Source organism: Odocoileus virginianus, unplaced genomic scaffold (assembly GCF_023699985.2).
Source record: "Odocoileus virginianus isolate 20LAN1187 ecotype Illinois unplaced genomic scaffold, Ovbor_1.2 Unplaced_Scaffold_45, whole genome shotgun sequence".
Lineage (NCBI taxonomy): Eukaryota > Metazoa > Chordata > Mammalia > Artiodactyla > Cervidae > Odocoileus > Odocoileus virginianus.
In genome coordinates this window covers 33,885-105,040 of record NW_027224307.1, presented here as the reverse complement: position 1 = coordinate 105,040, position 71,156 = coordinate 33,885, and the positions used below count along the sequence as shown (strand labels likewise).

Sequence of the window (71,156 nt, the reverse complement as noted above, 5' to 3'; positions counted from 1 at the left end):
GTTAAGGATTATGGCATAATCATACACTGCAGGATAGACTAAAAGAAACCATAGACAATGTGAAAGAAATGTGATACTGTCTATGAAGTTTGACCGCCATCTCTTAAGATTTTCTCTATTTTGACTGTTTCCATTCTATTCCTCAAAACATTTTCCTATTTAATCAAAGATGGGCGATCATGCTCCACTCAAGGAAAAGTGAAAGTGAAAGTGAAGTCGCTCAGTCGTGTCCGACTCTTTGCAACCCTGTGGATTGTAGCCTACCAGGCTCCTCCATCCATGGGATTCTCCAGCAAGAATACTGGAGTGGTTTGCCAGTTCCTTCTCCAGCTCAAGGAAAGATACTTTATTTTTTAATTTCTCTGAACTATGGTTGATTTACAATATTTACAATATTGTGTTTAGTTTCAGTTGTACAGCAAAGTGAATCAGTTTACATATTGTATATATACAATATGTAAACTGATATCTCCACTTTTCTTCATACTGTTCATGGGGTTCTTGAGGCAAGAACACTGAAGTGGTTTGCCATTCCCTTCTCCAGTGGACCACGTTTTGTCAGAACTCTCCACCAAGACTCGTCCGTGATTGGTGGCCCTGCAAGGTATGACTCATACCTTCCCTGAGTTACACAAAGCTGTGATTCATGTAATCAATGCAAGAAGGTAAAAGGTTTCTGAAGAGGCTTTACAATAGCTGAGAAAAGAAGAGAAGGGAAAGGCAAAGGAGAAAGGGAAAGATATACCCTAACTGAATGCAGAGTTCCAGAGAATGGCAAGGAGAGATAAGAAAGCTTCTTAAGTGAACAATGCAAAGAAATAGAGGAAAACAATAGAATGGGAAAGACGAGAGATCTCTTCAAGAAAGTTGGAGATACCAAGGGAACATTTCATGCAAAGATGGACCCAATAAAGGACAGAAATGGCTAGGTTTTATCTTTATGCTTAGAATCATTTTGACTTGATTTCTTTGTGGATGATTTGTGCTATTTATTGGAACTTTCTGAGTTTTTGCAGTTAGTGTTTCAGTATAAATTTTTGAAAAGATTATACTTTCTCCAATAGATTCCTTTCACCTTTATTTTAAAAAATCCATTTTCTCATATACAGAGGTGTATTTCTGAGCTCTTTCTTTTTGTGCCATCAATTTAGTTTTCTTTGCACACCTACACCACTCAGTTGTGATTACTGTTGCTTTAAATAAGTTTTGACATTAGGTAGTATTACTCCTCCAATTATGTTCTTTGCAGTAACACAATAATGTATTGTCACTGGGAGTCACATTATATAAATGTCCATTAGGACAATATGGTTTATACTGTTGTCTTGTACTTCATGATCTTCTATTTAATCTATGGGTAAATTTGATCTACTGCTGTATTAATCTATGGATTTCAGTGTTCCAAGAGATATTAAAATATCTATTGAAATCTCAGGCTACAATTTCCATTTATCTTGGCAGTTCTATCAGTTTTAGCCCTATATAATGTGAATCTCTTATTAGGTGCATGAACACTTATAAGTCTTAAGTCCTCTTGATGATTTGATCCCTTTATCACTTTGAAATGACCTGGTAATAATATTTTTATTCTGAAATTTATTGTTTCTAATATTAATATAGGCACTCCTGTTGTTCTTAGACTAGTGTTAACATGTATGATCATTTAGTTGTTTTAATTTAGCCAATCTGTGAATCTATATTTTGAGATTTTAGACAACATATAGCTGTACCTTGCTTTTTTATCTATCTGAAAACATTTGCCTTTACCTGGAATGTTTCCACCACTTATATTAAATGTGAGTATTGATATGGTTATCTGTCAGCCTATCATTGCTGCCATTTGTTTACTGTTTTCCCACATGTTGTCCCCTTTTCTTCTCTCTTCCTGTCTTTATAACATATTGTTTATGATTCCATTTTGTCACCTTTGTTGGCTCATTAGTTGTAACCTCAAATTTAAAGTTATTTTAGTTGTTTATAAAAAGTTTATAATATATATCTTTAACTCATCATAGTCTCTCTCTCTATATATATGATACCTCACCACTTCACAAATACTGAAATAACCATCTTTTATGTGTAAATAAATATACATGTATGTATTTCTCCTTCCAAACTGTAATATGTTTGTCATATATTTTACATTTATATAGATAGTAAAAGCTTCTTAATATTGTGAAGTTTTTAATAATTGTCATATTGCTATTTTATTATCATAATGTTTTTATTTTTAAAAGGTATTCCATTATCTTAAAGAGTTTCAAATAGCAAAATAAAACCTTATATATTTACCCACATAAATATAATTTCTGGTGCTCTCCATTTTTGTGTGTTTATTTTCCTTGTTATGTGCTTATACATCTAGAAGCCATGATTTCTTGCATGTTTGGTATCATACAAGAAGAAAAACCTAGTCTCTGTTTCTCCATCTTTAGTATTTAGTATTACTTATCATCTTTAGTTTTATTATTTTAAAAGTTAACTGCTTTTGGATTGCTAGTGAAAATATCTTACCTTGCTTATTTGGGACATGAACACTTAAGAAAATATTAAATTAAGATGCACCAGTGGGAGACTGGAAAACATTGTGATTTTTAACAATGACTTCTATCTGGGTGATATTATTACAAACAAATATGCAGCTATGTATTTTGAAAAACATGCGGGAAAATACGTTTATTTTTCTTTATTGTTTTATACAATCCCATTGTCTATTTGAAAAGTATTAATGTTAAATATTTCATTGTAAATGCACCAGAGTTCTGAGGTCACTGAAACACTTCTTTTTTCATTTTTTAAATAAAGCTAATTTTTTAGAACAGTTTAAATTTACAGCAAAACTGAGCGAAATAAGGGGATTCTGATACCCCCATCCCCCACACATGCAGTCTCCCCCAGAAGCAAAATCCTGCAGCAAAGTGGAACCTTTGTGGCCTTTGCATACTGGCTTCCCTCACTTTCTTATATACAATCAGGCTTCCTTCCTGTCATCCTGTGGTTTGATAGCTCCTTTCTTTTGAGCACTGAGTAACATGCCAAAGTCTGGATGTGCCATGGTTTACTCACCCCTTCACCTAGTGAGGGACGTCTTGGTTGTTCTCGTGTTATCACAGTTATGAACAAAGTTGCTACAGACATCTGTGTACAGGTTTTGGGTAAGCAGACATTTTCTACGCCCTTGTGCAAATAACAGAGTGAGATTGCTGGACAAACACAAGTTTATATTTGGAAGAACTGCCAAAGCTTATTCCTAAGTGTCTGCGCCATTTTGCATTGCCAAGAGCAATAAATGAGTTTCTGTTACTCCACGTCCGTGTTGGCATTTGACATGTTTTCTATTCCTTTATATTTTGCAAGGTACATGCAAATATAGGACTTGGTACATGTTTAGTTGAAGGAATAAGTTTAAACAAACAGCATGATATTCAGAGTTGAAAGCAAACAAATAAACCGGAAATCCCAGCTGTATTTACCTCAGAGGAAAAAGGCCAGTGCTGGGAGCGCACCAGGGCTTCCCAGGAGGCTCAGCAGTGCAGACTCTGCCTGCCAGCGCCAGACACAGAAGACTCGCCGGTAGGACGCGGGGTAGATGCTTGACCAGGGACGATCGCTGGAGGAGGAAACGGGAGTCCCCTCCGGAATTCTTGCGTGGAAGATTCCATGGACAGAGGGGCCTGGCGGGTACAGTCGTCCTCGGGGTCCCGAGGAGGAGGAGGAACTCAGCGCACACAGGAGCTCCCAGGCTCGCGTCCACGGCCGGCTGCGCCTGGCCTGGGGACCCCGGCAGCCCCGGGAATCCGCCTCTCAGGTCGCCCTGGACACAGAAGTCCCCCGCGGCCTCGCTCCGCAGCCGGGACCCTCGGCGTCCTTGCCCGCGGAGCCGGAGGTGAGGTCGCGCGCGGTCACAAAAGTCCGCGAATCTCCTCTCGGGCTTAGTGGCCAGGCGCGCCCCGTTTCCAGCACAGGGCCCGCAGATCCCGGTTTTCTGACGTGTGACCCGCCTCCCTCCCGCGACAGCATCCCCGGGGACGCAGGCCTCCTGGCGCCACCGGGCACTCGTGGACAGAAGGGGCCCGGGGCCCGTGAGGAAACCGCCGTCTCCCACCAGGACTCGGTCTGCTCTCCGTCGCCCTCCGCGGCCTCCTCACTCCCGCGCGGCTTCGGCAGGACGGAGCCGGACACCTCCCGCAGCCCGGCCCGGGACCGGCTCCCCGGGCGCCCTCCCGCGTCCTCCCCGGCTCCGGAGCCGCGCGCCCCGCGCTCCGCCTTGGCGCTCCTCCCGACGGCGGGCGCGTTCGACGTGGCGCGGAGAGGAGCCCCCCGCCGCCCCGCGACTGCCTGGAGCTCAGATCCGCAGACATCTCTTGGGGACGCGCCTCTCTCTGGGAAGGAGGAGGCTCCTTCCAGAAAGGATGTGAGAACCGGGAACAGACTGTAAGCTCACAAGAGCACTGTCCCCAGCAGTGACGCAGAACCAGAGGCGGGGCTGAGGCCGGGGATCTCCAGACCTGCAGGGTCAGAGGGTCCCAGAGCTGCCCCTGCTCTTGCTCCCGCCGCTGGGGCCGCGGAATTCTGTGCCGTAGGACTTCAGTCTAGGGACCTGAGGCCTTTGTATACTATCTTTGATCCCATGATTTTCTGCAGCAACGCTAACATTTTTTTTTTCCTAGATAACGTTTGTATTTTTTATTCCTGTTGTTTTTGTTCAAAGCTGAACCTCTTGATATTTTAAAAGATAATACAAGAAATACAGTGAAAACTGTTTCTAAATTGAACCGATAAAAATAAATGCAAATTATAAATCTAACGAATTTACCAAAAAACATACAGCATCACAAATTCATGAAAGAGGAAACTGGAATTGTTTATAGTAAGGCAGAAATGAATTTACTCATTTTTATATATTCTAAAAATAACAATACTATGTAATGAACAAATAAAACTAATGTGGAAATGCCCTCAATTTTATATAACTCAAATTCATTTAACCCAATTACTGACTGTGCCATATTTAAGTCATTTCAGACAAAACTTGTACTTGCCTTTGCCCTTCCATGCATTCTCGCATCAAGTCACGTGTACCAAAGGCTCTGGAGTTACTGGTCTAACTTTTTTTTTATGGTTTGCATTTTTTTTTTCATTTATTTTTATTAGTTGGAGACTAATTACTTTACAACATTGCAGTGGGTTTTGTCATACATTGACATGAATTAGCCATGGATTTACATGTATTCTCCATCCCGATCCCCCCTCCCACCTCCGTCTCCACCCGATCCCTCTGGGTCTTCCCAGTACACCAGGTCCCAGCACTTATCTCATGCATCCAACCTGGGCTGGTGATCTGTTTCACCCTAGATAATATACATGTTTCGATGCTGTTCTCTTGAAACATCCCACCCTCGCCTTCTCCCACAGAGTCCACAAGTCTGTTCTATACATCTGAGTCTCTTTTCCTGTTTTGCATATAGGGTTATTGTTACCATCTTTCTAAATTCCATATATATGTGTTAGTATACTGTAATGGTCTTTATCTTTCTGGCTTACTTCACTCTGTATGATGGGCTCCAGTTTCATCCATCTCATTAGAACTGATTCAAATGAATTCTTTTTAATGGCTGAGTAATATTCCATGGTGTGTATGTACCACAGCTTCCTTATCCATTCGTCTGCTGATGGGCATCTAGGTTGCTTCCATGTCCTGGCTATTATAAACAGTGCTGCGATGAACATTGGGGTGCATGTGTCTCTTTCAGATCTGGTTTCCTCGGTGTGTATGCCCAGAAGTGGGATTGCTGGGTCATATGGCATTTCTATTTCCAGTTTTTTAAAAACATCTCCACAATGTTTTCCATAGTGGCTGTACTAGTTTGCATTCCCACCAACAGTGTAAGAGGGTTCCCTTTTCTCCACACCCTCTCCAGCATTTATTGCTTGTAGACTTTTGGATAGCAGCCATCTTGACTGGCGTGTAATGGTACCTCATTGTGGTTTTGAGTTGCATTTCTCTGATAATGTGTCATGTTGAGCATCTTTTCATGAGCATGTTTGTTAGCAATCTGTATGTCTTCCTTGGAGAAATGTCTGTTTAGTTCTTTGGCCCATTTTTGGATTGGTTTATTTATTTTTCTGGAGTTGAGCTGGAGGAGTTGCTTGTATATTTTTGAGATTAATCCTTTGTCTGTTGCTTCGTTTGCTATTATGTTCTCCCAATCTGAGGGCTGTCTTTTCACCTTGCTTATAGTTTCCTTTGTTGTGCAAAAGCTTTTAAGTTTCATTAGGTCCCATTTGTTTATTTTTGCTTTTGTTTCTAATATTCTTGGAGGTGGGTCATAGAGGATCCTGCTGTGATTTATGTTGGAGAGTGTTTTGCCTATGTTCTCCTCTAGGAGTTTTATAGTTTCTGGTCTTATGTTTAGATCTTCAATCCATTTTGAGTTTATTTTTGTGTATGGTGTTAGAAAGTGTTCTAGTTTCATTCTTTTACAGGTGGTTGACCAGTTTTCCCAGCACCACTTGTTAAAGAGGTTGTCTTTTTTCCATTGTATATCCTTGCCTCCTTTGTCGAAGATAAGGTGTCCATAGGTTCATGGATTTATCTCTGGGCTTTCTATTCTGTTCCATTGATCTATATTTCTGTCTTTGTGCCAGTAACCATACTGTCTTGATGATTGTGGCTTTGTAGTATAGTCTGAAGTCAGACAGGTTGCTTCCTCCAGTTCCATTCTTCCTTCTCAAGATTACTTTGGCTATTCGAGGTTTTTTGTATTTCCATACAAATTGTGAAATTATTTGTTCTAGTTCTGTGTAAAATACCGTTGGTAGCTTGATAGGGATTGCATTCAATCTATAGATTGCTTTGGGTAGTATAGCCATTTTGACAATATTGATTCTTCCAATCCATGTACACAGTATATTTCTCCATCTGTTTGTGGCCTCTTTGATTTCTTTCATCAGTGTTTTATAGTTTTCTATGTATAGGTCTTTTGTTTCTTTAGGTAGATATACTCCTAAGTATTTTATTCTTTTTGTTGCAATGGTGAATGGTATTGTTTCCTTAATTTCTCTTTCTGTTTTCTCATTGTTAGTGTATAGGAATGCAAGAGATTTCTGTGTGTTAATTTTATATCCTGCAACTTTACTATATTCATTGATTAGCTCTAATAATTTTCTGGTAGAGTCTTTAGGGTTTTTTATGTAGAGGATCATGTCATCTGCAAACAGAGAGAGTTTCACTTCTTCTTTTCCTATCTGGATTCCTTTTACTTCTTTTTCTGCTCTGATTGCTGTGGCCAAAACTTCCAAAACTATGTTGAATAGTAGTGGTGAGAGTGGGCACCCTTGTCTTGTTCCTGATTTTAGGGGAAATGCTTTCAATTTTTCACCATTGAGGGTAATGCTTGCTGTGGGTTTGTCATATATAGCTTTTATTATGTTGAGGTATGTTCCTTCTATTCCTGCTTTCTGGAGAGTTTTAATCATAAATGGATGCTGAATTTTGTCAAAGGCTTTTTCTGCATCTGTCGAGATAATCATATGGTTTTTATCTTTCAATTTGTTAATGTGGTGTATTACATTGATTGCTATGTGGATACTGAAGAATCCTTGCATTCCTGGGATAAAGCCCACTTGGTCATGGTGTATGATTTTTTTAATATGTTGTTGGATTCTGTTTGCTAGAATTTTGTTAAGGATTTTTGCATCTATGTTCATCAGTGATATTGGCCTGTACTTTTCTTTTTTTGTGGCATCTTTGTCTGGTTTTGGAATTAGGGTGATGGTGGCCACATAGAATGAGTTTGGAAGTTTACCTTCTTCTGCAATTTTCTGGAAGAGTTTGAGTAAGATAGGTGTTAGCTCTTCTCTAAATTTCTGGTAGAATTCAGCTGTGAAGCCATCTGGTCCTGGGCATTTGTTTGCTGGAAGATTTCTGATGACAGTTTCGATTTCCTTGCTTGTGATGGGTTTGTTAAGATCTTCTATTTCTTCCTGGTTCAGTTTTGGAAAGTTATACTTCTCTAAGAACTTGTCCATTTCTTCCAAGTTGTCCATTTTATTGGCATAGAGCTGCTGGTAGTAGTCTCTTATGATCCTTTGTATTTCAGTGTTGTCTGTTGTGATCTCTCCATTTTCATTTCTAATTTTGTTAATTTGGTTCTTCTCCCTTTGTTTCTTAATGAGTCTTGCTAATGGTTTGTCAATTTTGTTTATTTTTTCAAAAGACCAGCTTTTAGCTTTGTTGATTTTTGCCATGGTCTCTTTAGTTTCTTTTGCATTTCTTTCTGCCCTAATTTTTAAGATTTCTTTCCTTCTACTAACCCTGGGGTTTTTCATTTCTTCCTCCTCTAGTTGCTTTAGGTGTAGAGTTAGGTTATTTATTTGACTTTTTTCTTGTTTCTTGAGGTAGGCCTGTAATGTTATGAATCTTCCTCTTAGCACTGCTTTTACAGTGTCCTATAGGTTTTGGGTTGTTATGTTTTCATTTTCATTCATTTCTATGCATATTTTGATTTCTTTTTTGATTTCTTCTATGATTTGTTGGTTATTCAAAAGCGTGTTGTTTAGCCTCCATATGTTTGAATTTTTAATATTTTTTTTCCTGTAAGTGAGATCTAATCTTACTGTACTGTGGTCAGAAAAGATGACTGGAATGATTTCAATTTTTTTGAATTTACCAAGACTAGATTTATGGCCCAGGATGTTATCTATTCTGGAGAAGGTTCCGTGTGCACTTGAGAAAAAGGTGAAGTTGATTATTTTGGGGTGAAACATCCTATAGATGTCAATTAGGTCTAGCAGATCCATTGTGTCCTTTAAAGTTTGTGTTTCCTTGTTCATTTTCTGTTTAGTTGATCTATCCATAGTTGTGAGTGGGGTATTAAAGTCTCCTACTATTATTGTGTTACTATTAATTTCCTCTTTCATACTCGTTAGCGTTTGCCTTACATATTGTGGTGCTCCTATGTTGGGTGCATATATATTTATAATTGTTATATCTTCTTCTTGGATTGATCCTTTGATCATTATGTAGTGTCCTTCTTTGTCTCTTTTCACAGCCTTTATTTGAAAGTCTATTTTATCTGATATGAGTATTGCGACTCCTGCTTTCTTTTGGTCTCTGTTTGCGTGAAATATTTTTTCCAGCCCTTCACTTTTAGTCTCTATGTGTCCCTTGTTTTGAGGTGGGTCTCTTGTAGACAGCATATATGGGGGTCTTGTTTTTTTATCCATTCAGCCAGCCTCTGTCTTTTGGTTGGCGCATTCAAACCATTTACATTTAAGGTAATTATTGATAGGTATGGTCCCATTGCCATTTACTTTGTTGTTTGGGGTTCACGTTTATACAACCTTTCTGCACTTCCTGTCTAGAGAAGATCCTTCAGTATTTGTTGAAGAGCTGGTTTGGTGGTGCTGAATTCTCTCAGCTTTTGCTTGTCTGTAAAGCTTTTGAGTTCTCCTTCATATCTGAATGAGATCCTTGCTGGGTACAGTAATCTAGGTTGCAGGTTATTCTCTTTCATTACTTTAAGTATGTCCTGCCATTCCCTTCTGGCCTGAAGGGTTTCTATTGATAGATCAGCTGTTATCCTTATGGGAATCCCTTTGTGTGTTATTTGTTGTTTCTCCCTTGCTGCTTTTAATATTTGTTCTTTTTGTGTTTGATCTTTGTTAATTTGATTAATATGTGTCTTGGGGTGTTTCGCCTTGGGTTTATCCTTTTTGGGACTCTCTGGGTTTCTTGGACTTGGTTGGCTATTTCCTTCCCCATTTTAGGGAAGTTTTCAGCTATTATCTCCTCGAGTATCTTCTCATGGCCTTTCTTTTTGTCTTCTTCTTCTGGGACTCCTATGATTCGAATGTTGGGGCATTTCACATTGTCCCAGAGGTCCCTGAGGTTGTCCTCATTTCTTTTGATTCTTTTTACTTTTTTCCTCTCTGCTTCATTTATTTCCACCATTTTATCTTCTGTCTGTGTTATTCTACTCATGGTTCCCTCCAGAGTGTTTTTGATCTCATTTATTTCATTATTCATTTTTAATTGACTTTTTTTTATTTCTTCTAGGTCCTTGTTAAACATTTCTTGCATCTCTCAATCTTTGTCTCCAGGCTATTTATTTGTAACTCCATTTTGTTTTCAAGATTTTGGATCATTTTCATTATCATTATTCTAAATTCTTTTTCAGGTAGATTCCCTATTTCCTCCTCTTTTGTTTGACTTGGTGGGCTTTTTTTCATGTTCCTTTAGCTGTTGGGTATTTCTCTGCCTTTTCATCTTGTTTAGATTGCTGTGTCTGGAGTGGGCTTTCTGTATTCTTGTGGTCTGAGGTTCCTTTTTATTGTGGAGGTTTCACCCAGTGGGTGGGGTTGGACGATTGGTTTGTCAAGGTTTCCTGGTTAGGGAAGCTTGTGTCAGTGTTCTGGTGTGTGGAATTGGATTTCTTCTCTCTGGAGTGCAATGGAGTGTCCAGTAATGAGTTTTGCGATGGGTCTATGTGTTAGGTGTGACTTTGGACAGCCTGTATGTTGACACTCAGGTCTATGTTCCTGCGTTGCTAAAGAATTTGCGTGGTATGTCTTGTACTGGAGCTTATTGGCTCTTGGGTGGTGGTTGGTTTTGGTGTAGGTATGGAAGCTTTTGGATGGTCTCTTATTCCTTAATGTTCCATGTAGTCAGGAGTTTTCTGGTTTTCTCAGGATTTGGGCTTAAGTCTCCTGCCTCTGGATTTCAGTTTTATTCTTCCAATAGTCTCAAGACTTCTCCAACTATACAGCACTGATAATAAAACTTCTAGGTTAATGGTGAAAAGATTCTCCACCGTGAGAGACAACCAGAGAGTTTCACAGAGTTACATGAAGAATAGGAGAGGGAGGAAGGAGATAGCGGTGAGCAGGAGGAGAAAAAGGGGACTCAAGAGGAGAGAGACAGATCTACGCAGTTATCTGTTCTCAAAGTGTTCTCCGTAGCCCAGACACCCACAAAGATTCACAGAGTTGGATTGGGAAGAGAAGGGGAAAGGAGGAAATAGAGGTGTTCTGAGGTAGAAAACAGAGAGTCAAAAGTGGGAGAGTAATCACCACACTCCTGAATAGAAATGGGAACTGAATATTGCATTCTTAAATGACCAAAATTTATATCACATACTACTGAAAAACAAAGATTAAAAATCTAGTGTAGAGGTTAGACTCTTTGAAATACAATATTTAAAAACAAAAACACAAAAAAATTTAGAAATGTATATGAAGTTTGGTTTAAAAATAGGGTTTCTCTCTCTCTCTCTCTCTTTTTTTTTTGGCAAGGTTATAGTGAAATGAAAATGAAAATTAAGGAATAATAGAGGAGTATTAGAGGACTTTAAAAGGAAATAGGAGAGAAAAACAAGAAAAAGAAAAAAAAAAGAAAAAAAAATTTTTTCCCTAATTAAAAAAAATCGTAAAAATATATGAAAATGAAAGTTGAGGAGTAATGGGGGAGTAATAGGGAATTTTAAAAGAAAATAAAAGAGAAAAAATAAAAAAAAAAAAGAAAAAAAATTTTTTTTTAATTAATAAAAAATATATATATATATATATATATATCTAGGAATTTCTCTGGAGTTGTTGCGGTCAGCGTAGGTTCAGTTCAATTTCGGATAACTCCTCTTTCCAGCTTAGACTTCTCGATATCTGTAGGCCCCTTCCGGTGTAGTCAGTGTTACCTTCAGGGATTTTAATCTGTTGCACCAGTCCTTTCTAAAGCGGTTCCCTTTGTTTATTTGGCTTCTGTTTGCCGTCTCTTTGGTGTCTAATTTCCGCCCTGACACAGGCGGGCGGAGGTGATCTCTTATTTAGGTTCTCTAGTTCAGTTCAGTCCTGCTACGGGGAGGGCGGGGCGCTGCAGACAGATACCGCTCTGTGTGGATAGCGCTCACCGTGTTCCGGCCACACTGGGTTTGCCCCGCTCACGGGTGTCAGTGCTTTCCCCGTCTACACTGCTCAGGCTCCCGGCTGCTCTATATGGAGCGGGCCCTGCGTTGAGTGCGGTTCCAGTTTTCGGGTACTCCACAAAAGCACAGATTCGGTTGCGCCTGTGTTTTGTGCCTTCCCCGGCCTGAGCGGTTCAGGCAGCCAGAGGCTTGGGCGCACTCTCCCCGGGTACGGCGCGCTTTTCCCCTCTGCGGCCCCAGGGCGCGCCGCCAGTCAGGTCTCAGGAAGTCTTTAGATAGGAACCGGGGGCCTGTTTGCAGTGTGGGAGGGGGTGGCTTCTCAGGGGCTGAGTTTGCCCTTTTCCCCTCCCCTCTGCCTCCTACCTCCAGCGGGGATGGGCCGGCTCTTCTCTGGAGTTTCTCAGTCCCTTTGTTTTGCGAACCGCCGGCAGTGTGTTCCAGCCGGCCAACTTTGACCCTTGCTATCCCACAGTTCAAGAAAGCCCCCTCCGATTGCTCCCAGGGTCCTCGGGCCGGTCCTTACCCTTAGCAATGCTGCCCGCTCCTCTCCGTTTCGCCCCCGCTTGTTGCTGGCGGGTACGGGCGTCTGGGGTACTTTTCTGCTGGGAGTTGCTTTTAGGCACGTAATCTGTGGGCCCTGTTTAATTTTTCCTCCCAGTTAGATTGCCGAAAACTTCCCCCAGTCCCGCCAGTGCGAGGGTTTCCTGGTGATTGGAAACTTCCTCTATTAAGACTCCCTTCCCGGGACGGGTCACCGTCCGTAGCTCTTTTGAGTCCCTTTTTATCTTTTAAATTTTGTCCTATCTCCCTTCGAAGACAGTGGGCTGCTTTTCTGGGCGCCTGATGTCCTCTGATCGCTATCAGATCAGAAGTTGTTTTGTGAAATTTGCTCAGCATTCAAATGTTCTTTCGATGAATTTGTAGGAGAGAAAGTGGTCTCCCCATCCTATTCCTCCGCCATCTTGGCTCCTCCTCCAAATTTTTTTTTCAGAATTCTCACCTTGCAGATATAAAAGCCCTTTTAGGAGTAACTTGCATTTATTGCTCTGTTTCTTTGAGATGTAATTGTTCTACCTGATCTTAGGTGGTTATGATTTTGTAAACAAAGATGAAGAATTTATCTTTTACTTTCTAGCTTATTCTTCTAGAATTTGGCTTGTCCAGCTCCCTTGTGGACTTGATGAATTACTGCCACCAGACGACAATCGATTTTCACTAATCATTATTTGATTTATTCTAACTTGTTTTCAAATTATGTCTTGTGCCTCTCTTCACTGTATTATGAATTTATAAATGTAACGAGCTATATACCTTTTAGCCCATCTACCTTATAAAATTAGTGTCTCCTGCACTACCCAATGGGGACCCAGGCTTCTAACATAGCTAAATATCTTGAGGCCATGAATCATATCTAAAACTACATAGAGAATATTTGTAATAGTACCTGTCTAGATATGAGAAAAGGGAACAGGGAGAAACACTTTCGGCATCATTATTGACTAGTAAGACAGGAGATTCAGAGAATCTTAAGAAATAATTTATAATGAATCTGTGGCTGACTGAGGGAGAGACTAGGGAGCTGAGGATAAAAATGGCCAACTATAAGTTATATGGTGTATATTACAGACATTTTAATATACATCTTGATATGCTGATGTCAAAACATGTTCTACTAGTCTTCCTCGATAGGGAAGACCAATAGTAGGTATGGGAATAAAATGAAACTCTTATTGACATGGCCTAGCCTTCAAAAGACATACTTCTGAAATGTGGTATAAACATAACAAAACCATGTTTCATGCCTGTATGATTTTAGTATTTTTCTCATAGGAATATGCATGTAAGTACCCACTCTTGACAGGGATGTGCTGTTGAGGACCACTGAGTGTGTTTCCTTTGCTGTTTGTATTAGCCCACAGAACTAAGTAAGGAAACCAGGAAGAAAAATGATAACTAAGGAATGACGGAGTTTCAGGCTTTACACTGAAGGTCTCTTTATTTCTGACCATTTCTAAAACTGTGCATATAGAAATAACTTGAACATGTGTGTCTCAGACTGAATCTTCCAGAAATTCAGTTTCATATTTGACTCTATAAACACATCTCTAAAAAAGTCACATTAACTCCACAAGTCAACACGCCCTTTTGGAATCCTGCACCCCTGCTGGATCACATTTTCTCAATCACACTGAGCTAACATAAGAAACCAGAGCTATGTTTTCCCTTCATAATGGATGCATGTCCTAGATTTCAGTTTTCAAGTGTCCAGAGAAAGCTTCTGATAGAAGCAACCGTCTAGGCAGGGTATTACAGAATTATGTGTTGGGACTCAGGTGACCACAGATGTCATGACCACAGTGAGGACAGGGGCTGGGGCTAACCCAGATCTTCCTGGGACGTTCTAAGTCTGTAAGGATCACCCTCAGCTCAGCCTTTATCTGAGCAAGCCTCTCCTGGTGAAGGACACCCAGAGAGCTGTAACTCTCCCGAGGGGCTGGATAAAGCTCTAGACTTAAATCGGGGAGCCTGTCAGTATGACGCAGGAGACTCTCCAGGACAACCATGGAGATGAGGTTTCCACACATGCTGAGGACCCTGAGCTGGGAGCAGCGGCTCAGGGCAGGCAGAAAGGCCGTGATGTGGACGTCCGTGATCCCACACAGATTTAAGTCCAGTTCTTCCAGAGTGCCTGCAACTTTCTCCAGCAGAACTTGAAGGAGCTCAGGACTAAAGTTGGTCAGGGTAACACCACTAAGATTCAGGCCCTTCAGCTGACAGAGTTTTGGACACCAGGACAGATGGGTCAGGTCTGATTCTGTAAGCAGGCAGTTGGTGATTGAGATGTTGTCCAAGGGGGTCTTCAAGCACCTGGGGGGGAAAAAACAAGCAATTAGATCAGGGAAACCAAAGTGGCAGGTGAGTCCCAGAGGAGAAGTCAATGATTGGCCCAAAGCTGATAAAGCTCAATACCCAGAATGCCCAGGCTCATTCTAGGCTGAGTCCTGCCATTTTCTTAGTGTGAGTAGATCACATTCACATGATCTTGAAAGCCTTCTTTCCTCTCCTGTCAAGCAGAGTACAGTACACTCTACTACCTTAGCAGGATGAATGTGGATAATGGATCACACTAGAACATGATCAGAGGAGAGTGGGACACAAAGTGTTCATCAGGGTGGACATCACTGAATCTTAGTTCTGGGAGATGAGATAAAAAATGCTTTTCATTTAGATTGCCACTCTGTGGGTGAGCTGCAGGGGCATATACCTCTGGCCACGTGAGGCTCTTGGAATACATGCAGAAACAAAAGACCCCACATCACGCCCTGGGACTGCCAGTCTTCAGGAACTCCCAGCCCTGCGACATCTACAAACTTTCTATCTTTTTATGTTCTTTTGGCTCTGCTTAATTACCATCATTTCCAGAACCATGAATTTCCCATACATTAATTACCTTATATGCAACAAAAGGCCACCTGTTACTGACTTGGGCTTAAAACAGGCTCCTTGTCACATGTTAGTGATCACGGAGTTTCTTTTCACAACACTCAGGCTGATGTGATTTTACCTCTTCAATGCCCCCTTCGCTTACCTATTACATAAATCTTCAGAACAGAGAAATCTCTCCCCAAAGAAGAAATCATATACACACCTGCACTAGATCTATGCCCCTAACCTGTGGGTTCCCAGCATGGAGTCCCTTTCCAGAGCTTCTGTAACAGATTCCCCCCACCTGGATTGCTGTGCTTCTGTAATATTGCATTTCATGGTGGAGCAGCAGATGAGACACTGCCCTTGATATTCTACTATTGTGTCCACTGTTAATCAGCCGCTGGTGGAGCCTCACCTAAGCATCTGATCCAGACGGCCTTCAAGGAAAGACGGAGCTTCCATACGGAGGTCCCGGAGGTCCTGCATCTGGAGGATCTGAGAGGTCAATTGCAGAAGATCCTGATGGTCCTGCTCCTCAACAGTAGACCCTCGAATGCGGGAGAAAATGAGACTCTGAACGTTGCTCATCTGACCCAGGAGAGGAGCAAACTGGGCCAGGGTCGACAGCTTCTGGGTGAAACTCAGTTTCACCTTCTGTACACAGTCCAGCTTCACCATCGTGAGAACTTCCTTCATATTTTCCTTGGACATTGAAATAATCTTCATCTTCTTACAGCACAGGTGTATGGAGGCTTTTCTCTGCTCCACCCACCTGAAGAGGTAGGTGAGGAATTTCTCCAGGGGCTTTTTCTTAAGACAAAGTTCTATGTACACTTCTAAGGGAGTCAAGGCGTGCCTTATCCTGCACATGTCCTCAGCCACTGGGGCCAGCAGTGAGCTTGAGGGCGTGTGGTCCTTGCCTCCAGACCACATGTTCCAGAAGTCCTGGCCAGTATTCCTTAAGTCCAGCACACGCAGCTTGCACCTCCTGTGGGGAAACAGCAGATGGGTGGGATGAGATTCTTCAAAATACACATTGAATGAACCCCCAGCCTCAGAGTTTAGGCAACATTCCAGCTCCCCATCTGCACTCTTACTTCACACTCCTACTCTCACCTGCTGTTGTTTCTTTCCTCTCTTGCTCCCTCACCCCCAGCTATTTTTCCTCTTCCATCCTTCCTATTATATTTTTGGAAGGGATTTCCCAAACTGATCTTGGCAATTCTCAAGGCCTCTGAACTTTTTCAGAAGCCTCTGGTCCACCGCTTGGTCATCCACTCTGCCTTGCACCAGGTGTCTCTTCCAGGATATCCATGACCCTGCCAGGCTCCCTGGATCCAACTCACCTGGGGTGAACCTTCTGGGCAAGCAGGACATCAAGGCCATCCAGCACTGCTTGTAAGGTTCCTTGGTGAGGCTTCTGCATCAGGCCCCCCAGAGGCAGGCGGGCAAAGGGCCAGGCAGGCACCATGGCCTTCAGGGTCTCCCTGCGTCGGCCAAAGACGGCAGCCATGAAGAGTGGCGGGTAGAGCTCTCTGGGCAGATACTCCAAAGTGGAGATGGCTGAGGGCTCGTCTCTCAGCAGGCCAATTGCTGCCAAGTTCGCAAGTCTGGGAGGGTTGTGAACACTCATCCTAACTCTTCTCTGATTGGAATCCTGGGAAACAGCAAGGGGACAAGTCATCCTTCTCAGAACAATCGTAATCATCAGGATAGTCTCTCTCCCCACACGTCAGAGAAATCAAATCAGGACCACAGCCATTGCTCTGGCAATGATGAACCAGAATGGAAGAACTCGGTGTGTCTGGATTCCAGTCTGGGTTTGTGGCCATAAAGCCAGAGCTCTCCCCATCCTGCCACTAGAGCAAGAATCTAACAAGTTCCTGGAAGGAAGAAAGCTAACCGGTGGCTCATCCATTTCTATCTACTGCTTTCCATAGTGCATTTCCCTCTGTATATCTGCACCAGGAGACTGAAAAAGCTGACTCCCTTTGTTTTTATGGTGAAGAAAATAAACTATCACTTAAAGCCCAAACCATGGGGACAGGAGTTCATGTATAACACAGCTTCCATCCCCAGGTCCCAACTTAGCTGGGAATGATTAAGGAGATACTGGTAAAGGGAATGCAATTTGTGTATAGAGTGAAAAACCTTAAATGTCAAGAAATAGCATTCCAAACAGATGTCTTTAAAAAGAAAAACTGCTAGTTAAAACTTTTAAATAATATAAACCAAAGCATAAACCAAAATGGATGTGAGGCAAAAACACGCTTTGAGGCAAAAATATAGATTTAAATTTAACAAAAAGAGAAAAGGGAAAGCTCTCCATGCCATGTCAAACTGCATTCTGCCATTCACTGCATGCTGGCTATTGGCAGAACATCCCTCACAGAGGTTAACTCACCAGGTCTGATGTGGGCGGGGTGTGGGTGCTGCTCAGACCTCAGACTTCAGGGAGAACACAAGGAGTGACTCCAGAGCGAGAAGCTTCTGTGTCTATTCTTTGGTGCTTGGGCTTTTTATGGAAATTTTTAACCACATCTGCCCTCCTTTCAACTGCTAACTTCCAATCAGTAGGCATTACCTGATTGGATTTAGCGTGTCCCTCAGGTTCTTCCTGATTGGGTTACTGCCAGTCTCCAGATGAATTGATTGAGTCAGATTATCATTCATGAAGGAGAAAGAATTGGGGGAGGGGGAATCTAGTACTTATTCATTGATTCACTCCACAAAATTGGTTGAGTTTTGCTAATATGGCTAGTGAAATAAAAAGACGCTTACTCCTTGGAAGAAAAGTTATGACCAAACTAGACAGCATATTAAAAAGCGGAGACATTACTTTGCCAACAAAGATCTCTCAATCCAAGGCTATGGTTTTTCCAGTAGTCATGTATGGATGTGAGAGTTGGACTATAAAGAAAGCTGAGTACCAAAGAATTGATGCGTTTGAACTGTGGTGTTGGAAAAGACTCCTGAGAGTCCCTTGGACTGCAAGGAGATCCAACCAGTCCATTGTAAAGGAAATCAGTCCTGTATGTTGATTGGAAGGACTAATTCTGAAGCTGAAACTCCAATTCTTTGGCTACCTGATGCGAAGAGCTGGCTCATTGGAAAAGACTCTGATGCTGGGAGATGTTGAAGGCTGGAGGAGAAGGCGTCAGACGACAGAAAATGAGGTGGTTGAATGGCATCACGGACTCACTGGACATGAATTTGAGTAAGATCTTGGAGTCGGTGATGGACAGGGAGGCCTGGCGTGCTGCAGTCCATGGGGTCACAAAGAGTTGGACACGACTGAGCAACTGAACTGAATTGAATATGGACAGTTGTATCCCTGGGTAGAAGAAAGGGAAGGGATTATGAGTTCCTGTTGTTCAGTCTCTTAGTCATGTCCAACTCTTTGTTACCCCATGGACTGTAGAATGCCAGTCTTCCCTGTCCTTCACCATTTCATGAAGTCCATTGTGTCAGTGATACCATATAATCATTTCATCCTCTGTCGTCTTCTCCCACCTTCAATTTTTCCCAATATCAGTCTATTTTCCAATGACTCAGCTCTTCGCATTAGGTGGCCAAAGTATTGGAGCTTCAACTTCAGCATCAGTCCTTCCAATGAATATTCAGGGTTGATTTCTTTTAGGATTGACTAGCTTCATCTTGCAGTCCAAGGGAATCTTAAGAGTCTTCTCCAATTCTGCAGTTCGAAGGCATCAATTCTTTGTCGCTCAGTGTTTTTTATTTTTTTTTTTTTATTATCCAGATCTCAAATCCATATGTGAGTACTGGAAAAGCTGTAGCTTTGACTAGATGGACCTTTGTCAGCAAAGTAATGTCTCTGCTTATCAGCATACTGTCTAGATTTGTCACTGCTTTTCTTCCAAGGGGTAAATATCTTTTAAATTCATGGCTGCAGTCCCATTCCACAATGATTTTGGAGCCCAGGAAAATAAAGTCTGTCACTGTTTCCATTGTTTCACCATCTACTTGCCATGAAGTGATGAGATTGGATGCCATGATCTTTGTTTTTTGAATATTGAGTTCTAAGCCAGATTTTTCACTCTCCTCTTTTACTTTTATCAAATTTGGTTCCCCTTTAGTTCCTCTTTGCTTTCTGCCATTAGGTTGGTTTCATCTGCCTATATGAGCTGATTGGTAATTCTCCTGGCAATCTTGATTACAGCTTGTGCTTCATCCAGCCTGGCATTTCACATGATGTACTCAGCATAGAAGTTAAATAAGCAGGGTGATAATATACAGCCTTGATGTACTCTTTCCCAATTTGGAACCAGTTCGTTGTTCCATGTCTGGTCTAAGTGTGGCTTCTTGACCTGCATACAGGTCTCTCAGGAGGCAAGTAATGTTGTCTGGTATTCCCATCTCTTTAAGAATTTTCCACAGTTTGTTGTGATCCACACAGTCAATAAATGTGCTTTGGTGTAGTCAATGAAGCAGAAGATGTTTTTCTGGAATTCTTTAGTCTTTTCTAAGATCCAATGAATATTGGCAATTTGATCTCAGGTTGCTCTGCCTTTTCTAAATCCAGATTGAACATCTGGAAACTCTCAATTCACATACTGTTGAAGCCTAGCTTGATAGATTTTGAGCTTTACCTTGCTACCATGTGAAATGAGTGCAATTGTGAGGTAGTTTGAATACTCTTTGGCATTGCCCCTCTTTGGGATTGGAATGAAATTGACCTTTTCCAGTCCTGTGGCCACTGCTGAGTTTTCCAAATTTGCTGACATATTGACTGTATCACTGTAACAGTCTCATCTTTTAGAATTTGAAAGAGCTCAACTAGAATTCCATCATCTCCACTATCTTTGTTGATAGTGAAGCTTCCTAAGGCCCACTTGACTTTGCATTCCAGAATGTCTGACTCTAGGTGAGTGATCACACCTTCATGGTTATCTGGGTCATTAAGAAATTTTTTGAATAATTCTTCTGTGTATTCTTGCTACCTCTCCTTAATATCTTCTGCTTCTTTTAGGTCCATACCATTTCTGTCCTTTATTATGCCCATTTTTGCATGAAATATTCCCTTGTTATTTCTAATTTTCTTGAAGAGATCTCTAGTCTCTCCTGCCCTATTATTTCCCTCTATTTCTTTGCGTTTTTCACTTAAAATGGATTTCTCATCTCTCCTTGCTATTTTCTGGAACTATGCATTTAGATGGATATATCTCTTTGACTTTCATTTCTCTTTTTTCTCAGATATTTTTAAGGCCTCCTCAGACAACCAATTTGCCTTTTAGCATTTCTTTTCTTGGGGATGGTTTGGATCGCCACCTCCTGTACAAAGTTACAAACCTCTGTCCATAGTTCTTCAAGCACATTATCTATCAGATCTATTCCCTTGAATCTATTTGTCACTTCCACTGTATAATCATGGGTCTTCCCTGATAGCTCAGTTGGTAAATAATCTGTCTGCAATGCAAGAGACCCATTTCAATTCCCGGGTCCGGAAGATCCACTGGAGAAGGGATAGGCTATCCACTCCAGTATTCTTAGGCTTCCCTTGTGGTTCAGCTGGTAAAGAATCTATGTGCAATGTGAAAGACCTAGGCTTGATCTCTGGGTTGGGAAGATACCCTGGAGAAGTGAAAAGCTCCCCAATCCATTATTCTGGACTGGACTATTCCATTGACTGTATTGTCCATGGTCTCAAAAAATAAGGCATGACTGAGTGACTTTCACTTTCACTGTATAATCACAAGCGATTTGATTTAGATCATACCTGAATGGCCTAGTAGTTTTCCCTACATTCTTCAGTTTGAATCTGAAGTTGCCAATAAGTTCATGATCTGGCCACAGTCATCTCCCAGACTCGTTTTTGCTGGCTATATAGAATTTCTCCATGCTTGACTACAAGGAATATAATCAATCTGATTTTGGTATTGACCATCTCATGATATCCATTTGTAGAGTCTTCTCTTGGGTTAATGGCAAGGGTGTTTGCTATGACAGGTATGTTCTTTTGACAAGATTCTGTTAGCCTTTGTCTGCTTCATTTTGCAAGGCCAAACTTGCCTGTTACTCCAGGTTTCTCTTGACTTCCTACTTTTCATTCTAGTCCCCTGTGATGAAAAGGTCATCTTTTTTTGGTGTTAGTTCTAGAAGGTCACATAGGTCTTCATAGAAACATTCAACTTCAGCTTTCAGAGTTAGTGGTTGGGGCATCAGTTCAGTTCCATCACTCAGTCGTGTCTGACTATTTGTGACCCCATGGCTTGCAGCATGCCAGGTTTCTCTGTTCATCAGCAACCCCTGGAGCATGCTCAAACTCATGTCCATCATTGGACATGTCCATGGTTGGGGCATAGACTTGGATTATTGTGATGTTGAATGGTTTGCCTTGGAAAGGAACCAAGATCATTCTGTCATTTTTGAGACTGCACCCAATTACTGCATTTCAGACTCTTTTGTTGACTAGGAGAGCTACTACATTTCTTCAAAGAGATTCTTCCCCACAGTAGTAGATATAATGGTCATCTGAATTAAATTTGACCATTCCTCTCATAGCTGAAGGGATGAGAAGGACCCCTCCAATTGTCAGACCACATAAATGTTGGAAAATGCTGTGATGTTAGTGGAAATGTGGAAATTTCAAAATTCAAGGTGGGGATGTTCCTTTGGGATCACAGTTACAATAAGATCCAAAAGCAGAATGTTTCAAAGTTGAAATGCATTTTCTGAAAATAACTCGAGGCCCAATATGGAAGCTACAAAAGTGGTCAGCCTCCAAGTTAGTCATCCTTGAGTATGTGGGAATCTGGGGGATACTTGAAGAACGCTTCTTGCCTGAACAGTAATCAGCTGAGGGAATTGTTTCCAAGGAAGATCAGACACAGACACAGGTGTAAGTGGCTACATCAAGTTTTATTTAGGACAACGATAATACAGACAAAGATACCCTAGCATTTCGTGTCATCCAACTTCAACAGATTCAGGTGGTAGGGACTCACAACTCAGAAGCAGTGTGTTTCTTGGCTGATAATTTCCTATGAGGAGGAATCAGTTCTGTGAAGGATCTTGGCTGAACCAAGCTAATAGATTTTTTGCTGAGGGCAGCCCAGTTGAACTGGATACTAATAGTGGGCAGTGAGGATGTTTGATCAGATTCTTTGGGAGACCAGATATCAAGAGTGGGATTTCTTGCTGAACTGACTACTGACTTAGAATTATTATTCAAACTGGATTTTACAAGGAAGCCCTCAGATAATTTGAGGAGAAGGATCACAAACCTGAATAAATTTTGGGGAAACAATGCTTTCCCTGCCTCACTTCTGTAACCCAGTGAGCAGGTGCATCTAGCAGAGACTCAGTAGACATTTTCCCTCAGTTCCACTTGCTGTCTTCTCCTACACTTTCCTCTGGGGACAAATATTTCACTTGCCTCATCAGTAAACAAAGGCTATTGCAGCCAAAAGGCCGTCACCCACTGCAGCCCCCAAGACAGTGTGCCCTGAGGGCAGTTCAAGGAGCAGATGAAGGTCGGTGTCCTGAGGTGATTACTGTGCATGTCACACGGATGACTTCAATAAGCCCAGACTCTTGCCTCTTTCAAGAAACTGTGGCTTATACACCAACCGGTAGAAGCATGAAGAATACCCACGCCCAAGGTCATGGCCTGAGTCAGCCGGGAGAGCCCTGCAGAGAGTTCTTCATTCCAACAGTTCATTGGATGCTGTGTTACACTCTGTGTGTATTAATCCACTGAACAGCCAAAGAAATAGCAAGGAGGTAAGAGTTGCCCCCAGAGGCTTACGTGGTGGCTCAGATGGCAGAGACTCTACCTGTAATGCAGGAGACTGGGGTTCAAGCCCTGGATTGGGAAGGTCCCCTGGAGAAGGGAACAGCTGCCCACTCCATGTTGATAGTAGTCTAGCTTTTTAGGTCCATTTAAATTCCCATTAAAGGATATTGATGTCTTCCCTTGTAAAGGCGTGGTTTCAAACGACCTATCAGTAATCACAATTGGAGCAGGTTAGTTCAAGAAATGCTAGTATATGGGAAAACCATGGCATGAAAAGTGTTCCTAGGACAAATTTTGCATATTTGAATAAACCTTGTCAGACACGGAGTATAAGACACATTGCATAAGTGTCACTGTGAAGGAGAGGAGAGGAATAGCATAGTGCCTAGAGGGAAATTAGAGTGCATATATGTATTTTTTAAAACTGTACAAAATGAGGTTTATCAGTTTAAAGAATATTTAGAAAAACCAAAGAAAATAAGAAGAGAAAATTAAGATCCAATTTAGAGAGGAAATAACTTATGGAGCAAGAACCCTGAAGAATCCTCTTAATGATAGAGTTTGGGACTCCTAGATAGCTTGATTCAAACAGGGAAAGAAACTAGGAACTCACAGAAAATAGACAGGAAGATACCTGAGACCAAAAGTTTGTCAAGAACTTTCTTGATGACATGAATGAAATAATATTTGAGGTTTTCTTTTGAATATGAACATAAGCGATGCTTTGAGTCCTCTATCCCCTCAGAAATATGTGGCCTTAAGGAAGGTGATGATTACAGCTGAATATCAGAGGATGCTTCTGTTGTTCCGGGAGGAAGAGCAACTGCATCTGGAGGCCCTGGAGAGAGAAGTCAGCCAGATTTGTGACCAACTCAAGGAGAGTGTGTTCAGAATGACTAAGTACAGAGAAAGTCTGAGAGAAATGTACAGAGAGCTGACCGAAATGTGCCACAAACCGGACACGGAGCTGGTCCATATGAGAACGGAGGTTCCATCCGCAGAGAGAGAAACACTCTCAGAGAGGAACTGCTGTGACACTGAAATATTACCTATCCAGACAGATTGTAACAAAATCAGCAAAATTCTGTGACCAGGGGCAAGTGAATTTTCTTGGCATAAATCTCACTATACATCCCCCTAAACCCTTGTCACTCTCTGCTGTCCACACCTTGAGGACACTGAAGTTTTTTCTGGCATCTACGTAAGATATTTAGAACTGGTATCAATTTTAAAGCACTCTATAATGTGAAGAGTTGACTCATTGGAAAAGACCCTGATGCTGGGAGGGATTGGGGGCAGGAGGAGAAGGGGACGATAGAGGATGAGATGGCTGATGGCATCACCGACTTGATGGACATGGGTTTGAGTAAACTCCAGGAGTTGGTGATGGACAAGGAGGCCTGGCATGCTGAGATTCATGGGGTCGCAAAGAATCGGACACGACTGAGCAACTGAACTGAACTGATAGTGCATTTTACTCAGTTTTCTGTTTTACTTTAATTGTTATTATAAATGGTGAGTTTTCTCCTTGAACATAGCACTGGGCAATGAGTGACACTGGAAACCTAGATGTTGATGCATCATGACGCAGACCTTTCCTGCCCCCTTTCCTTCCCTAATGTGTCCTGAAGAAGCCCATCATGTTTTAGTTTAGGCTCTGTTATGAAGATAGCTTCTGAGTGTTCTCTAGAAAGAATTAGAAAGCCATATCTTATACACAAACAGGAATAGTAAAGAACATGAAAATGGATAGAACTCTCATGATTAACATGATCTGTTTCTTTGACAGGGCTTGGAAAGTGTATTGGAAAGGCAAGTATACACTGATGATTTTTGATTTCTCAAAAATGTGTTGTCTTTTTCATGAAGTGGATTAACCGTTGTTCCTTGGGACCATGGGGAATTGATTTGAGATCCACCCCCATCCCCAAATTCCAGGATAAAGAATCCTTAGTACGTAATGCCATAGTATTTGCAGAGAAATTCTAAGCATGTTCCTCTATGCTTTGCCATCTCTAGTCAATTTACTACAACTAACATATTACAGTGTAAATTAAATGAAACATAAGTCATTCCCCGGTATGCGGCATTTTCAAGTTTTGCCTTTTTGAAACTTTCTGTAATTTTTTTCTGTTTTTTTTTTTTTTTTTCCATTCAGAACAAGGGCAAAGGAGAAAGGAAGTTTAGACTGGAAATCTGGGATTGACCTGTACACACTGTGTATGAAGTACAGCTAGAAAAGTAGCTCTACAAGCTCCTATTGTAACATAAATGAATAAATAAGCAAATAAATAGCCCAGCATGTTCAGATTGAATCCATGCGTGACTCTATAGGTACAGAACACTAGTATATGTATTATCAATATTGTCTTTTTGGCCATTTTCTATTTTATTTCAAAAGAACTTTAAGGACTTCTGATCTTTGGTCTCAGATGTTTCCTTTTCATTTGACTGAAAACAAATATACCTGAGAAAGTGAAAGTGAAAGTTGCTCAGTCATGTCCAACTCTTTGAGACCTCATGGACTATACAGTCCATGGAATTCTCCAGGCCAGAATACTGGAGTGGGTAGCCTTTCCCTTCTCCAGGGGATCTTCCCAACCCAGCAATTGAAGCCAGGTCTCCCACATTGAAGGTGGATTCTTTACCAGCTAAGGGAAGCCCAAGAATACTGGAGTGGGTAGCCTATCCTTTCTCCAGTGGATCTTCCCAAGGAGTTGAACCAGGGTCTCTTGCATTGCAGATGGTTTCTTTCCCAACTGAGCTATGAGGGAAGCCCATATACCTGAGAACATGCTGACATTCTTGGCTTTGTTCCACCCACTCACCCAGTCCTCTCTAACTTCACTAAAATAAAACTTAGTGAAGGGATTTTTCTAGGATATCACAGAGGAAGCACCTACCCTAGTGAGTTGGAAGGTGAGAAAATTATGAAAGAAGCATATTCCCCGTACATGACAAGTGAGACTGTGATATTGCTGATACTGAGTAGCAGTGACTCAGCCTGTTCCATCACAGCAAGCCCCCTGCAGGCGGGACCTCACAGGGAGGTGCTTCCTGCTGCCCACCCAAGAGAAGTGACTTTCAGGACCAGGGCAGCCAGGTTGGACATCGGTCACTTTGCTGGATTGACAAGAGTAAACAGGTCTGGTCAGTGAGCACTTGTTTTTTACACAGAATGCATCCTTGATGGCTACTTTGTGAGTGAAGTCTCAAAGGCTTAGCCTGAATTTCTTGGTCTCTGTAAAATGCCCAGGATCTTGGGATCAATGGAATTGAGGAAGGGAATGAAGTTCAGTGAGTGAAACCTTGGAATAATGTCTGAGAAAAATGGGAAAATTGAAATTTGAGATAATTTCTATTTAGTAAAAAATATGGCAACATTTTTTATATTCTCATGTGAGTAGAATATATTGTATATGCAAATCACCAAAAGTAGGAGAATTCTGACAACATAACCTGGAGTGAAATCTGCTGTTTTGCAATGCTCCCGTGATTAGCCTTTGGCCTTGACATGGAACCGATGTCCTTTGTTACAGGGCTGACTTGGCACAGATGCAGAAGCCTCAGCCCATGAACCCAGAGCTCCCTTCCTGGCCTGTCTCTGGATTCCTACCCATGCTGAACAACTTCAGAGGTAAGAGTCAGCATTTTGATGATCAGGGCTTCATTTCTTTAGACCTTCTTAGCTTAGGAATGAGCCTTTGTTCATTTGTGATATGTACTCTTGGACATGAAGGATAACTTCCTGAAGTTGTTAACATCTTTTCTGCCACTATAGTCAGATTTCAAACACCAAGGCTGACGTTTGCCACCTGTAGTTTCCTGAAAATGCCAATCCAGACACAGATATTTAGATATATTTGACACTGGCAGCAGCAGAGAATCTAACTTCCTGATTCTCTGCATTCTCTCAGTATTTGGTGACATCCCTCTGGGATTTTGATGATTCTTATACATGTACTGTGGGATCTCATTGCTGTTTTAAAGCCATTTGCTTTTCAGGCATTTTATTATATTTATTTATTTTTTCACTCCCTTCATTTTCTCTTATTCTTCGTCCCTTGAGTGAGCAGCCAGTCTTTTATTTTGTTCATTTGTGTGTTAAACATCCTTTTGTGAGATTGATTGCAAGGCACTTTGGGGTGGGATCTGAGGATTTTTAACTGCAAAGAAGCTTAATAAAACTCAATATGAATCTCAATTCAAACTGAGACAGTTGTCATTTACATTCTTAAGGGCAAAAGAAACCACAGAAGGGACATCTCTCAGCAGAGTGCGCTTCTCTCATGCATCCCAGAGGAGAGGGGCTTTCTATCTCTTTTTCCACAGATACACAGAATCCCACAGACTGCTGGACTTCAGAAAGCACTCACCTGCAATCTTGAGAGTGCAGAAAGAGCTCACTGTTCAATCTTGAGATTGCAGATGGTGGAAATACCACTGAGGTGTCTGAACTGCTGGGACCATACATTTCCCAAAACCTAGAAAACGTGCTGCCTAAAAGCCAAGATAACTGGTCCAGAGAAGACATTCTACAGTTACTGGAATGTAAAAACAAACAAACAAACAAATTCCATCCAGCGACAAGCACATGTTCAAAATAACCCAGTCAGTGACGGACTGGGAAAAAACAGCTTGTAAATAATTTTCTGGGGAAATGTACAAACTCAAATGGTTACAGATTTCCCATAATATGAGAAAGCTTCAAACTTTGACAGAATTAGCCCTGGAAGCTAAGGAAAATGTTAACAATCCTTCCAAAAGCAGAAAACACAAGAAACATCCTGACTTACCCAAGAACCCCTTTACAGCTTATCTCTGCTTTTTTAAAGAGATGGGAACTCAGTACCTCCAAAAATACCCCACAATGAGCAACCAGGAGCTGACCAAGGGTCTGTCTGAAGGATACAGGAAGCTGCCGGAACAGATCAAGCTGAAATACAGTCAAGATTTCCAGAAAGGAGGAGGCACTAAGAGGGAAGAGGAATAGGATGGGGAGACCACATTCTCCCCTACAAATTGATGGAAAGAACATTTGAACACAGAGCAAACACCACAAAACAACTTCTGATCACTAGCAGAGGACATCAGGCACCCAGAAAGGCAGCCCATTGTCTTTGAAAGGAGGTAGGGCAAAATATAAAAGATAAAAAGAGAGACAAAAGAGTTAGGGACAGAGACCTGTCCTGGGAAGGGAGTCTTAATAGAGGAAGTTTCCAAACACCAGGAAACCCTCTCACTGGCGGGTCTGGGGGAAGTTTTCAAATCTCAGAGGGCAACCTAACCGGGAGGAAAAATAAATAAAACCCACAGATTACATGCCTAAAAGCAACTCCCAGCAGAAAAGTACCCCAGATGCTCACATCCACCACCAGCAAGTGGGGGCTGAACAGAGAGGAGCAGGCAGCATTGCTTAGGGTAAGGACCAGGCCTGAATGCCCTGAGGGCAATCGGAGGGAGCTAATGTGAGATAGCAACTTAAACTGTGGGATAGCAAGAGAGAGAGAGAAAATTAACCTGCAAAAAGCCCTAACCGAAGACACTGCCAGCCCGTTCGCAGAACAAAGGAAGGACTGAGCAATTCCAGAGAAGAGCTAGCCAGCTGCGGACTGGCCCATCCCCCGCCGGAGGCAGGAGGCAGGGGGTAGGGGAAAGGGGCAAACTCGGCCCCAGAGAGGGCATCCCCTACCAAACTGCAAACAGGCTTCCAGTTTCTAATCAAAGACCTCCTGAGATTCTGGATGGTTGACATCCGCTGGGAGGGTTGCAGCTAGAGATCAGCTCCCAGAACAGACACAAGGAGCACCGGACTGGCACGCAGAAACTGAAGCTTGGACTGCGGAGGGGATAAGGCACACTGCAACCTGGGGAGAGTGCACTCATCAAGCTCCTGGCTGCCTGAGCTGCTCCAGCGGGGGAAGGCACAAAACGCAGGCCCAACCGAGTCTGCGCTTTTGCTAAGAACCCAGAAACCAAACCTGAGCAGCTTAGGCCTGGGAAGTGCACACAACTCAGGGCCCGCTCCCTGTAGAGCAGCCTGGAGCCTGAGCAGTGTAGACGGGGAAAGCACACACGCCATGAGCGGGGGCAAACCCAGTGTGGCCGGAACACTGTGAGTGCTCCCCACACACGCCAGTGATATTTGTCTGCAGTGCCCCTCCCTCCCCACAGCATACCTGAACAAGCGAACCTAAACAAGAGACCACCTCCACTCACTTGTGTTAGAGCAGAAATTAGACATTGAAGAGGCCTGCAAACAGTAGCCAAATAGGCAAAGGGAACCGCTTTAGAAGTGACAGGTGCAACAGATTAAAATCCCTGTAGTTAACACCGACTACACTGGAAGGGGCCTATAGATATTGAGAAGTATAAGCTGGAACAAGGAGCTATCTGAAACTGAACCAAACCCACACTGCCCGCAACAGCTCCAGAGAAATTCCTAGATATATTTTTTCTATTTTTTAATTTTAAAAAAATTATTTTTATTTTTTTCTTTTATTTTTTTCAAGCCCTCTATCACTTCTCTATTACTTCTTAATTTTCATTTTCATAATCCAATATAACCATGCAAAAAAAAAGACCCTATTTTTAAAGCAAACTTCATATATATTTCTTAAATTTTTGTTTTTGTTCTTAATATTGTATTTTTAAGAGTCTAAACTCTACTCTAGGTTTTTAATCTTTGTTTGTCAGTATTTGAAATCAATTTTGGACATTTAAGAATCCAATATTCAGTACCCATTTTTACTCAGGAGTGTGATGATTACTCTCTCCCCCTTTTGACTCTCCTTTTTCTCCCCCAAATCACCTCTATTTCCTCCCTCCCCTTCTCTTCTCAATCCAATTCTGTGAATCTCTGTGGGTGTTCTGGGCTACCGAGAACACTTAGGGAACAGAGTACTGCCTAGATCTGTCTCGTTCCTCTTGAGTCCCCCCCTTTCTCCTTCTGCTCATCTGTATCTCCTTCCTCCCTCTCCTCTTCCTCATATAACTCTGTGAACCTCTCTGGGTATCCTTCACTGTGGAGAATGTTTTCACCATTAACCTAGAAGTTTTATTATCAGTGCTGTATAGTAGGAGAAGTCTCGAGGCTACTGGAAGAATAAGACTGAAATCCAGAGGCAGGAGACTTAAGCCCAAAACCTGAGAACACCAGAGAACTCCTGACTACAGGGAACATTAAGTAATAAGAGATCATCCAAAAGCCTCCATACCTACACTGAAACCAACCACCACCGAAGAGCCAATAAGTTCCAGAGCAAGACATACCACACAAATTCTCCAGCAACGCAGGAACATAGCCTTGAGTGTCAATATACAGCCTGCCCAAAGTCACACCAAACACATAGACTCATCTCAAAATTCACTACTGGACACTCCATTGCACTCGAGAGAAGAAATTCAGCTCCACCCACCAGAACACCGATGCAAGCTTCCCTAACCAGGAAACCTTGACAAGTCAACATCCAACCTCACCCACTGGGAGAAACTTCCACAATGAAAAGGAACCACAGACCATCAGAATACATAAAGCCCACTCCAGACACAGCAATCTAAACGATGAAAAGGCAGAGAAATACCCAACAGGTAAAGGAACATGAAAAATGCCCACCAAGCCAAACAAAAGAGGAGGACATAGGGAACCTGCCTTAAAAAAATTTATAATAATGATGATAAAAATGATCCAAAATCTTGAAAATAAAATGGAGTTACAGATAAATAGCCTGAGACAAGGATTGAGAAGATGCAAGGAATGTTTAACAAGGACTTAGAAGAAATAAAAAAACAGTCAATTAAAAATGCATAATGCAATAAATGAGATCAAAAACACTCTGGAGGGAACCAACAGTAGAATAATGGAGGCAGAAGATAGGATAAGTGAGGTAGAAGACAAAATGGTGGAAATAAATGAAGCAGAGAGGAAAAAAGAAAAAAGAATCAAAAGAAATGAGGACAATCTCAGGGACCTCTGGGACAATGTGAAATGCCCCAGCATTCGAATCATAGGCGTACCAGAATGGGACAATGTGAAATGACCCAGCATTCAAATCATAGGAGTCCCAGAAGAAGAAGACAAAAAGAAAGGACAAGAGAAAATACTCGAGGAGATAATAGCTAAAAACTTCCCTAAAATGGGGAAGGAAATAGTCACACAGGTCCAAGAAACCCAGAGAGTCCCAAACAGGATAAACTCAAGGCGAAACACTCCAAGACAAATTAACAAAGATCAAACACAAAGAACAAATATTAAAAGCAGCAAGAGAGAAACAATAAATAACACACAAAAGGATTCCCATAAGGATAACAGCTGATCTATCAATAGAAACTCTTCAGGCCAGAAGGGAATGGCAGGACATACTTCAAGTAATGAAAGAGAATACCCTACAACCCAGATTACTGTACCCAGCAAGGATCTCATTCATATATGAAGGAGAATTTTGAGGTTTTACCGGCAAGCAAAAGCTGAGAGAATTCAGAACCACCAGATCAACTCTTCAACAAATGCTAAAGGATCTTCTCTAGACAGGAAACACAGAAAGGTTGTATAAACGTGAACCCAAAACAACAAAGTAAATGGCAACGGGACCATACCTATCAATAATTACCTTAAATGTAAATGGGTTGAATGCCCCAACCAAAAGACAAAGACTGGCTGAATGGATACAAAAACAAGACCCCTATATATGCTGTCTACAAGAGACCCACCTCAAAGCAAGGGACACATAGAGACTGAAAGTGAAGGGCTGGAAAAAAAAAAAATATTTCACGCAAAAGGAGACCAAAAGAAAGCAGGAGTCACAATACTCATCAGATAAAATAGACTTTCAAATAAAGGCTGTGAAAAGAGACAAAGAAGGACACTACATAATGATCAAAGGATCAATCCAAGAAGAAGATATAACAATTATAAATATATATGCACCCAACATAGGAGCACCACAATATGTAAGGCAAATGCTAATGAGTATGAAAGGGGAAATTAACAATAACACAATAATAGTGGGAGACTTTAATACCCCACTCACACCTATGGATAGATCAACTAAATAGAAAATTAACAAGGAAACACAAACTTTAAATGACACATGGACCAGTTAGACCTAATTGATACCTATAGGACTTTTCACCCCAAAACAATCAATTTCACCTTTTTCTCAAGTGCACACGGAACCTTCTCCAGAATAGATCACATCCTGAGCCATAAATCTAGCCTTGGTATATTAAAAAAAAAAAATGAAATCATTCCAGTCATCTTTCCTGACCATGATGCAGTAAGATTAGATCTCAATTACAGGAAAAAAAAAAAAAAAAAACTATTAAAAATTCAAACATATGGAGGCTAAATAACACACTTCTGAATAACCAACAAATCATAGAAGAAATCAAAAAAGAAATCAAAATATGCATAGAAATGAATGAAAATGAAAACACAACAACCCAAAACCTATGGGACACTATAAAAGCAGTGCAAAGGGGAAGGTTCATAGCATTACAGGCTTAACTCAAGAAACAAGAAAAAAGTCAAATAAATAACCTAAATCAACACCTAAAGCAACTACAGAAGGAAAAAATGAAGAAACCCAGGTTTAGTAGAAGGAAAGAAATCTAAAAAAATTAGGGCAGAAATAAATGCAAAAGAAACAAAAGAGACCATAGCAAAAATCAACAAAGCTAAAAGCTGGTTTTTTGAAAAGATAAACAAAATTGACGAAGCGTCAGCCAGACTCATTAAGAAACAAAGGGAGAAGAAACAAATCAACAAAATTAGAAATGAAAATGGAGAGATAACAACAGACAACACTGAAATACAAAGGATCATAAGAGACTACTACCAGCAGCTCTATGCCAATAAAATGGACAACTTGGAAGAAATGGACAAATTCTTAGAAAAGTATAATTTTCCAAAACGGAACCAGGAAGAAATAGAAGATCTTAACAGACCTGTCACAAGCACGGAAATAGAAACTGTAATAAGAAATCTTCCAGGAGACAAAAGCCCATGACCAGATGGCTTCACAGCTGAATTCTACCAAAAATTTAGAGAAGACCTAACACCTACCTTACTCAAACTCTTCCAAAAAATTGCAGAAGAAGGTAAACTTCCAAACTCATTCTATGAAACCACCATCATCCTAATTCCAAAACCAGACAAAGATGCCACAAAAAAAGAAAACTACAGGCCAATATCACTGATGAGCATAGATGCAAAAATCCTTAACAAAACTCTAGCAAACAGAATCCAACAACATATTAAAAAGATCATACATCATGACCAAGTGGGCTTTATCACCACATTAACAAATTGAAAGATAAAAACCATATGATTATCTCAATAGAGGCATAAAAAGCCTTTGACAAAATTCAACATCCATTTATGATTTAAAAAAAAAACTCTTCAGAAATCAGGAATAGATGGAATAAAAAATAAATGCTATATATGACAAACCCACAGCAAATATTATCCTCAATGGTGAAAAACTGAAAGCATTTCCTCTAAAATCAGGAATAAGACAAGGGTGCCCACTCTCACTGCTACTATTCAGCATAGTTTTGGAAGTTTTAGACACAGCAATCAGAGCAGAAAAAGAAATAAAAGGAATCCAGATAGGAAAAGAAGAAGTAAAACTCTCACTGTTTGCAGATGACATTATCCTCCACATAGAAAACCCTAAAGACTCTACCAGAAAATTACTACACTAATCAATGAATATAGTAAAGTTGCAGGATATAAAATGAAGACACAGAAATCCATTGGATTCCTATACACTAACAATGAGAAAACAGAAAGAATTTAAGGAAACAATACCACTCACCATTGCAACAAAAAGAATAAAATACTTAGGAGTATATCTACCTAAAGAAACAAAAGACCTATACATAGAAAACACTATAGAAAACTGATGAAAGAAATCAGAGGACACAAATAGATTGAGAAATATACCGTGTTCATGGATTGGAAGGATCAACATTGTGAAAATGAGTATACTACCCAAAGCAATCTATAGATTCAATGCAATCCCTAACAAGCTACCCACGGTATTCTTCACAGAACTAGAACAAATAATTTTACAATTTGTATGGAAATACAAGAAACCTCGAATAATCAAAGCAATCTTGAGAAAGAAGAATGGAACTGGAGTAATCAACCTGCCTGACTTCAGGCTCTACTACAAAGCCACAGTCATCAAGACAGTATGGTACTGGCACAAAGACAGAAATATAGATCAATGGAACAAAATAGAAAGTCCAGAGATAAATCCACACACCTATGGACATCTTATCTTGACAAAGGAGGCAAGGATATACAATGGAAAAAAGACACTCTCTTTAACAAGTGGTGCTGGGAAAACTGGTCAACCACTTGTAAAAGAATGAAACTAGAAATCTTTTTAACACAATACACAAAAATTAACTCCAAATGGATTAAAGATCTAAGTGTAAGACCAGAAACTATAAAACTCCTAGAGGAGAACATAGGCAAAACATTCTCCAACATAAATCACAGCAGGATCCTCTATGACACACCTCCCAGAATATTGGAAATAAAAGCAAAAATAAACAATGGGACCTGATTAAACATAAAAGCTTTTGCACAACAAAGGAAACTATAAGCAAGGTGAAAAGACAGCCTTCAGAATGGAAGAAAATAATAGCAAATGAAGCAACAGACAAAGGATTAATCTAAAAAATATACAAGCAACTCCTCCAGCTAAATTCCAAAAAAATAAATAACCCAATCAAATAATGGGCCAAAGATCAACCAGACATTTCTCCAAAGAAGAAATACAGATGAATAACAAACACATGAAAAGATGCTCAACATCACTCATTATCAGAGAAATGCAAATCAAAACCACAATGAGGTACCATTACACGCCAGTCAGAATGGCTGCTATCCAAAAGTCTACAAGCAATAAATGCTGGAGAGGGTGTGGAGAAAAGGGAACCCTCTTACACTGTTGGTGGGAATGCAAACTAGTACAGCCACTATGGAGAACAGTGTGGAGATTCTTTAAAAAACTGGGAATAGAACTGCAATATGACCCAGCAATCCCACTTCTGGGCACACACACCAAGGAAACCAGATCTGAAAGAGAGCCGTGCACCCCAATGTTTATCGCAGCACTGTTTATAATAGCCAGGACATGGAAGCACCCTAGATGCCCATCAGCAGACGAATGGATAAGGAAGCTGTGGTACATATACACCATGGAATATTACTCAGCCATTAAAAAGAATTCATTTGAATCCGTTCTAATGAGATGCATGAAACTGGAGCCCATTATACAGAGTGAAGTAAGCCAGAAAGATAAAGACCATTACAGTATAATAACACATATATACGGAATTTAGAAAGATGGTAACTCTAATCCTGTATGCAAGACAGAAAAAGAGACACAGATGTACAGAACAGACTTTTGGACTCTATGGGAGAAGGCGAGGGTTGGATGATCTGAGACAACAGCATCGAAACATGTATATTATCAAGTGTGAAACAGATAGCCAGTCCAGGTTGGATGCATGAGAAAAGTGCTCGGGGCTGGTGCACTGGGATGACCCAGAGGGATGGGGTGGGGAGGGAGTTGGGAGGGGTGTTCAGGATGGGGAACACATGTAAATCCATGATTGATTCATGTCAAAGTATGGCAAAAACCACTGCGATATTTTAAAGTAATTAGCCTGCAACTAATAAAAATAAATGAAAAAAAATTTTTTTTTCCAGAAAGAGAAACAGGAGTTTCAGAAGAAAGTGGCTTTTTTCAGAGAACAGCACCATGATCTAGTCCAGATCTCCAAGAAACCTGACGTCACCAAAGGAAGTGTCAAAGCAAAGTGCCAAGGAAGTTTCAAGATAATGTGCAAAAAGTGAGGTCTCCCCTAGAAAACAATTTACCAATGAAGTGGAAATTCCACAGCAAGCCCAAGAATCCCCTGATGAATGGCTCTCACAAGTTCCACCAGGATCTCTGGTCGAGCAGGGAGCTGAAAGAATATGCTGCTTACAGAGAGGCGACCTGTGCTAAGCTAAGAACATGAGTGTGATGGGGGGCCCAAACCCCAAGATAAGAAGGATGGGTCTGCAGTCCCCATCATCAGGGGATCTGCAAGGAAAACTTAGAGAGGACCTGGGGCTTCAGGCTGCAGAGTTGACATTATCAGACACGATTGGAGAACATTCTCCTGCCTCAGGGAGATCAGAAGAAAATGAGGAAGAGGAGGAAGGCATCTCCTCAGCCCCCAGCAGTGAAGATGAAGATGGAGATTCTGAGCCTGAGGACCACGGCTCCAGCTCTTCATCATCAGGGGACTCCTCTCACTCAGATTCCAACTGAGTTTAGTTCACAACCTGAATGGACAACTTTCAGCAAAAGTCCATGGGCTCTTCTCTCTATGCCTTTTCATTGCCTTCCTTCTTTCCTTCCCTCTTCATACAAAGTGGGACCTGCTGGAAAGAAGACATCTTCTGCTATAATTTCTGGCCTCTCCATCTACCCCACATTCACCCTGAGAGTAAGTCAATGCAATGATGCCTCATGGAATAAACCCTGCGCTGACTGGGCTGCGTTGCATCCTGGACTAGACTGAGCTCCCTGAACTGAAAAGGTTTGCTCTCCTCAGCAAAGGCTCCAGGAGTGTGGGGGGCTCCAGGGGTCTGTGGGCCCCTTCTCTGTGACCTTGTCCCTCAGGACTCAGGCATTGAGCTGGGGAGGGAAGATCTGTTTGACTGGATCTAGGTGAGTTGCCTTTAAGAACATTGTCTCTGCTCCTTCTCTCTGAGGTGAGGAACTGGCCCTTCCTTACCTTGGGAGTGGGGCTGGGCAAGTGGGCAGCAGCATTTCTACATGTATATTCATCCTTTTAGCTATCAGTGAGATTTTCTTAACTGATTTCAAAAATTAGAAATTTAAAATTGTTCCATTTGAGTTAGCTTTTCCTTAAAGCCAGCATCCTTTGACTCAGCTACACTAATTTTCCAGGCCACATCTAAATTTCTTCTGGTTTCCGCCGCAACCCATCATGTGTTTACTGTGTGAAGTAAACTGCAAGTTGCTCACTCGTGCCCAACTCTTTGCGATCCCATGGACTATACAGTCCATGGGATTCTTCAGGCCAGAATACTGGAGTGGGTATCTGTTCTTCTCTCGAGGGCATCTTCCCATCCAAGGGATTGAACCTGGGATTGCAGGTGGACTCTTTACCAGTTGAGCTGCAAGGGAAGCCCAAGAATACAGGAGTCAGTAGCCTATCCCTTCTCCAGTGGATCTTCCTGACCCAGGAATCAAACTAGGGTCTCCTGTTTTGCACTAGGATTCTTTACCAACTGAGCTATCAGGGAAGCCCTTGATTTATTTGTATTATGTTATGAAATTGTATTAAATAGGTGATGTGTATAAGTATCTTAGTGCACAGGCTGCTAAACTGGGGATTTATGTAGTAGTATGATACTACTTTTATCATTTTGGTTTATTGATATATTTGAAAATATGTTTAAAGCCAGTGCCATCTCATTAAACTTTTCTAAACATTCTTCAATGTTTTCATTTTTGGTTCTCATGGACAATTAGTATCACACAGTTAGTATCACAATTAGTAAGTTGTGTTCTTACATGTGAAAAGTGTTGAGTTTTGAGAATTAATCATACTGCTTGATGTCTTAGTGAAATATTTTATTCTTTATAAATATACAGACAGGGAACTACTGTACTGCACATGGAACTCAGCTCAATGTTATGTGGCAGCCTGGATGGAAGGGGAGTTTGGATGAGAATGTACACATATGTAAGTACAGAAGAGTCCCTTCATCCATACTTCCATGAACTGGGAATAAAACTCCAGTCACAGAAGATCTAATTTAAGATTAGATTTAGTGTTTCTAAATGACTGTCTCACAGTCCATTCACACACAAAAAGTCATAAGTGGATTTATTTCTTTCTGCCAAATCTAAATGCATATTTTTATTGAGATGTGAGCTAGAGCCTATGGTCTGCAACAAGAGAAGCCACCGCATTGGGAAGCCAGCATACTGCAGTGAAGAGAGCCCCACTGGCACCAACTAGAGGAAGCCCCCGCTCAGCAGTGAAGACCAAGTGCAGAGGTTCTTGAACTCTCAGTCCTGGAGTCCTTCCTAGTTACTCTGCCCCCTCTCTCCAGGAGTGGGGCCCACCGGTTCCCCTGGGGGCACAGGCCCTGGAGGTGAGGGGTGCAGACTCTGAGTGTAAAGAGCAGCTCCAGGACCCCTGCAGCCCCCACCCCTCCTGCCCATCCTCCAAGGGGGACTCTAGGCTGAGCAGAGCCTCACTCCCGCTTTCCCAGATGTGCCAGGTACACGAGCCACTCTGAGGCCTCAGGGAAAATCTCCCTCTCTGGACAAAACCACGCTGGGCTGTCAGAGTTTCAGTGCCTCTGGAGGCGGGGACGAGAACACAGAGCACAGTGTTGCCACCTCAAAGGTCTGCAGGGTCCCTTCTGCCCTGAAGGAAGGTCCCAGCGGGCAGCCATCCCTTGAGTCCAGGGCTGAGTCTCCTGGGGCCCCGCACCACTGTGGGCAGATTGGCCTTGGTGGATAAGAGATCACCTCCCTCCTGGGCCCAGCCCCTTCAAAAGCTACTGGGATTGCTTGTTACCACAGCAGTTTCTGCACCCTGGGGAATTTTGTGAGCTCCTGGAGAACCATGATTTTTAATCCCTAAACTTCCTCCTGGTCCCTGGGCCTTGGCTACTCCTGGGGATTTTCCAGAGCCAATGGAGCAGAAGACTTTTCCTCAGACCCTCTTGAGATCCAGTCCTTGGGAAAAGGGAGGTCTCTCCTACCACCAGCCTCTGGAAGCAGGTGTCTGAGACCCTGCAGCTCAAAGAGCTGGGTCCCCAGTCCCCTGGCTCATCCTACTTGCTGCTCTGTTCTGTCCAGGGGGCTTCAGAGAAGTGGGCCTGTCCATGGTTTGCTGCAGGAGACGTGATGCTCCTCACTGAGCCTAGAGCTGGAATTGTCAGAGCCTGGGTCTCTCAGGTACCTGGTTGGGGGAACCAGGAACGGTGCCTACCTTCCTGTTGAACGTGGTCTTCACCTGCCCGCGACCTACATGACACTTAACCTTGAGTCACTCAATGTCTTTCCATAGATGGACTTATACATGTAGCTACATATTTTCCCAGAGAAAATATCAGAAAGCTAAAAGGAATAATTTTGTTTTTTAAAATGTAACAAACAAATAAACACAGTGATATACAGTGATGCATATATTTATTCCTATTATTTCTTTCTTTAAACAACAACTACCACTTTGGATCCAGATATAAACTCATTTAAAGAACCAAATATCAATTTTCTCACAGATAAATTCATATCCATTCAGGGGGTTAAATGTTTATGCTAAAGAAAAACAATCTGAAATATTAACATTCTCACTATATATTTAGAAAAGAATAGTTAACTTTAGTCTACAAGACCTAAGTAATAAAAATAGAATAATACAGATTAACACCCTTTTTGATTGATAATTTACGTACTATATGTAAATGCTCCTGACAGCCAAGAACACTTCAGTCAGCCTCCCTCCTAACAGCTTTTCAGTAAACACAAGATGTTCAGTCTGACCTCAGGTTTGGGCTGTTGGATCCTTAGAGAGCAGAAAAGTGGCAGATGGCAATACTGGAAAGTCCAGGCCCAAAGCATAAGTCACAAAAATTTTCTGTGATACTTTCGGCCTCAGAAGCAAAGACCCTGCAGGTTCACCTACCACATGGTTCCATGCTTCTGCTGCAACCAGCAGAGGAATCTAGAATCACACCCATCGGTGAGCTGTGTGTGTGTGTTTGTGTGTGTGTGTGTTGGGACCAGGCACACTGGGAAGACTGGTTGGAAATCACTGCCCTCCCTGACCTGCCCCCCACACCCAGGGCTCTGGTTCCTTTGCTCAACCTGCTTGCAGTCTTCCCACACACATACACACTCTGGTTCTATGCTCTCTAATTTCTGGGTATGTTGTGCTGTGCAAGCCTGCTGATCCTCTGGTCCTGTAATTCCATTCTCCATGCCCACTCCCTGCACTCCTGATTCAAGGTATGGGATAGGACATGGGATCAGAGGGGTCTGAGGCCACTGCAGCCAGAGCAGGACCGACAGATGCTATACCTGCACTGTACTGTGTTGCCTGTCAAAATCTTGTTGTTGCTGTTGTTTAGTTGCTCAGTCATGTACGACTCTTCGCAACCCCATGGACTGCAGCACATCAGGCTTCCCTGTCCTTCATTGTCTCCTAGAGTTTGCTCAAACTCATGTCCATTGAGTCAGTGATGCCATCCAACCATCTCACCATCTGTCACCCCCTTCTTCTCCTGCCCTCAATCTTTCCAGCCTCAGAGTCTTTTCCAATGAGTCAGCTCTTCCCATCAAGTGGCCTAAGTATTAGAGCTTCAGCTTCACCATCAGTCCTTCTAATGAATATTCAGAGTTGATTTCCTTTAGGATTGATTTGTTTGATCTCCTTGATGTCCAAGGGACTCTCAAGAGGCTTCCCCAGCATCACAGTTCAAAAGCATCAATTCTTCAGCCCTCAACCTTCTTTACAGTCCAACTCTCACATCCATACATCACTACTGGAAAAACCATAGCTTTGACTATATGAACCTTTGTCAGCAAAGTGAGGTCTCTGTTTTTTAATATGCTGTCTAAGTTTGTCAAAGTTTTTCTTCAAAGGAGCAATCATCTTTTAATTTCATGTCTGCAGTCACTGTCTACAGTGATTTTGGAGCCCAAGAAAATAGTTTGTCACTGATTTCATTTTCTCCCCATCTTTTTCCCATGAAGAGGTGGGACCAGATGCTATGATGTTTGTTTTTTGAATGTTGAGTTTTAAGCTAGCATTTTCACTCTCCTCTTTCACTTTCATCAAGAGACTCTTCATTCCTCTCTGCTTTCTGCCATAAGGGTGGTGTCATCTGCATATCTGAGGTTATTGATATTTCTCCTGGCAATAAGTATAATTGTTTCACCTCCCTCTTGAATCTTCCTCCCATCTATTCCCCATTTCACCCCTCTAGGTCTTCACAGAGCACCAGACCTAGCTCCCTGAGCTATAGAGCAACTGCTCACCAACCATCTACTTTACATATGGTAATCTGAGCCACCAGGAAAGCCTGGCTCTAGGTTTATCCACCTCAGTTCAAATGACTCATTTCCACTTATTTTTTATGGCTGAGTAACATTCCATTGTATACATGTACTTCTTCTTTATCCATTCATCCACTGATATCCATTGATACCTCGGCTGCTTTGGTTGCTTCCATTCCCTGGATACTGTGAATAGTGCTGCAATGTTCATTGAGGTTCATGTGTATTTCTGAATTATTGCTTTCTCAGGTCATATGTCCAGTAGTGGTATTGCTGAGTCATATGGTAGTTTAGTTCTGGTTCATTTATGCAATCAAAGCACACTGCTTGCAATGTAGATGAACCCTGAAAGCATTAAGTGAAAGTAACCAGATATAAAAAGTCATAAATTGTGTGAACCCATTTAATTGAAACTATATAAAATGAAACTTCATGAACAATAAAAATGGATTAGAGGGGTGACATGAGATAGGGAGGGGAAATGGGGCATAAATATTAATGGGCCAATTTCTTTCTGGAATGATGGATTTATTCTGAAATTAGAAAGTTATTTTTTCACAAATTTTTGCATATTACTAAAACCCATTGAATTATATACTGTAGTCTATGGTATGCAACTTTTATATTAATAGAAGTATTACATTAGTTTAAAAAGAAAAGCAATTGATTATATTCTATGAAATACTCCATAATAACTTTTTTTAAAAAATAAAATTTAATTAATAAACTTATACATTCAACATGGTCATGCCATTTTATGAACATATAGTCATTATGTATCATTAAGTTACAATGTGCTCAGAGATAGTCAGGTATCATCCTGTGGCCTCACATGAATTTTCAGAAAACAATTTCCTCAGAGGAGAAGTGAAAACAAATGGTCACAGAACTTGACATTCTTGGAGACCCAAGGCAAAGGAAAGGCTTCAGAGGGAAGGAGAGGGAGGAAGGAAAGAAACTATACATGAGGGAACTCCTGAAAACATCACAGAAGCTCACAGCGCTATTGTCATAATCCAGGAAGATGCCAATCCTACCCAGAGGCCTTTTCACAAACTGAACTAAGGCCAGGGAATTGGTGAAGAGACTATAATGGTCGCTCACCTTCTTAGGAAATAGAACAAATGCTTCTTCAGAATAAATACTGACCAAACCTGATTTCTAACATAGGAAAAATTTTCTATTTTGTTGCTCATAAAATACCTCTTACTTTGATAGCCTCATATATTTCATTGTATGTATTGGATGACTTACATGTCTGGACTACACTCATTAGTTGTAAGATTAGCGAATGGTTTACTTTGAAGTGCTACATGGAGTTTCATTTGCTAATCAATGAATGCTTAATCTAGTTTCCTAAACCAAGGAGGCTTGTCAGTTTCAATTCCCTTCAATAATATTTCTTGCTACAAGGATGAAATTACATTATAGGGAAATGTGGAGGACCGTGTGATAAGCTTTAGGATGCTTTCCATTTTGAATATGCAAGAGAATGTTGTCAGGTGAATTTCCTATAGCTCCTGCTGCTGCTGCTAAGTGCTTTAGTCATGTCTGGCTCTTTGTGACCCCATGGACTGTAGCCCACCAGGCTCCTCTGTCCATGGGATTCTCCAGGCAAGAATACTGGAGTGGGTTGCCATATCCTCCTCCAGGGAATCTTCCCAACCCAGGGATCGAACCTGTGTCTCTTGCAGCTTCTGCATTGCAGGCAGATTCTTCACCCCTGTGTCTCCTGCAAAGCCCACTAAGCTCCCTCAAGGCCCCTTGTCTCTGGAATGACATAAAGGCATACATATGGGTTAGTCTGAAAGTGACAATGATAAAATATAACTTTTTAATCTACTTGTTCCTGTTAAGTTTCTGATAAATTCTTACCAGTACAGCACTTAACAAAAGGGTAGTAGGGAGCATGAAGGAGGCCCTGCTCTGACTTTGTCTTTAATAAGGTTTACACTGGACCTCCTTGCCTTATTCCTGATTTTGGAGGCAATGCTTTCAGCTTTTTATTTACCCAGCCTCTGAGTCAAGCAAGCCTCTATTTGAGCCAAGAACTGAGGTCCTCATAAAAACATTGGGGTCTGGAGCCCATCCCTCGAGCCCCTCTGGAAGGCCCTTACCAGGTTATTCTTTCTTCTCCCACAGTTGTCAAAGTACCAGGAATTGATTCGTGGGTACATCACACTCAAGTTAAGAAGTGGCACCCTGACCAGAACTAAGTGATGTCATTTTATGTCTTTATTTTCTATGCTCTGACTTTGTAGTTTTCAGATGGACCTGATAATCTATGTGAGCCTACTTATGCTGACTCCAAAAATCCTGAGTCTGCCATTTGATCCTCAAGACAATGCCTTCCTGTCCTGGGCTCACTCCTATGCTGCATTCCACAATCGGTCTAACTGCTGGGTCTGTGGACCACTCCCTTCTTCATCCGTGAAAGGCGTCCCATGGTGGACATCTCCACTTCAAGGAAAGGACTTTCTCCAAGTCTGCAAATACCTTCAACAATCGCATGTGATGCCTCTTCTTAAACTGATGACATCTAACAACCCTAAGATGGACTGATGTAACTATGGACATAATGTGACTTTTCATTTTGATGACTATTTTGCCTTACATTTGTAACTGTATAATGGGGTTTTCTAACCGTCTAAAAGCTTTTAATTTACAAATGGTTGTCCGAGCTCCTATGAGTGCCACAGCCTCCTCCAACTATTACTTGGGGCCCCTGGATCAGAGACCCTCAATATGAGGGTAGGAGAATATGTTGCCTCAACAATTTAGGGACCATGCCCCTAAACAGCAGGAAGTAGTTATGGAATGAAAACAATGCCCCTTTCCCTTGGCAACATAATTCTCCTAAAAGAAAAGGGGGGAATGAGAGAGTCATTTCCTAGGCAGGTTGATAGGAAGTCTAGGGGTCCCCAAGGAGAGAGAGGTCTGGAATATTCAAGGAGGAAGAAAGGACAAACTTTTTACTTTTTTCCTCTACATTCCTTAGGATTATATAACAATAATGTATCCTGCCTGAGGACAGTCTTTGGATTAAACCTTCTGGCTAATTCTGTTATCTTAAAACATAAATTATGGGAGTAGGTCTGGTCTTTACAAGGATGTATCCTGCCTGAGGACAGTCTTTGGATTAAACCTTCTGGCCAACTGTTATCTTAAAATGTAAATTATGGGAGTAGGTCTGGTGAGGTCTTTACAACCTCCAGACATTCTTTGGATTCATTGGAGAGTATATAACTCCATTGCTAACACTAGCAAGCGGGTACTCTTTCTAACCCCTTCTGATGTCTATATCAGAAGCTTTCTCTATCTCCTTTATGCTTTAATAAAACTTTATTGCATAAATAAATAAATAAAGATTTATTAATTTATTGGCTGTGGTGGGTCTTCGTTGCTATACACAGGCATCCATTCTCTGGTTGTGGTGAGCAGGGGCTACTCTCTCGTTGCTGTGTGCAGGCGTCTCAATGACAGTGGCTTTTCTTGTGGACCATGGACTCTAGGTTCACGGGCTTCAGTAGTTGCAGCACATGGCCTCAGTACTTGTGGCACACAGGCTTAGTTGCTCTCGAAGCATGTGGGATCTTCCTGGAACAGGGATTGAACTGCTGTTTCCTGTATGGCAAGGCAGATTTCTAACCACTGGGTAAACAGGGAAGCCCTCAGATTTTCACCATTGAGTGTGACGTCAGCTGTGGATTTGCCATATATGGCTTGATTATGGTGAGGTAGGTTGCCTCTATGCCCACTTCCTGGAGAGTTTTTATCATAAATGGATTTTGAATGTTATCAAGAGCTGTTCTGTATCTATTGCAATGATCATATGGTTTTATTCATCAATTTGTTAATGTGGTGTATCACATTGATTTATTGGCGGATACTGAAAAATTCCTGCATACATGGGATGAATTCCACTTGATCATGGAGTATTATCCTTATTAATGTATTGTTGGATTTGGTTTGTTAATATTTTGTTGAGCATTTTTGCCTAAAATTAACACTCCTGCACCATTGGTGGGAATGTAAATCTGTTCAACCACTTTGGAGAACGTAATGTAGATTCCTTGGAGGGCTGAGAGGAGCTACTCCACATTCAAGGTCAGGAGGGGCGGCCGTGAGAAGATACCCCTCGTCCAAGGTAAGGAGCAGTGGCTGGCACTTTGCTGGAGCAGCCATGAAGAGATACCCCACGTCCAAGGTAAGGAGCAGCGGCTGCGCTTTGCTGGAGCAGCCATGAAGAGATACCCCACGTCCAAGGTAAGAGAAACCCAAGTAAGATGGTAGGTGTTGCGAGAGGGCATCAGAGGGCAGACACACTAAAACCATAGTCACAGAAAACTAGCCAACTTGATCATAGGACCACAGTCGTGTCTAACTCAATGAAGCTAAGCCATGCCGTGTGGGGCCACCCGAGAAGGTCAGGTCATGGTGGAGAGGTCTGACAGAATGTGGTCCATGGGAGAAGGGAATGGCAAACCACTTCAGTATTCTTGCCTTGAGAACCCCATGAACAGTATGAGAAGGCAAAATGATAGGATACTGAAAGAGAAACTCCCCAGGTCGGTAGGTGCCCAATATGCTACTGGAGATCAGTGGAGAAATAACTCCAGAAAGAATGAAGGGATGGAGCCAAAGCAAAAACAATGCCCAGTTGTGGATGGGACTGGTGATAGAAGCAAGGTCCAATGCTGTAAAGAGCAATATTGCATAGGAACCTGGAATGTTAGGTCCATGAATTTGATGAACTATGGACGGAGGTTCATGACATTGTACAGGAGACAGGGATCAAGACCATCCCCATGGAAAATAAATGCAAAAAGACAAAATGGTTGTCTGAGGAGGCCTTACAAATAGCTGTGAAAAGAAGAGAAGCAAAAAGCAAAGGAGAAAAGGAAAGATATATCCACTTGAATGCAGAGAGCTTCCAAAGAATAGCAAGGAGAGATAAGAAAGCCTTCCTCAGTGATCAATGCAAAGAAATAGATGAAAACAACAGAATGGGAAAGACTAGAGATCTCTTTAAGAAAATTAGAGATACCAAGGGAACATTTCATGCAAAAATGGGCTCAATAAAGGACAGAAATTGTATGGACCTAACAGAAGCAGAAGATATTAAGAAGAGGTGGCAAGAATACACAGAAGAACTGTACAAAAAACATCTTCATGACCCAGATAATCACAATGTGTGATCACTCACCTAGAGCCAGACATCTTGGAATGTGAAGTCAATGTGGGCCTTAGAAAGCATCACTATGAACAAAGCTAGTGGATGTGATGGAATTCCAGTTGAGTTATTTCAAATCCTGAAAGATGGTGCTGTGAAAGTGCTGCACACAATATGCCAGCAAATTTGGAATACTCAGCAGTAGCCACAGGACTGGAAAAGGTCAGTTTTCATTCCAATCCCTAAGAAAGGCAATCCCAAAGAATGCTCAAACTACCGCACAATTGCACTCATCTCACACGCTAGTAAAGTAATGCTCAAAATTCTCCAAGCCAGGCTTCAGCAATATGTGAACTGAGAACTTCCAGATGTTCAAGCTGGTTTTAGAAAAGGCAGAGGAACCAGAGATCAAATTGCCAATATCTGCTGGATCATCGAAAAAGCAAGAGAGTTCCAGAAAAACATCTATCTGCTTTATTGACTATGCCAAAGCCTTCGACTGTGTGGATCACAGTAAACTGTGGAAAATTCTGAAGGAGATGGGAATACCAGACCACCTGACCTGCCTCTTGAGAAACCTGTATGCAAGTCAAGAAGCAACAGTTAGAACTGGACATGGAAGAACAGACTGGTTCCAAATAGGAAAAGGAGTGTCAAGGCTGTATGTTGTCACCCTGCTTATTTAACTTATATGCAGAGTACATCATGAGAAACACTGGGCTGGAAGAAGCACAAGCTGGAATTAAGATTGCTGGGAGAAATATCAATAACCTCAGATATGCAGATGACACCACCCTTATGGCAGAAAGTGAAGAGGAACTAAAAAGCCTTTTGATGAAAGTGAAAGAGGAGAGTGAAAAAGTTGGCTTAAAGCTCAACATTCAGAAAACTAAGATCATGGCATCTGGTCCCATCACTTCATGGCATAGAGATAATGAAACAAAGGAAACAGTGACAGATTTTATTTTCTTGGGCTCCAAAATCACTGCAGATGGTGATTGCAGCCATGAAATTAAAAGACACTTACTCCTTGGAAGGAAAGTTATGACCAACCTAGACAGCATATTAAAAAGCAGAGACATTACTTTGCCAGCAAAGGTCTGTCTGGTCAAGGCTATGGTTTTTCCAGTGGTCATGTATGGATGTGAGAGTTGGACTGTGAAGAAAGCTGAGTGCCAAAAAATTGATGCTTTTGAACTGTAGTGTTGGAGAAGACTCTTGAGAGTCCCTTGGACCGCAAAGAGATCCAACCAGTCCATCCTAAAGCAGATTAGCCCTGGGTGTTCATTGGAAGGACTGATGCTGAAGCTGAAACTCCAATATTTTGGTCACCTGATGTGAAGAGTTGACTCATTGGAAAAGACCCTGATGCTGGGAGGGATTAGGGGCAGGAGGAGAAGGGGACGACAGAGGATGAGATGGCTGGATGGCATCACCGACTCGATGGGCATGAGTTTGAGTAAACTCCGGGAGTTTGTGATGGACAGGGAGGCTGGCATGCTGCGATTCATAGGGTCACAAAGAGTCAGACACGACTGAGTGACTGAACTGAACTGATTATTCTATTTATGTACAAAAGGCCACAAGCACATGAAAAGATGCTCAGCATCACTGATAATTAGTAAACTGCAAATTATTTTCCACTCACCAAAATAATTATAATCAGAGACAGATAATAAGTGTTGACAGGATATGAAGAAAATGAAACCTTCATTCATTGCTGGTGAGAATGTTAACTGCTACAGTCACTTTTGAGAACAGTTTGGCATAACATTGAAAAGTTAAAAATAAACATTGTTTGTTAATGATAACAATGTTTATTTTTAACTTTTCAATGTTATGCCAAACTGTTCTCAAAAGTGACTGTAGCAGTTAATGATAACCATATATGCAAAACAGAAAAAGAGACAGAGATGTATAGAACAGACTTTTGGACTCTGTGGGAGAAGGCGAGGGTGGGATGTTTCAAGAGAACAGCATCGAAACATGTATATTATCTAGGGTGAAACAGACCACCAGCCCAGGTTGGATGCATGAGACAAGTGCTCGGACCTGGTGCACTGGGAAGACCCAGAGGGATCGGGTGGAGAGGGAGGTGGGAGGGGGGATCGGGATGGGGAATACATGTAAATCCATGTCAATGTATGGTGCAAACCACTGCAATATTGTAAAGTAATTAGCCTCCAACTAATAAAAATAAATGGAAAAAATAAATAAAAATTGTTAATACAGTAAATCTGAGTTCTTATGGCAAAGGAATTTTTTTTCTATTTCTTTAATTTTGTATCACATGAGATAGGAAATGTTCACTAAACTTTATTGTTTTAGTCATTTCACTATGTGTGTAGTAAAATCATTTACACTTTAATCAAATACACCTTAAACTTATATAGTGATATGTGTCAATTATAACTCTCTAAAACTGTAAGGGGGGGGAAAAACAGAAAAAAAGTTATTATAAGGATTGAGCTTTGGTGGGCAGATTCGTATTAATTCAACCTGCTCCTCAGAGATGTGGTCATGGTCAGCTCTGGTCTGTCTGGCAAGGGAATCCCGCCTCTGGAGGTCAGTGTTGGATTTGAAATCTGATGTCTCTGATGTACTTCACTCAGGGCAGCTCCTTGGAGTCTGGCCTTCTTCCAGCAAAGGCTCAGACAGGGACGGCAGAAGCTGTGCCCACAGTCTATGGTGACGGGGTCCAGGAAGCAGTTCATGCAGATGGAGCAGGTGAGTTCCTGCTGGAAGGCTTCCAGCTCGTCTGAGTCTGTGTTTCTGAAAATTAGAGAGACTAGAAATGGTAAGAGAGAAAGTCTTTCTTCTGCCCTGATAATGGAAGAATAAAGCCTTTTGCATAAGCCTGTCTTGAACTCTATCTAATCTCCATATTTCCTTACTCCCAATACAAACTTAGAAATGGTGACTACAGACAGGTTAGGGCCATGCTGTCATACAAAGAATAAAACTAGAGGAGAGGCGCTAGAAGCTTTTTTCTCTTTAAACTCTAAACTTAATCATACCTAAATTACATGGAAGAGGTTAAAGATTAGACCTGAAGGTATGTTAGGAAGACTCCAGAGTTCATTTTGTCAGCTGAGTGGTACAAATACGCACATATAATCTCAGCTTGTCTGTCTTTCTCTCCACCTCTCCCTGCTCGGAGCCAACACTGTACACCCTTCTCTTCTACACTAATGTTCTCTATCTCTTCTGACCTCAGAGTGACACGTGTGTTCTTCTAAAGACAAATAAAATTGTCTATGAATAATTTAAACTTAATATAATCCTTGTTGACTTGACCTTTGATGTCCTAAAACTGTAAAAAGGTCAGTGTTTGGATCTATTCTGAATACTTTTCATTTATGGATGCAAAGTGATGGTTTAAAAATGATAGTAAATGTGACCATTTAAAGAAGTTTTTCTGATTAATTCAAACCTTCTTCATCTGTGTAAACACTATCAAATGTATACATGGTGTTGAACATCTTAGAAGTACTATATGTTTTATAAATACATATGTCTCTAGAAACTCTTTTAAGACTTAAAAATATCTAAGAACATATAAGGTCATGAAACAAGAATAATTAAATAGCTGAACATTACCAATATCAGTATATTAAAATTGCTTTATTAACATTTATTTTAAATTTTGATATAATTTTAAAACCCTAAGAAAACTACTTGTTTTCTAGGACAAGACCCATGGATAAGCTGGTAATGGAAAGTATTGGTAAGAGGAAGTGGGCATGAATATATAATTTCAGTTATCATACATTGTAACTAAATATTTGCTTCAATGATATGTTTCCTGTTTTCTTTCCTCTCGGTGAGAAACTGAATAGAAGAGGCTGCTTCTTTCCAAAGCTGAGACTTTAGGTCTGGTCAGAAAAAGACAGGAAAAAAAAAAAACAAAAAAAAAAACCTTTTACTTAATTGAGCAAGTATAACATCAGCTTTAAGATGCCTTAAAAAAAAAATTAACAGTAAAGCCATGGTGTACAGATCTATTTATTGAAAAAAAAAAACTGTTAGAGGGGATTTATGGAATTCTGAAAGATAACCATAATTTTCAATAGCATAGAACCTAAAGCCTTTGGCTAACATATGCATCAAATGAGGAGATAGCTGATGAACAGGGAGAAAGTATAAAGAGGTCATGTGTAGAGTGGGCTAGACATGGACCAAGAATTTGTTATGAAGAAAATAACTTTTATACTAATGACATTAATGATTATGATATATTAACATAATAGGAGAACTTAATGGGCTTCCCAGGTGACTCAGGGGTAAAGAATCAGCCTGCCAATGCAGGAGATGGGGGTTCAATTCCTGGGTCAGGAAGACTCCTTGGAGAAGGAAATGGCAATGCACTCCACTATTCTTGCCTGGAAAACCCCATGGACAGAGGAGCCTGGCTGGTTACAGTCCATGGGGTTGACACAACTTAGCAACCCAGCAACAATAAGAAGAGAACCTAATATGTGTTTTTTAGTGTTTCTTGGCATTGGATTAACTCCTTTTATATAGATTAACTATTTTAATCTTCTCAACAATGTTCACTAATTTTATACCCCCCCCCCTCATTTTATAAGGATTACTAGACACAGTGTGGGTAAAAGAAATTACTTGTCTTCAGATCCCACAGAAAATAAATCCTCAATGCAGCGCTCACTGCATTATTCAGTAATAGATATTACTGACAAACACACACACACACACAAATTACATTTTGGTCCACAATTACCATTAAAGTTCCATTTCTAAGTGAACATAGAAGAATTTAATTGTACCTTGATTAGAACTCACTTCTGGGTACAGCTGATTAAAGGTTCTACTTCTGTTCTGTAACTCTGTTAAATTCAGTTCAGCTTAGATGCTCACCTCCTCCTGGCAGAAATATTCTGAAGTCTGTACAGTGCTGCCAACTCCAATCCCAATAACTCTGCACTCTGGAGAAGAAGAGCTTGCATTGTCACCAGGTGCTTTATGTATTCTCTGAACACCACACCCTTTTCTTCCAAGTGATATGGTTATCAGTCTTGTGAAAATGTATAGGTTCACATGATTAGAGGTTTGCAGAGTTGAAAACACTTTCCAATGCTAATGATTGATGTCAAACCTTTAAGACCTGCTTAATCCAATTGCCACAATCCAATCTCTGCTAAAAAGTTTAAATTGCAATCCATGAAGTTGTTGCTTGGACAATAAATCAACTTCCCAAATATGAATTTAATATTTCCATTTAATGAATTATATTATTATTTAAATTACAGAAGACAAATATACTTATTAGTTTGAGCAATAATCTCTAAGGAGAAATTGAGTAGCCCTCATAGTCAACAAAAGGGTCCAAAATGCTGTACTTGGGTGCACTCACAAAAATGACAGAATGGACTCGGTTAGTTTCCAAGGCAAATCGTCCAGCATCACAGTAATCCAAGTCTATGCCCCAACCACTAATGCTGAAGAAGCTTGACTGGTTCTATGAAGACCTACAACACTTTCTAGAACCAACACCAAAAAAACTTGTCCTTTTCATTATAGGGGGTTCAAATGCAAAGTAGGAAGTCAAGAGACAACCAAAATAACAGGCAAGTTGAGCCTTGCAGTACAAAATGAAGCAGGGAAAAGGCTAACAGGATTTGTCAAGAGAACACCAAGCTGGTTATAGTAACACCCTCTCCAACAACCCAAGAGACGGCTCTACACATAGACATCACCAGATTGATTATGTGCTTTGCAGCCAAAGATGGAGAAGCTCTATGGAGTAAGCAGAAACAGGACCTGGAGTTGACTGTGGCTCAGATCCTGAGTTCTAATTGTAAAATTCAGGCTTTAATTGAAGAAAGTAGGAAAAACCACTAGGCCCTGCAGGTGTGACCTAAATCAAATCCCTGATGATTATACAGTGGAGTCATGACTAGATTCAAGGGACAAGATTTGGTAGACAGAGTTCCTGAAGAACTATGGATTGAGGTTTTATAACATTGTACAGGAGGCAGTGACCAAAACCATCCCAAAGAAAAAGAAATGCAAGAAGGCAAAGTGGTTGTCTGAGGAGGTTTTACAAATAGCTGAGGAAAGAAGAAAAGTGAAAGGCAAGGGAGAAAGGGAAAGATACATCCAACTGAACATGGAGTTTCAGAGAATAGTGAGGAGAGATAAGTCCTTCTTGAATGAAAAAAACTGCAATAAATATAGGTAAACCATAGAGTTCAAAAGCTAGAGATCTATTCAAGAAAACTGGAAATATCAAAGTCTCAAAATGGGAACGACGAATGGAAGCAAAAGGGTTTCAGAAAACATTGCAAGAATTCACAGAAGAACTATACAGGAAAGATCTTAATGACCCAGATACCCACAATGGTGTAGTCACTCATCTAGAGCCAGATATCCTGTAGTGTGAAGTCAAGTGTGTTTTAGTAAGCATTACTATAAACAAAGCTAGTGGAGGTGAGGGAATTTTAGCTGAGCTATTTAAAATCCTAAAAGATAATGCCATGCAACTGTTGCCCTCTATATGTCAGCAAAATTGGACAGCTCAGTAGTGACCGCAGGACAAGAAATGTCACTTTTCATCCCAATCCCAAAGAAGGGCAATGCGAAAGATTATTCAAACTACCCTACAATTGCCTTCATTTCACATGCTAGCAAGGTTATGCTCAAAGTCCTTCATGCTAAACTTCGATAATACATGCACTGAGAACTTTCAGATGTACAAGCTGGATTTCAAAGAGGCAGAGGAACCAGAGATCCAATTGCCAACATTTATTGAATCCTGGGGAAAGTAAAGGAGTGTCAGGACAACATTGACTTCTGCTTCAGCGACTACACTGTGTGGACAGCAAAATTGTGGAAAATACTTAAGGAGATTGGAGTGCCAGACTACCTTACCTGTCTCCCAAGACACCTGTATGGGGGTCAAGAAGCAACAGTTAATATCAGACATGTAACAATGGAGCAGTTCCAAATTGCGAAAGGAGTACAGAAAGGTGTATATTGGCACCCTGCCTATTTAATGTATATACCAAGTTCATCTTGCAAAATTCTGGGCTGGGTGAATCACAAGATAGAACCAGGATTGTTAGGAGAAAGGTCAACAACCTCAGATATGCAGATGGCACCACTCTAACAGCAGAAACTGAAGAGGAACTAAAATTATTTTAATGAGAAGAGGAGAGTGAAAAAGCTGGCTTGAAACTCAACATTAAAAACACTAAGATCACAGCAACCAGTCTCATCACATCATGGCAAAGAGAAGGGGAAATAGTGGATGCAGTGAAAAATTTTATTTTCTTGGGCACCAAAGTCATCAGAAACCATGACCATAGTCATGAAATTAAAAGATGCTTGCTTCTTGGAAGTAAGGCGTGACAAACCTAGCCAGCATATTGAAAAGCAGAGACATCACTTTGCTGACAAAGATCTGTATAGTCAAAGCTATGGTTTTTCCAGCAGTCATGTACAGATGTGAGAGTTGGCCCATAAAGAAGGCTGAGCATCAAAAAATTGAAGCTTTTGAACTATGGTGTAAAGGAAACCAACTCTAAACATTCATTGGAAGTACTGTTGCTAAAGCTCCAATACTTTGGCCTCCTGATGAGCTAACTCATCAGAAAAACAAACAAACAAACATAATTCTGGGCGAGATTGAAGGGAAATGGAGAAAGGGGCAGCAGGAGATCAAATGGTTAAATAACATCATCAACTCGGTGGATACAAATCTGGGTAAACTTTGGGAGACAGTGGAAGGGAGAGGAGCCTGGCATACTAGTCTATGAGGCTGCAGGGTGGGACATGACTTAGTGACTGAACAATAACAACCTCAGAAACCAATGCATAATCTACCTTTCTTTTAAGAATAGACAAGATTTAGTACTCCATTTTATAAAGCAAGACAAAAAAGAAACTTCACTTTACAGGTAAGAAACCTTCCAAAAACTACATTAGCCAACAATCATGTTTAACAGCAACATTAACATGTTTAACATCAAATTATATCAGGTTTATAGCAGATAATGCTGATTGGATGTGATAAGAAGAATGATGCATCTTCTTGTTTCTCTCTAAAGCATTTTTTCAGTTGCTATATAGTTGAATAGAATGTTTGAAAATTCTACAATGTAGAGAATAGTTTATTAAAAATACTGTACTCCATATGGGCTTCCCTGGTGGCTCAGAGGGTAAAGCATCTGCCTGCAATGTGGGAGACCTGGGTTTGATCCCTGGGTCGGGAAGATCCTCTGGAGAAGGAAATGGCAACCCACTCCAGTACTCTTGCCTGGAAAATCTCATGGATGGAGGAGCATTGTAGGCTACAGTCCATGCAGTCACAAAGAGTCAGACATGACTGAGCGACTTCACTTTCTTTCTTTCTACCCTGTATACAGTACAACACTGTATATTAAAAAATGATTTTTAAAATAATGGTTGAATCTGTGATATCTCATGTGGGCTTGCTGACTTAGGAATATTTTGAAACCAATGAATCTAAATGACAGCAATCATTACAAAATAATTCAAACAGTGAAGAATGTAACATTAAAGATTAAAAGGCCTTTATCCTTCTGGCTTACTTCGCTCTGTATAATGGGCTCCAGTTTCATCCATCTCATCAGAATTGATTCAAATGAATTCTTTTTAATGGCTGAGTAATATTCCATGGTGTATATGTACCACAGCTTCCTCATCCATTCGTCTGCTGATGGGCATCTGGGTTGCTTCCATGTCCTGGCTATTATAAACAGTGCTGTGATGAACCTTGGGGTGCACGTGTCTCTTTCAGATCTGGTTTCCTCGGTGTGTATGCCCAGAAGTGGGATTGCTGGGTCATATGGCAGTTCTATTTCCAGCTTTTTAAGAAATCTCCACACTGTTTTCCATAGTGGCTGTACTAATTTGCATTCCCACCAACAGTGTAAGAGGGTTCCCTTTTCTCCACACCCTCTCCAGCATTTATTGCTTGTAGACTTTTGGATAGCAGCCATCCTGACTGGCGTGTAATGGTACCTCATTGTGGTTTTGATTTGCATCTCTCTGATAATGAGTGATGTTGAGCATCTTTTCATGTGTTTGTTAGCCATCTGTATGTCTTCCTTGGAGAAATGTCTGTTGAGTTCTTTGGCCCGTTTTTTGATTGGGTCATTTATTTTTCTGGAGTTGAGCTGGAGGAGTTGCTTGTATATTTTCGATAACCCTATATGCAAAACAGAAAAAGAGACTCAGATGTATAGAACAGACTTGTGGACTCTGGGAGAAGGCGAGGGTGGGATGTTTCAAGAGAACAGCATTGAAATATGTATATTATCTAGGGTGAAACAGATCACCAGCCCAGGTTGGGTGCATGAGACAAGTGCTCGGGCCTGGTGCACTGGGAAGACCCAGAGGGATTGGGTGGAGAGGGAGGTGGGAGGGGGGACTGGGATGGGGAATACATGTAAATCCATGGCTAATTCATTTCAATGTATTGCAAAAACTACTGTAATGATGTATTAGCCTCCAACTAATAAAAATAAATGGAAAAAAAAAAGAAACTAAAAAAAAAAAAAAGATTAAAAGGCACAGATATCAGTCAAGATAACATAAGGTGATTAAGGTACCAAAATTTCAATATTATTAGCATTACCATATAATTCAAACACTGAAGAATGTAACATTAAAGATTAAAAGGCACAGATATCAGCCAAGATCACATAAGGTCATTAAGGTACCGAAATTTCAATATAATTAGCACTATCATATTATTATCATTGCAATCGGTAGTGTTTTCTAAATTGGTGCATTTATTGAGAAATAGAGTGCATATTCAGGTCATTCTCTAGGTGGGCAGTTCTGTGTACTAAGCTTAAAGTGGTAACATTTGTATAAGATTTATAATTAATTATGCTAAATGGCATATGATCTTGTAATGGGATTCTGTTGTTTCAACCTGGCTAGGCTGTAATACAAGGGTTTAAGGGAATCCATCAGCCGCTTTGAACACTTACATCTCCTGCAATTATTCAAGCAGATACTAATCTAGGTGATGCTGTGAAGAGGTTTTGAGGATGTAAATCTGTGATATAGACTCTGATCTAAGGAGATTATGCAGATGCATGCCTGATTTAATCAACAGGAGGTCTTTAAAAGAATGTATAGAGACTCCTGGAATAAAAGTGCAGACAATAAGTGGATCAGCATTGCTCCCAGTACCTCAGCCTCCTGCGGGCGGCGGCTTTGCCCTGAATCACTCGGATCCCAGCCTGCTTGTGTTTACCCGCCCTGAGGGAGGTCCTCCTGCCCTCACACTTTCCCCTCAGCATCATAGGAGGCTATGCCCTGTGAGCAGGAGCTCTGTCTTTCTCTCTCCTTCTGTAACTGAGCCCTAGCTGATGCAAACCTGATACACTGACGATAACTATCAGCTTAACTTTAACTGTAAATCTTACAGTCCCTTGACTGACAGCGGCCCTCCCAGTATATTAAGATAGATAACCTAAACTTTTCATGGAAAATGATGGTTTTTGTTGTTGTTGTAGCTGGTTTTTTTTTTTTTTTTTTTTTAATTGCTGCGAGTTCTTAGCAATAAAGCTTACTGCCACTGCTTCTTCTTGGGTCAAGGAAGAAGGTGACCACTCTTTGACCCAATTAAAGACCTTGCCCGGGTTATTAGGAGATGCCAGTTTTGAAAATTTACATTTAGGAAGAAAATATAAATACACCTTCTTAGAAGAAATGTATCATCAGTAATTTTCTGCTCTTTCCTCCTGATTGCATGTGATGTGTAGTTTCCACTGCTTGCTAGTTGCCCTCCAGACTATCATCGATGTAGAGCTTCATCAATCACCAGCTTGAATGATTTTGTTCATAAAATTTGCTTCCTAGCTTTATTTTATTTTTATTCATGCATTTTTATGATTGTGCTCATTGCAACACATTTAGTTACTAAGGAGTTTATAAAGGAAACATTTTACAAGGTAAGGTCCCAATCATAAATACCAGCTACAATGTTCTCATCATTATTCTATGATCCATTACTTTTCTGTGGATCTCTCCTCATGGACCCCTGTACTGGAACTGAGGTGGGGAAATTTTAATGAGAGATGGGCTAGGTGACATTAAGAAAGTTTTCAAAATCTTGGTATCTCACTTTCTTACTTCCTAAGTTTGGAAGTAGGCCACTCTCCTACTGGGAGTGAATAGATTGAGGCAGAACTATTTCCATATGTATATTTAAGGTCTGATCTGCCAATAAAGTGTTTCTTTCTGACTTAGAAAAGTAAAAATAGAAACAAATTCATGTTCATTTGAATGAGGTATGCCACTTGTTTTCAAGCCAGCTTCTGCATTTATTCTTAGCAGAAATCCTATCTCTTTGTCACTAATACATATTCCACTGATGTATGAATGATATTGGAAATCTGCTTGAGATTAAGGCCCTCTCATTATTTGTTCTTTACTCCCCCTCTAGGTTCCTGGCTTTTTTCCTTTTTTTTTTTTTGTTTTCATGAACTATTGTATCTTTTATTAGTAGTTGTATCTTTAATATACAAAAAAAATTGAGTTTGAATATTAATCTTGTTTCCAAAAGAAATCTTAATGATTTATTTATTTATTTATTTATTGTATACTCTTTTTTTTTACTTTATTCTTTATTAGTGTGTTTCAGATGAACAGTTGTTACATCAGAAATAATGATCATACTTGACTTTTTATACCTAAAGTTTATTTCTTACTGTGTTTTGACAGTTGTCTAAAAAAACATTAATAGTGGTGATGTATTATTGTCCTGATTGTGAACTTTAAAGTTGACACTCCAAAGCTTTAATACTGAATTTGCAACTACTAACATGATTTAAATTTATGTTTAAATTAACATAAGTTTAAATTATTCTTAAGCATCTATTAACTTATTTTGTTTTAGGTTTTTAGCTCAGTTGGTAAAGAATCCACCTGCAATACAGGAGACCCTGGTTTGATTCCTGGGTTGGGAAGATCCCCTGGAGAAGGGATAGGCTACCCACTCCAGTATTCTTGGGCTTCCCTTGTGGCTCAGCTGGTAAAGAATCTGTCTGCAATGCAGGAGACCTGGGTTTGATCCCTGGGTTGGGAAGATCCCCTGGAGAAGGGAAAGGTGACCCAATCCAGTATTCTTGCCTGAGAAGACCGTGGACTGTATTCCACGGGTTTGCAAAGAGCTGGACACGACTGAGCGACTTTCACTTTCATTTCAGTTCATGATGTGTACTCGTATGTTCATGGCATCCTTTCTTTCAACTATCAGTTTGATTTTTCCTCAGACACATTAATATAAGGCAATTGTATCCATTGGTTACTTTCAGAAATCCTGTTATTTTCCAGAAATAACCCACATGTAATGATTTTTTGACAATATGACAAATTCAGACAGATTATCTCAACCTTTGTTAGAGTGGAAATTCATATTTATGCAAGGCCCCATGGTATACAAGGTTCTTCACTTGCTATGTTTTTTTTTTTTTTTGATGACCTAGATGTTAATCCTCTGTTCCACAGTAACATCACCCACAGGAAAACTTGGAAATTATTCAAAGTCCAAACACTTTTCTCACTCCTTTCTCTAGATTATTATTTTTTTTAATATAAATTACTCATCCGCAGTTTTGTTTTTCTTGATTTCAGTTACCCAGGTGGTTAAAACCTTGTTCAGGAAATATTAAATGGAAAATCTAAGAAATAAACAATTCAAATATATTTAATTGTGAGTCATTCTCTGTAGTGCAATGAAATCCCACACCATCCAGCTTTATCCCAACGAGAAGATGTATTGTCATTTTGTCCTGCTTATCCCACCCTCACTGATTTAACTTTCTGGGTTATCATATCAATGGTCCTAAAAATCACACTAAGTGTCTTCAAGTAGCCCTTATTTAATAATGGCCCTCAAGTATGGTGATAATGATGGTGGTATTTCAGATATGCCAAAGGGAAGCCATAGGGTCCATCCTTTAGGAGATTGTTTGTCTTTTCCCTTATACTATTGTAATAGAAAAAAGAGATGCAAATTCTGAGTTCTCTAAAAGAAAGGCTTTTCCCAGTTTCCAGGGCAATGGCGATTTCCCTGCAAATCAGATTTCATCCTGAGGATGAATAGATGTATATAGGGCAGAGGAAGTTACAAGGAAGCAGGAGAAGTTTGCAGGCTGGCCTTGGCCTGGTTGGTGACCAGGTCTACCTGTGCTGTGCAAGCTCTGAGTTCTTGTATTGAGGTCCCGGAAGTGGGAGGCACATGGTCATATTGTTGTGAATTTAGGAAGTTCATGAAGGAAGTGAAAAATCACAGCATATATTCTGGACACATGGTAACAATAGAAGAATTTATTGTCAGGAATATGGAGGACAACCAAGTGAAATTTGCATTTGACACTATCTTCACATCAAATAACAATAAAGGAAGCTCCATTACAGTAGAAAGAGCCTAAAGGTCAGGAAGTCTCCTTGATATACTGCAGGGGATAAGGGCTCCCTCAGAGGAGTCCTGAGCATCCCATGTGGGCCATGACTCAGCCTCCTCACCTGTGGCCAGTGCAGATGAAGGGCCTGACAGGGAAAGTGCACACGCCATCATCGTATCTCCAAAGGAGGGTGTGCTTGGCAACATCCACAAAACTAATACTCCCACTGTCACAATCAAGGAACACCCCAACCCTGCCCTGAGGTCTCTCTATGTACAGAGGCGTGGTGGGGGCGGTGGTCCAGAGTTGGTAATGGTCATCCTGCTTCACACACACAAGAAGAAAGTTGTCCCTGTTGGACTCGTCCAGTATGCCATCGTCCTTCCTTATCCAGGAATCCTTACAGATGCCTACAGCCCAGTCCCAAGAGCTGTCCATGAGCATCTCCCAGTACTGTTTGCCAGAGGTGAAGCTCTGGTCTCCCCATGCAGCAAAATACTTGGATGTTCCACCATCCAAAGATGCATGGAGGCTGGGATGTTCATACGTCAGACGTCTTGCATCATCGAACAGCCTGATGTGCTGACTGCTTACTTCATTATTGAATGAAAAGGTAACTGTGGAGAGATGAGAGAAAATGTCAGTCAAAATCAATGTTAAAAATCAAATTATCTACCAAAGAAGGTGGTCCACCTGGAGTCTCACTGGAAATACGTTGTAAGATTAGAAGGGCAGTTCTGATTGGAAAGTATAGGATTTAAATATTGCTAACATATCTGCTGAAGAAAGAGCTAATTAAAATGGAAAACAAACAACAAACATCCCACAAGTTCAGAGATTATAAATTAGAGGGAGGTCAAGGTAACTTCTAGCTGGGTGTAATATTGTATATTTATTATATCTAAAAGATTGGACTCCTGGACATCGATCACCTCTAAGACCATGACAGCGTACCTTATCCCTACCTTCCCCACCACTGTGCAAGGAAAAAGCTGCATTATAAAATGGAAAATGGTGATCACTCTACCATTTCAGTTAAGTTAACAAATGGACACTGAAGAAGTACAACCTAAGGATGGCTTCTTCAGAGTAGTTTCTTTGTAGGGCTTATCTGTCTTTGATCTGTGGTTCCAAACTGAAGCCTAGTCTTCCACTTCCTGCTAAGTCACCTTCCAGGGTGAGGTTTATCACGGAGTTCATTGTGGCCTCATCTTCCAACCATTTGCTTCCTTTTGATTTCTGCATTTGATTTTTGAGGCTTATGAATTTTGTCAGATTATGTGAGTGGAAAAAGCACTTTATGTCTTCAGTTGCTAAGAACTTTTTAAGCAAAAATGTTTTTAGGACTTCCCTGGTGGCACAGTGGATAAGGTGCTTCCTGCCAATTTGGGGACATTCCTAATCTGGGAATATTCCACATGTTGTGGAGCAACTGAACCTGTGGATTACGACTACAGAGCCTATGCTCTTGGGCCCAGGACCCACCACACCTGAGCCCACATGCTACAGTTACTGAAGCTCAGTCATCAGGGGTCTCGTGCTCTGCAGCGAGAGAAGCCGCTGCAATGAGAAGGCCCCCACTGTAGTGAAGGGGAACCTGGCTCACCACACCTAGAGAAAGCCTGGGCAAAGCAGCAGAGTCCCAGTGTGGTTAAAACTAAATAAAGAAAATATTTTAAAAATAATATACATAAAAAAGAAAAGAAAATGTTTTCTTAAAAAATGTTTTAAAACTCTAACTTCACTTAAACTCTGAAATTTTAATATCCTGTTTTAATTACCAGTTTTCTAGAAGTCAGTGAACAGCTGACATTGTATGTCATGATATTTCTAGGGCTCAAGAAGCCATTTTGGGAGCATGTTATTTTTTTCATTATACAAATTTTTATGAAATTTAAAAAAATTTGATGAGGCCTGAATCAGATCAGTATCTGCACCAGCCTGCATGTAATCTGTAAGGATGTTAGTGACTCTGTGACCACATATGTCTGCACCTGCCTGTTTGCAGGCTCTTCCCCTGCACAAGGTGAAAGCTAAGCAGGAAAAGACTCTCTGTGGACACCATCACTGAAGGAGCCTGCAGAATGGACGCACCATGGGTTGACACTCACCTCGGAAGCGGTTGAGCCAGTCCATCAGCCCAGACATGGGTCGTGCAGGGAGCTCAGGGACCAGGGGCTGAGGCATGTACAGCTGTGCTGATTCACTCCTGTAAGGGGAAGATACGGTTCATCCTTCTGCTGCCCAGCGCTTTTAAACACAGCCTTTACGATAAGACAACATCCTTCAGCTCAACATTCTTCATCTAAATCTCTTCTCCAACCTCATGGGATAGAATTGAGCTGTTTTTGGAAAATTATTCTCACTCTTCTTCTTGCCCTGACTTCAGCCCATTTCTCAGAGATAATTGCATCTCTAACCTCAAATCTGGGAAAAACTAGTCTTTGCACATCTAGCTGCTTGTGATTTTGAAATCTAAATCAGAAATTACTGACCTTTAAAAAATTTTTGCACTGAGCTGGAGAATACCTCCCTCTGCCACAGGAACAAAAAGGTTAACTTCCTTTTGAGCAAGAAATCATACTCAGCAAGACAGGTGCAGACACATGTACACAAGCAATCTAGCATTATCTAGGTAAGTTACGTCATCGCTTTGTTAAGTGCTGCCGTATCTCTTTCAGAGCCCATAGGTGCCCTCATCAGCATTAAAAAACTTACCATTTCAGTTTGTCTTCCAATTCCTGTCAAGAAAAAAAAAAGAAAAAAGACAAGTTAGACCTTATATATAGGCAACCATGATTTGGGTTGGCAAAACTTCAGTAGAGTTCAAATCATCACCATCAGAAACAGTCTGAGACATCTGTTTTCCTTTTCTTTCTGAAAATGTAAACAAAAACCTTTGGGACAACATATTTTATATGGATGGAATGTATTTCTTGATGAGTTAATAAAACGAAAGGTGAAACAGAGAAAGGACAAGAGTACTGGTGATTCACCCTACTATCTCTGCACATTGATCTTTCCTGCGGCTTTTCCCCAAAGTGTAATAAGCTCCAAACTAATGTTTAATGAAACCTGGTATATCCCAATAAGAAGTGGAAATATACATACACACACACATACATGTATATGTGTGTTTGTATATATGTATATACATACACATATACACTTTGTCCAAATGTCTCCCATTACACATTTGGAGACCAAAAAATGGAATGAGTACATAAACTGTTCCTTTCTGGTTTTAATAGAGGCAAGTTACAAAAGGCAATTTTGAAAAGGGAATATTCCCTGGGGAATGTCTAGGATCAGAATACTGTAAAGCTTGCCCAGTCATGAGTTGCATGAGTTGCACTTTATCTATAATATTTCCAAGTAGGAGAGAATCCCATCTTAGTCTCAGGGGATGAAGAAATTTACTATGTCAGGGAAGTCAAAGGTGTGAACTTCAGGTAATGTATTTTCAAATAGATCCTCAGTTCTTACCTGGAGCAGCTCCACATCTGGTTTAGAGCACATTTGAATGAGCTCCTTGTGTATTTCTTGGAGCTCTCTCTTCTTTCTGATCATTTCCTCTTGCCTTCTTCTGAGTTGTTTGCATATGTTTTGGCCTTCTTTTACAATACTCTCTACATAGTAATCTTCCTCTGGGAGAAATGGGGGTGCCATCTGATAAGTTCTCCTAATCATGTCTCTATGTCGATACACATAAAACTGTTGAGAGATGAATTTCAACATCATTTAGTTTGCTCTGATTCATATTCTCTCCCAAGAAGCTACATCCATGCTAAATGCATACCCTCCCTCATCTCAGAAGTCAAGTTCATTCCCCTTTCCTTCACTTTGTTCTCATTCTTTTTAATTGATCAGAAACCAAACCCACCCTTTCCTCAAACAACTTTCATCTAATTCAGGAGTTCCTAAAACACTTAGAGAAAATCTTTTCATGAATCATTTCTCTCATATGCCTCCTGTTAAATGTGAAAGAGCCCATGTAAGCAATTGAAATTTATGGGTGATTCATGTGTCATATAAAATATCCTCATTTCAATGCTAATAAGTAAGCTTGTGTTTCACCTAGTATCTCCTGGCTTTCTCTCTTAGCAGCCATGCTACATAATACTTTCAGTGTTGGTAATCTCAGGAAACATCTTCCTAGAAACTATTGCCTGCCCTCGAACTGTTGTCCAGCCTCAATCATTTGTTTCTAGTGTTCTTTCCTCTATGAATCAGTTTTCTTCCTCCCTGTAAGTTCACAAGCTTCTTCCCATACTGTTTGGAAGATCATTTCTCTTCATTCCATTTCATATTCCTCCTGGTATTGAATGATTCATTCTCTTATGCTCCAACTCTTTCTCCTATTCCTTTCCCCCTGAGTTGTTTAACATGTCACATTTTTTCCAACTTGAACCAATATCACTCTCTAGCCAGAGAGCAATCACTCTTCACCATGATGGGCACACTCCTTAAAATGTTAAGGAGTTAACTGTTCCTGTTTGCTTTGCATCACCTGGGCTCATGTACTAATCAGATTGAAGTACTTTGTGGTTCCAAATGACATGCCTTTTACTTTCTGGAATGTATGACTGACAGAAATCTGTGCCTGAAATAACCCATGGATTTTATTTTTTTTATTTTTTTTATTTTTTTTTAAACCCATGGATTTTAAAACATTACTTGAACTTCAGAACTGGAATTGATCTTAAACTTGAGAAATTTTCCTTGAGATACTGAATCATGTCTATATAATCATTCACATCACACCATAAACCTCCACCTTAGAACTTTCTTCTAATGGGTATTTTGTTTCAGTTATTGACCCACTGGATTCTAAAGAGCTTGAGAGGCATGAAAATGTTGGTTGAATGGTGATGAGAAGATTTTTTTCTGATGGTGTTCAACTCACTCTCTGAATTTCACTATACATGGTAATTTCAGCTCACATTATTAATGATAATTTTCTCACTGTCTGCTTCAATCTGTTTGTTTTTTTTTTTTTTTTCAGAGAAATATGTTCTTCTACTTACCATCCAAGGGTAAGTTCCTCTGTGATTTTTCTTGAGATTTCTTTCAGTTTCTTGTATCTTTTCCCATAAAGATCTCATTTGGTTTGCCAACTTCTCCTGTAAAAGAATTAAATTTTAGTATAAAGAAGCAAATACATTGGCGTTTCAGAGCTCAAAGATTGGGAGGTACTGACAATTATTAGATAAAAGTGCTTGAGGGAGACACAGACCACTGCAGGTGACCAGGTGTCCCTATTTTTCCTCACTCATGATCTGTTTTATGAAATTCTACACTAAAAATCCACACATCATTAGGTAATTATCTGCCAAAGGTATGACTAATTTTCAGCTGCTGTGGCAACTTGCATCAAAATTTGAATATACTTATGTTTATCTTCTGTAAAATCCAATGTACTGACTATATCTTCCTGTCTAGGATTAGAAAACCTGTATTCAATGAAAAGTATTTTGGCACTTGTTGATTTTACAGTCAGTTTCTTTCTTAAAATGAAGGTCTTACAGTGTCATCAGCATAATAATATATCACCCAAATAATTTCAGTTAGCTTCATCAGCCAACCATTGGATACAAGTTCCACAAAGCAGGTATACTGCTGTATATTCTTCACCACTTTATTATTGTTAACTAGATCTGTTCGTGGCACTCAGTAAAAGTGAAAGTTGCTCAGTTGTGTCCAACTCTTTGTGACCCCATGGACTGTATAGTCCATGGAATTCTCTAGGCCAGAATACTGGAGTGGGTAGCCTTTCCCTTCTCCAGGGGATCTTCCCAACCCAGGGATCAAACCCAGGTCTCCTGCATTGCAGGTGGATTCTTTACCAAGTCAGTAAAGAGAAGATTTAAGCATCATCATTTTAGTCTCTTAGCTGTACCACCCCCAAGCTTCCTAAGTGCCCTCAGAGGCATCACTCACCCAGGATTCCTCAGCAGCCTCTTCAGCGGGACAATGTCTGTGAGTCTTGTGCTCCTGACCTTGACAGCAGACCAAACAGAGCAAGCTCTTGTCAGCTTCACAGAAGATCGTCTTTGTCTGCTTGTGGGTCCCACACAGGTGTTCCTCACACTTCAGGAATTGCCTGAGATTGGCTTTTCTGACAGTGGACACCAGATTCTTCAGAAGAAAATTGGTTTTGAAGTTTGTCTGTTCTGATCATTGTCTGCACACCGGACAACTGGCAGGGGCTTCAGCTTGTTCCCAGAAAAGACAAAGACAGGACCTACAGAAGCTGTGCCCACAGCCTATGGTGACTGGATCTAGAAGGAAATTCAGGCAGACAAGGCATGTGAGCTCCTTCTGGAAGGCTTCTGGGATTTCTGAGTCCATTTTCCTGAGGGAAGAACATCAGTTTATTCCTCTTTCCCCAGGACAAAAAGGGAACAAACAAAATTAAACTTGGGTTGTGACTAAATAATGCACTGCTTAAGGAGCAGAAGAATCTGGATTTTTCATTGGATGCAAATGGAAAACAGAAACACAAAGAGAGCTTTCAAGAGCTGCAGAAAATTTTCTCAGTGGCCTCACCAACACTATCTGTTTTCTGGCCTGTTTCCCTTCTAATTACTGGAGAAGCTCAGTTTTGATGAGGTCATGTTTTCCTCTAGATAGCACGAGCTTCAGGAGCTTGACCGAATTGACAGCTGTACAATGGTGGGTCCTGATTTCTGCAAACAGTCACAATTCTCTATCCTAGTCATTGATTTGGTGTGAGATAGTTGATTAAGCTTGTATTTTTATTATTTCATGTAATTATCATGCATTTTCTTTAGATGTCCTTTTTTTTTTATCTCAATCTGCATTTGTATCCAAAATTTTTTTTTTTCTTCTTAAAGCACTTTGAGAACATTCAGAGTCAATAAAGAGGAAACTAAATCTTGGCAAATTGTAATTTATCCAACCAGTGTCACTTTTCTGACTCCTCAATCATTCCCTAGCTTCTTTAAGATTTCTGTCAAAAATGTATATTTTTGGAGGGATGATAGTTACCTCACTTTAGCAATATTTTCAGCAATTCATTGTGTGAGCTCTCAATAGTGTAGAGTATTATCTCTCTGGTGTATACAGACACACTCCACTTTTTGGGTAAGTGGTGATAGGTACTACATATTGAATCAAGTAGTCTTAATAAATATTTTTAGAAGCTACATCAAACACAAAACATATCAGTCAGCCACTTTCTGAGTCCTTAAAATGCATGGGGACAACTAAGAAAGAAATGCAATCACAGAAGTAAAATGCATCCCCCTAATCATTCCACAGTGCATGCCAAGACAAGCTAACAAAACCGGAACAGGATCATTTCACTAAGTTAGTAAACAGGGTTGTTACATTGAAAAAAATCTCATTTTACCAATAAATTAAAATTAGGGAATTTCATTTGTTTTCCCTCAGAAGAGTCACAGGAGCTGCTCTGTGGTGAAACTGTGTACTCACCTAAGGAGCTGTAGAAACAGTCTACCCTGGAGAATAATATGAAGTTGGTTCAGGGGTCAAGAGTTCCAAGTGTGGCTTTCAGAGGTCTCAAGATGCAGGTGAACTCCAAACACTTCCTCTCAGTTCTGGAGAAGACTGACTTTGCCTCCTGGAGTCTCCTTATATTGTGTCTCTGAACCCCACCCATTTGTTCAAGTGATTACATTTCACCAGTCTTCCAATGGGGTTAATATGGATGATTAGATTTCCTGAAACAAGATTCCTTTAACAAATTGGCTTATCTTCAAAAAACATATCTGCAAACATCCTCTCATCAAGAGTCACTGATTGTATCACAAACCCAACCTGTGGCTCTCTGTCAATAATTTTTATTTTTAATTTACCAGACAAGTTGGAAAGATTCTTTCATCTCTATAGAGTTTAGCAAATGTCTTGAAAAACTTGGGAACTTGTTTTCTGAGGTTTCACTAAATATGTTCTGTCATGGAAGAAGAGCTTTACTGTATTGATTCATTGAATTTTGGATTGTAATAAAGCACTTCAACATAAGAACTCCTGTGGTCACCACTCTAGAATGGAAATTTCTCTGCCCCATATCCTCACAGAGGTCAAGCCTCCCAGTGCCCCCCAGCAACAACAGGCCAGGAAACTCCCTGCCTCATGGGAACCAGTAGAGAAAGGCCCCAGCTCAGACACCGCTTTGGGTCAGTTTCATGAATACGTTACTCTCAGACAAAACAGAAACAACAGTGACCATTTTGGAAAAATTAAGCCAAAAAAATTTTGAAGAAGTCACACATTTCCTTAGCTTTCTTCCCTGACATATTTTCCACTGAACAAATCAGTTTGAGAACACAGAATTTTTGAAAGGAGTGGGAATCTTGACCCTGTCTTTAAGTCTTTTAAGACATATGTATGGTTTGTGTACATTTCAAGTGGCTGATGCTCCTAAGTGCTTATGAACAAGCTTTTTTAAAATGACAGTATGTTGCAAAGGCACAATCATTCTTTGCTGGGGCAGGTTCTTGGTAACATCAACCCCAAGGGATTTATATTCCAAGTCTTAACCAATTTCCTTACCACTCTCCTTTCCTAAGTGAAATAGGCCAATATAGGATAATTGCTACAATAGTATGATTTGTCATAGTCACGAAGTCTTTTTAGGAATGCTGGCATGGTAGTGATTTTATTTCTCTATGTTTCTGTATTTTACAACATAATGACAAAATGAGGTCACCAGACCCAAGTATAAGGTTTCCTCTTGTGGAGACACTGGTGAACTGGATCACCTCAGAGGAAGAGCTTGAAGATGGGACTGGCCCGGAGCTTCCTGTAGAGAAAGACACTGGGCCTCTGTGTGTGTTTATTAAAAGTCCGCCCGTCAAGCAACAGTGAGAAGATAAATTAGTGTAAGCTCTCTAGTGTAAAATCAGGGTAAGATTCTTGCATGCAAACTTCCTTCATGATAGTCTTAGCTTACTGTAGTACCTGAGTGAATAATCACAGAAGGTGTGTGCATGCTACAATATGGCTGCTACTCTCACTCCCCCCTTTGTTGTCTAGCCCTGCCCACCCGGCATGTCACAGAGCCATTGTGAGGTTCTGTGACACAAAACTTATCAAATACAAACGTAAATCTACCTACTTCATTGTAAGCTTATTATGCAAGACCACCCACAAAGTAAATGTTCTAGATACACATTCTGAAACTCAATAAAATGATCATGTTAACACTTCTGATTGAAAAATTAAGAAGGCAAAATTGTGTCTTCTAAGTTTACTCTCTGTGAGCTTGAATGATGTCAAGGAATTTCTTTTTTTTTTTTTTTTTTAGGGAATTTCTATATTTAATTTTACCTCAGTCAGTATTAATTGTCTTGCAGTGTTTTTGTTTTGTTTTAATGTGGAATCATATATTTTAAAATATCAATAAAATCTATTATTTTTAAAGAATAATATTAGTTCTGCTTCATTGACTATGCTAAAATGTTTGACTGTGTGGATCACACACACACACAAAAAAAAAAAAAAAATGTGGAAAATTCTTAAAGAGATGAGAATACCAGACCACTTTACTTGCCTCCTGAGAAACGTGTATGCAGGTCAAGAAGCAACAGTTAGAACTGGATGTAGAATGATGGACTGCTTCCAAATTGGGTAAGGATTATGTAAAGGCTGTATGCTGTCACTCTGTTTATTTAACTTAAATGTGGGGTTCATCATATGAAATGCTGGGTTGGATGAAGCACAAGCTGGAATCAAGATTGCTGGGGGAAATATCAATAACCTCACATATTCAGATGACAGCACCCTTATGGCAGAAAGTGGAGAAGAACTAAAGAGCTTCTTGATGAAAGTGAAAGAGAGTGAAAAACTGGCTTGAAACTCAACATTCCAAAAACAAAGATCATGGTGTCCCATTACTTCATGGCAGATAGTTGGGGAAAATGTGGAAACAGTGATGGACTATTTTCTTGGGCTCCAAAATCAGTGCAGATGGTGACTGCAGCCATGAAATTAAAAGATGCTTGCTCCTTGGAAGAAAAGCTATGAAAAACCTAGACAGTGTATTAAAAAGCAGAGACATCACTTTGCTGACAAAGATCTGTATAGTCAAAGCTATGGTTTTTCCAGTAGTCATGTGCAGATGTGAGAGTTTAACCACAAAGAAGGTGGAGCTCCCAAGAATTGATGCCATCAAACTGCAGTGCTGCAGAAGACTCTAAGAATCCCTTGGACTGCAAGGAGATCAAATCAGTTCCTCCTAAAGGAAATCAATCCTGAATATTCACTGAAAGTACTGATGCTGAAGCTGAAGTTCCAGTACTTTGGCCACCTGAAGAGTTGACTCTGGAAAAGACTGATGCTGGGACAAATTGAAGTCCAAAGGAGTAGGCTGTGCCAGAGGGTGAGTTGGTTAGCTAGCATCTCTGATTTAATGTTCATAAATTTAAGTAAACTCTGGGAAACAGTGGAGGACAGAGAAGTCTGGCATGCTGCAGTCCATGAGGTTGCAAAGAGTTGGAAATGATTTAGTGACTGAACAGAAACCACAAATGTATTGGAAGAAATCAAAAGGAGTAATTGGAAAAGATATAAGCACCCTAATATTCACTGTAGTAAATATGATCTCTTGTGTCTCTTTCTCAGGATTTAGGCTGTTTTTTCCCCCCAATCTACAGAAGCATGTAAGAGGCCTTACAATAAGTTGAGAAAAGAAGAAAAGTTAAAGGCAAAGGAAAAAAGCTATGACGCTAAAAGATGAATTCACCAGGTCAGTAGGTGCCCAATATGCTACTGGAGAAAAGTGCAGAAATAACCCCAGAAAGAATGAAGAGATGGAGCCAAAGCAAAGACAGTGTCCAATTGTGGATGTGACTGGAGATGGAAGTAAAGCCTGATGCTGCAAAGAACAATATTGCATAGGAACCCGCAGTGTTAGCTCCATGAATCAAGGTAAATTAGAAGTGGTCAAACAGGACATGACAAGAGTGAACATTGACATTTTAGGAATCAGTGAACTAAAATGGACTGAAATGGGTGAATTTAACTCAGATGACCATTATATCTACTACAATGGGCAAGAATCCCTTAGAAGAAATAGAGTAGCCCTCATAGTCAACAAAAGAGCCTGAAATGCAGTTTTTGGGTGCAATCTCAAAAATGGCAGTATGATCTCTGTTCATTTCCAAGACAAACCTTTCAATGTCACAGTAATCCAAGTCTATGTCTCGAGCCAAGATGGTGGAGGAATAGGACGGGGAGACCACTTTCTCACCTACAAATTCATCGAAAGACCATTTGAACGCTGAGCAAATCTCACAAAACAACTTCAGATCGCTAGCAGAGGACATCAGGCGCCCAGAAAAGCAGCCCATTGTCTTCAAAGGGAGG

The 71,156-nt window shown here is 40.7% G+C and overlaps 2 protein-coding genes and 1 long non-coding RNA gene across 3 annotated transcripts; 2 read left to right on the top strand and 1 right to left on the bottom strand.

The window, feature by feature from the left end:
* Positions 1 to 3,423: 3,423 nt before the first annotated feature.
* Positions 3,424 to 16,125, top strand: LOC139033725 (collagen alpha-1(I) chain-like). The gene is made up of 2 exons (XM_070463231.1): positions 3,424 to 4,434; positions 15,748 to 16,125. The coding sequence occupies exons 1-2, from the start codon at positions 3,590 to 3,592 to the stop codon at positions 15,767 to 15,769; spliced, it is 867 nt and encodes a 288-aa protein (XP_070319332.1). The 5' UTR covers positions 3,424 to 3,589; the 3' UTR covers positions 15,770 to 16,125.
* A 6,795-nt stretch (positions 16,126 to 22,920) lies between these two features.
* On the top strand, positions 22,921 to 40,004 carry LOC139033724 (uncharacterized). The gene is made up of 4 exons (XR_011486205.1): positions 22,921 to 23,093; positions 26,646 to 26,743; positions 35,834 to 36,845; positions 37,800 to 40,004. It is a non-coding gene; the product is annotated as an uncharacterized lncRNA (long non-coding RNA).
* Positions 40,005 to 59,747: 19,743 nt separating this feature from the next.
* Positions 59,748 to 64,922, bottom strand: LOC110151073 (tripartite motif-containing protein 43-like). The gene is made up of 5 exons (XM_070463233.1): positions 64,832 to 64,922; positions 63,291 to 63,518; positions 62,523 to 62,545; positions 61,916 to 62,013; positions 59,748 to 60,421 (listed from the first exon to the last, which is right to left on the bottom strand). Exons 1-5 carry the CDS (start codon positions 64,907 to 64,909, stop codon positions 59,922 to 59,924), a joined length of 927 nt encoding a protein of 308 aa, XP_070319334.1. The 5' UTR covers positions 64,910 to 64,922; the 3' UTR covers positions 59,748 to 59,921.
* Between the last annotated feature and the right edge of the window lie 6,234 nt (positions 64,923 to 71,156).

Bases quoted from the DNA above. Each gene is read 5' to 3' on its own strand.
- LOC139033725 (XM_070463231.1), top strand. From the start codon at position 3,590: ATGCTTGACCAGGGACGATCGCTGGAGGAGGAAACGGGAGTCCCCTCC. The intron at 4,435-15,747 runs GTAAGCTCACAA...ACTGTTAATCAG, and splicing joins GTGAGAACCGGGAACAGACT to CCGCTGGTGGAGCCTCACCT.
- LOC110151073 (XM_070463233.1), bottom strand. From the start codon at position 64,909: ATGAGATCTTTATGGGAAAAGATACAAGAAACTGAAAGAAATCTCAAG. The intron at 62,014-62,522 runs GTAAGTTTTTTA...TTCCCCTTACAG, and splicing joins TTGGAAGACAAACTGAAATG to GAGTGAATCAGCACAGCTGT. The intron at 60,422-61,915 runs GTGAGTGTCAAC...ATCTCTCCACAG, and splicing joins CTGGCTCAACCGCTTCCGAG to TTACCTTTTCATTCAATAAT.